This window comes from Nycticebus coucang, chromosome 20 (assembly GCF_027406575.1).
Source record: "Nycticebus coucang isolate mNycCou1 chromosome 20, mNycCou1.pri, whole genome shotgun sequence".
NCBI classification, from domain to species: Eukaryota; Metazoa; Chordata; class Mammalia; order Primates; family Lorisidae; genus Nycticebus; species Nycticebus coucang.
Genome location: NC_069799.1, coordinates 28,135,159 through 28,207,247, shown reverse-complemented (window position 1 = coordinate 28,207,247; position 72,089 = coordinate 28,135,159). Strand labels below are relative to the sequence as shown.

General features: G+C 38.9%; 1 pseudogene; it reads right to left on the bottom strand.

Annotated features, from left to right (window-relative positions):
* Positions 1 to 23,787: 23,787 nt before the first annotated feature.
* LOC128572529 (RNA-binding E3 ubiquitin-protein ligase MEX3C-like) lies at positions 23,788 to 68,987 on the bottom strand (annotated as a pseudogene).
* Between the last annotated feature and the right edge of the window lie 3,102 nt (positions 68,988 to 72,089).

The following is a 72,089-nucleotide window of genomic DNA, read 5'->3' as shown; positions in this document are numbered from 1 at the left end:
GCACTCAACAATGTGTTTTATCCTGAACAGGTGTTAGAATTGTCAAACATTTTCTATTTAAAATATCACCTTCTTTCTTTCATTCTAGAAATACTATATAATCATTGGTTGATTTTTTTTTTATTTTAATCTAACATTGCCACTGTGAAAAAATTCTAATTGTTCATGGTACATATTAATTTTTATATGTTGCTTTTATATGTTGTTGGTTCAGTTTGCTAGTATTTTTGAGGATTCTATATTTATATGGAATATTGGTTCATAGCCTTTCTTACTTGTGATGATTTGTCACAGTGTTAATATGGTTATATTGGCTAAGAGATGAATTTAAAAATGTTCCTCTTTTATTGCAGCAAGGTTTTGTGAGAATTTGGGATTAATTTTCAGAAAATGTTGACTGGGTTTACAATATAAGCAATTTAACATTAGACTTTTTGCGGGAGGACAGGGTCGCACTTTGACGCCCACAGTAGGGTGCAATGGCGTCATAGCTCACAGCAAACTCTTGGGCTCAAGCAAATCTCTTGCCTCAGCCTGCAGAGTATCTAGGACTATAGGCGCCCGTCACAAAGCCTAGCTATTTTCAGAGACAGTGTCTCACTCTTGCTCTTTCATTTTTTTATATGCCTATTATTACTTACTATGTGTAATCAATTTTTTCATTTCACTTTCACAGTCTTTGCCTATTGAGACTTTTATTTCTATTTTTATAGTATTTTATGGAAATTAACACTCTTTTCACTTGACATGGAATAATCTTGAATGAAAATGTATAATGAGGCTTTAGGCAAAATTTTTTCCATTTGTTAGGATAAATAATATAACATAATATAATTTTGTTACTAAATATTCATATTTACTGTATGAGATACATGAGTTATCAAATACAAAGAAAATTAGTGAAATTGCCGTTTTAGTTTGGAAATTATAAATAATATTTCGATAAGATACAACAATAAAATTTTAATAAGAATACAAAGTAATTTATTTGGAAAATGATATGAACAAAAATAATTTGACAGAGTAGTTAGTTTAATGTTTAGCACATAAAATGTATTAGACATTATTCTTTTTTTTTATTAAATCATAACTGTATACAATGATATGATTATGGGGCATCATAAACTCACTTCATAAACCATTTGACACATTTTTATCACAGTGGTTAACATAGCCTTTCCGGCGTTATCTCAGTTACTGTGCCAAAACATTTACATTCTACATTTACCAAGTTTCGCAAATACCCCTGTAATATGCACCACAGGTGTGATCCCACCAATTCCCCTCCCTCTACCCACCTCCCCCTTCCCACTTCCCCCTATTGTTAAGTTGTAGCTGGGTTATAGCTTTCATGTGAGAGTCCCAAATTAGTTTCATAGTAGGGCTGTGTACATTGGGTATTTTTTCTTCCATTCTTGGGATACTTTACTAAGAAGAATATGTTCCAGCTCCATCCATGTAAACATGAAAGAGATAAAGTCTCCATCTTTCTTTAAGGCTGCATAGTATTCCATGGTATACATATACCACAATTTATTAATCCATTCGTGGATCAATGGGCACTTGGGCTTTTTCCATGACTTAGCTATTATGAATTGGGCTGCAATAAACATTCTGGTACAAATATCTTTGTTATGTTGTGATTTTTGATCTTCTGGGTATATGCCCAGCAGAGGAATTACAGGATTGAATGGCAGATCTATTTTTAGATCTCTGAGTGTTCTCCATATATCTTTCCAAAAGGAATGTATTAATTTGCATTCCCACCAGCAGCGCAGAAGTGTTCCCTTTTCTCCGCATCCACGCCAACATCTTTGGTCTTGAGATTTTGTGATATAGGCTAGTCTCATTGGAGTTAGATGATATTTCAAAGTAGTTTTGATTTGCATTTCTCTGATGATTAAAGATGATGAGCATTTTTTCATATGTCTGAAGGCCGTGTGCCTGTCTTCTTCAGAGAAGTTTCTCTTCAAATCCCTTGCCCAGCCTGCGATGGGATCCCTTGTTTTTTTCTTGCTGATGCGTTTGAGTTCTCTGTGGATTCTGGTTATTAAACCTTTGTCAGAGTTATACCCTGCAAATATCTTCTCCCATTCTGAGGGCTGTCTGCTTGCTCTGCTTACTGTGTTCTTAGCTGTGCAGAAGCTTTTTAGTTTGATCAAGTCCCAGTAGTGTATTTTTGAAGCTGCTTCAATTGCCCGGGGGGTTCTCCTCATGAAATACTCACCCAGACCAATTTCTTCAAGGGTTTTCCCTGCATTCTCCTCTAGTATTTTTATAGTTTCATGTCTTAAGTTTAAATCTTTAATCCAATGAGAGTCTATCTTAGTTAATGGTGAAAGGTGTGGGTCCAATTTCAGTCTTCTGCAGGTTGCCAGCCAGTTCACCCAGCACCATTTGTTAAATAGGGAATCTTTTCCCCACTGAATGTTTTTAATTGGCTTGTCAAAAATCAAATAGCGGTAAGTAGCTGGATTCATCTCTTGGTTCTCTATTCTGTTCCAGATATCTACTTCTCTGTTTTTGTGCCAATACCATGCTGTTTTGATCACTATCGATTTGTAGTAAAGTCTGAGGTCTGGTATTGTGATTCCTCCTGTTTTGTTTTTATTTCTGAGTAATGTCTTGGCTATTCGAGGTTTTTTCTGATTCCATATAAAACGAAGTAATGTTTTTTCAAGATCTTTAAAATATGACAGTGGAGCTTTAATAGGGAGTGCGTTGAAATTATATATTGCTTTGGGTAGTATGGACATTTTGATAATGTTGATTCTTCCTAGCCATGAGCATGGTATGTTTTTCCATTTGTTAACATTTTCAGCTATTTCTTTTCTTAGAGTTTCATAGTTCTCTTTATAGAGATCTTTCACGTCTTTTGTTAGGTAAATTCCCAAATATTTCATCTTCTTTGGCCCTACTGTGAATGGGATAGAGTCCTTAACTGCTTTTTCAATTTGACTGTTGTTGGTGTATATAAAGGCTACCGATTTATGAATGTTGATTTTGTAACCTGAGATGCTGCTGTATTCCTTGATCACTTCTAGGAGTTTTGTAGTAGAGTCCCTAGTGTTTTCCAGATACACAATCATATCATCTGTGAAGAGCGAGAGTTTGATCTCTTCTGACCCTATATGGATACCCTTGATCGCCTTTTCTTCCCTAATTGCGGTGGCTAAAACTTCCATTACAATGTCGAAAAGCAATGGAGACAATGGGCAGCCTTGTCTGGTTCCTGATCTGAGTGGAAATGATTCCAATTTAACTCCATTCAATATGATATTGGCTGTGGGTTTGCTGTAGATAGCCTCTATCAGTTTAAGAAAAGTCCCTTCTAGACCAATTTTCTTGAGTGTTCTGATCATGAAGGGATGCTGGATATTATCAAAAGCTTTTTCTGCATCAATTGAGAGAATCATATGGTCTTTGTTTTTTAATTTGTTTATGTGCTGAATTACATTTATAGATTTACGTATATTGAACCAGCCTTGAGACCCTGGGATAAAACCAACTTGGTCATGATGTATAATTTGTTTGATGTGTTGCTGGATTCTGTTTGTTAGGATCTTGTTGAATATTTTTGCATCTATATTCATTAGTGACATTGGTCTATAATTTTCTTTTCTTGTTGGGTCTTTTCCTGGTTTGGGGATCAGGGTGATGTTTGCTTCATAGAACGTGTTGGGTAGTCTTCCTTCTTTTTCTACATTTTGGAACAGGTTGAGTAATATAGGTACTAATTCCTCTTTAAAGGTTTGGTAGAATTCTGACGTGAAACCATCTGGTCCCGTGCTTTTCTTTTTAGGGAGGTTTTGTATAGTTGATGCTATTTCTGAACTTGATATGGGTCTGTTCAACATTTCCACTTGATTCTGGTTAAGTCTTGGAAGGTGGCGTGCTTCCAAGTATCGGTCTATTTCCTTCAGATTTTCATATTTCTGAGAATAAAGTTTCTTGTAATATTCATTAAGGATTTTTTGGATTTCTGATGAGTCTGTGGTTATTTCGTCTTTGTTGTTTCTGATTGATGATATTAGAGATTTTACTCTTTTTTTCCTGATTAGGTTGGCCAGAGGTTTATCTATTTTATTGACCTTTTCAAAAAACCAGCTTTTTGATTTATTGATCTGTTGTATTATTCTTTTGTTTTCAATTTCATTTAATTCTGCTCTAATTTTGGTTATTTCTTTTCTTCTACTGGGTTTGGGGTTGGAATGTTCTTCCTTTTCCAGTTGCGTGAGATGTCCCATTAAGTTGTTAACTTCCTCTCTTTCCGTTCTCTTGAGGAAGGCTTGCAGTGCTATAAATTCCCTCTTAGAACTGCCTTTGTAGTGTCCCAGAGGTTCTGATAGTTTGTGTCTTCATTGTCGTTTTGTTCCAAAAAACTGGTGATTTCTTTCTTAATCTCATCTCTGACCCAGCTATCATTCAGCATAAGGTTATTTAACTTCCATGTTTTTGTATGTGTATGCAGATTCCTGTTGTTACCCAATTCAAGTTTTATTCCATGATGGTCCGAGAAGATGCATGGAATAATTTCTATTCCTTTAAATTTACTGAGGTTAGACCTGTGACCTAAAATGTGATCAATTTTGGAGTAAGTTCCGTGGGCTGATGAGAAGTATGTGTATTCAGTTTTGTTGGGATGAAATGTTCTGTAGATGTCTGCTAAATCTAAATATTGGATGGTTAGGTTTAAATCTAAGATTTCTTTGCTCAGCTTCTTTCTGGAGGATCGATCCAACACTGCCAAGGGAGTGTTGAAGTCTCCAACGATTATGGAGCTGGAGGAAATCAAGTTACTCATGTCTGTTAGAGTTTCTCTTATAAATTGAGGTGCATTCTGGTTGGGTGCATAGATATTAATAATTGAGATCTCGTCATATTGAGTATCACCGTTAACAAATATGAAGTGACCATTCTTGTCCTTCCTTACTTTTGATGGTTTAAAGCCTACTGTATCTGCAAATAAAATTGCAACACCTGCTTTTCTCTGATTACCATTTGCCTGAAATATGGATGACCATCCTTTCACCCTGAGTCTGTATTTGTCTTTTAAGTTAAGATGTGACTCTTGTATGCAACAAATATCTGGCTTGAGTTTTTGTATCCAGTCAGCTAACCTATGCCTCTTTAGAGGACAGTTTAAGCCATTCACATTGATGGAGAGTATTGATAAGTCTGGTGGAATTTTGGGTGTCGAGTTTTTCAAAGGTCCAGTGGACATTTTTAATCCTTTCGCCAGTGTGGAAGTTGGAGTTTGATCCGAAGTTTCTGAGTGAGTTTACTTTTGTGCTATAGGATTGGGTTGGTCATTGTGGAGGATAGGTCTGAGAACATCCTGAAGAGCTGGTTTACTTATGGCAAATTTTTTCAACATATGAATGTCATTGAAGTATTTAATTTCTCCATCATAGATGAAACTCAGTTTAGCTGGATACAAGATCCTGGGTTGAAAGTTTTTTTGCTTTAGGAGATTAAAAGTTGATGACCAGCCTCTTCTTGCTTGAAAACTTTCAGCAGAGAGATCTGCAGTTATTCTAATATTCTTACCTTTGTACGTTATAGTTTTCTTTCGCCGGGCTGCTTTGAGAATCTTCTCTTTCATGTTAACTTTAGCGAAGCTAATTATGATATGTCTGGGAGATGGCTTATTGGGGTTGAATCGTGCTGGGGTTCTGAAGCTGTCTGCTATCTCAATTTCAGATTCTCTGGGCATGTCTGGAAAATTTTCTTTCATAATTTCATGTAGAAGGGCCTCTGTGCCCTTGGCAGCCACTTCATCGTTCTCCGAAATTCCTATAACCCTTACATTGTTTTTTTTCGAATTATCTGAGAGTTCTCTGAGTGGTGATCCGTTTTTGCTCTCCATTTCTCTTCCTCTTTGAGAGATTGGGAGCATTCGAAGACTTTATCTTCAATGTCAGAAATCCTTTCTTCTGCTTGCTCCATTCTGTTACTGAGGGATTCTACTGTATTTTTCATATCTTTGAGGCCTGTAAGTTCTTGTTTCAGTGTGTCTAAGTCTTTGGTGGTTTTGTCTTTAAATTCGTTAAATTCTTGAGACAATTTTTGAATTTCTCCTCGAATTCCTAATTCCATTTTATTAATCTTGTCTGCAAACCAAATTCTGAATTCGACTTCTGACATCTCAGCCAGTTGTTTATGAATGGGATCTTCAATCACATCTGCCGTATCTTTTCTTGGGGGGGTTGATCTATTCTGGTTATTCATGTTACCAGAGTTTTTCCGCTGATTCTGCCCCATGGTTTACTCCCTTTGGTTTTTCCCCTGGGGTTTTATCGAGGGCCCGTACAGTGTTGTGGCCTGAGAAACTGGGGCCCTGTCTGGTGTGGTGGAGCAAAGTGGTTCTGTCTTGTTTTCAGCTGGTTTCTGTTCGATCCTATTGCAACTTCTACTCTGGCTTGAAGTCTCAGCTGTGTGGAAAAATCAGCAATTAAGTCACCCCGCCTGCCCACCTCTGGCCCCAGTTGGAAAAGGAGAATCAAACCTTCCTACAATCGCACACCCAGGGCACCGCCTGAAAAGTCCTCAGTCTATTAGCCCAGTTCAAAAGGTCTGAATCAACTGTCTCAATCGGCACTTGTCTCGGGTGGAAGGGTTCAAGAGGTCTCTGGGAACTGGATCACAGGGGCCTGGTGACTCCTCTGACACAGTTCACCCCAGTGCAGCGTGGAGTCAGGAGGAGCCACCCAGCAAACAGAGCAGTCTGGGAAGGTTGACGTCTCCTTCCCCACTTTGCCCCTCCATCGGACCCAGTCACTGGTATCTCTGCAGATGGCTAACCCAGTTGCCTGCAGTGAACAGACACTCCAGGGTTTTGCACCTGCCTGAATCGCATGGAAGTCTGCCAGGCCCCCGCAGACTGCCGCTATCTAGCAGGAAGAGATGGGGCCTGACATCTTTGAGTGTTTGATGCAGGTGATGGGAAGGAGGTGTTCACTCAGGCTTAGCCCCGTCCCTGATGGATGCTGCTAACAGAACAGAACACAACAGAACAGACAACTTTGTGAGGTTCTGTCTCTGTTCCTGTCGTTGCCTACAGAGGACGGGCTGTTTTGAGTTCAAACGTCTTTGCTGCTGGAGAATTGCGTCTGAACACCTCTCTGGGTCGGCCCCGCCCTGGAAGCTTCCCGGGTTTGTGAGCCGTGTCACCGGTGGCCTGCTCTGGTTGCCCAGGGAGACAGGGGGTGTGGCCTCAGAATATCCAGAAGTGAGCGTTCTGCCGTTAAAGAAAAAACGGCTGTTGATCTACCTCCAGGGAACTGCTGCTCTGGTGTGGGCACTCAGGTGACCCTTTTCTCCTCTGTCCCGTGCCCCAGAGTCAGCACTGAGCGGCCGCAGTTTGTGCTGGGTCCACACCCCTTAAGAGATCCCCCAAGAATCAGAACTCTTGGGGGATGGGCCCCCAGACCCTGATTGGGAGTGGGGCGGGGGGAAGCTAGAGTTTCATTCAGTTTCACGCAATACTACGGTCTGGGGAGGGCTCCTGCACTGCACCGCAGGGAAGTGCCACCAAGGCTTGATTTCCCCTCAGCAGAGCGCCCTCTCCTCGCTCACATATCCCAGAGTCAGCGCTGACCGGACGCAGCTCAGGCACTGTGCACTCCCCTCGAGAAATCACCCAAGGAGCCGAACTCCTGGGGGATAGGCCCTCAGACCCCGAGTGAGAGTAGGGGTTCTCAGCTCTCAGCGGGGAGGCCAGAGTCTTATTCAGTCTTGGGCCCCGTATGCCCGGGTAGGGTTGCTGTACTGCACCGCAGGGAAGTGCCGCGAGGCGGGACTCCCCCTCAGCCTGTTGCCCTCTCCTCACTTGCGTGCCTCAGAGTCAATGCTGACCAGTCGCAACTCGGGGACTGTCCACTCCCCTTGAGAAATCACCCAAGGATCCGAAGTCCTGGGGGACAGGCCTCCAGACCTCAGTGGGCAGGAGGGGAGCGCCGGGGATTCAGGGTTGCCGGCAAAGGATTCCCAAAGTTTTATTCAGTCCTATGTCTGGCAGGAGAACGCCACAGCACCCCAGTAGGGGAGGTAGGTCCAGTTTTTAGAAGGTCTCTCCCGTGGAGTGTAGTAGGAGGGCCTTTAATTTCTGCCCACTTGTTCAATTGTGGGGCTCTAGAGCCGGTCTCATGGGGGAGGGGGACTCCCATCCGCTTGGTGATGGATTTTGTACATTTTGTTTGCGTCCTTCTGATCACAACTTGCCTCAGCGGTGTTGATGTGCGTTCTTCAGTCTTCTCTCTTGGTGAGGCTCAAGTCCACCAGGATACTTACTAAATTCCTGTCCCTTAACTCTCCTTCTGGAAGGGAGCCTTTGTTGAAAGCTGGCTTCAGTCCGCCATCTTGTCTCCCTCACCCTAGATATTATTCTAATATTAAATATTTTACAGGTTTAATATATAAGCATAAAATGAATAATCTAAAAGTTCATTTAAAAAACTCATATCATTTTAAAAACTGTGTTTCTAACTGAAATATATTAATTATGAATATTTGTTTGCGGTGGAGACAAGATGGTTGACTGAAGCCAGCTTTCCACAGAAGCTGCCATTGAGAAGGAGAGTTAAAGGACAAAAATTTAGCAAGTAACCTGGTGGATTTGAGCAGCACCAAGAGGGAAGTTTGAAGAACGCATATCAACCCCGCTGAGGTGAGCTGTGACCACAAGAATATTTAAAAAAGGTACAAAATCCATCACCAAGCGGATGGGGTCCCTTCCCCCATGAGAACTGCACGGAGTGCGTCACAAACAAATGGACAGAGTTCAAAGGTCTTCCCATTACACTTCACGGGAGAGACCCTCCAAAAACTGGACCTGCCTCCCCTACTAGGGTGCAACGGCATTCTCCTGCCAGGCATAAACCTGTATAAAACTGCATATATTCTCCACCTGCAACTCTGATATCCCAGCACTTCCTCCACTCTTACTCTGAGGTCTGGAGGCCTGTCTCCAAGGAGTTCAGATTCTTGGGTGATTTCTCGAGGGGTGTGGACAGTGTCTAAACTGCAGCTGGTCAGTGCTGACTCTGGGGCATGGGAGCAAGGAGAGGACGGTCAGCTGAGAGGGAACCTCACAAGAGCTGCAGTTCCCTGAGACTCAGACCAGCAGCCATCTTTTAGCAGTAATATGGCCAGGCATAAAACTGTGTAAAACTGTATATATTCTCTACCTGCAACTCTGAGCTCCCAGCACTCTTCTCCACTCTCACTCTGAGGTTTGTAAGCCTGTCCCCCAGGAGTCCAGATTCTTGGGTAATTGTTCAAGGGGTGTGGACAGTGCCTAAACTGCAGCTGGTCAGTGCTGACTCTGGGGCGCTGGAGCGAAGAGAAGATGGACAGCTGAGTGGGAACCACACCAGAGCAGCAGTTCCCTGAGGCTCGGAGCAGCAGCCGTCTTTTAGCAGCAATACGGCTCACTCCCAGATATTCTAAAGCCACACCCCCTGTCTCCCTGGGCAACCAGAGGAGGCCGGCAACAACCTGTGAGTAAAAGATTTGCCTGAGGCGGTACCAACTCATAGACCCGGGAAGCTTCCAGGGCGGGGCTGACCCAGAGGATAGCTTTACTGAGCCTAAGACGCACCTGGCACTCAGGGGATCATCAGCCTATAGACAAAGGAAGGCGGGAGGATAGAACTGAAAGGTAACCTAATACAAACCTGCACAAGCAAAGATAGGGCTTTGGAACTCAAAACAGCATCTCTTCTGCAGGGGAATTTAGCAGTTCTGTTCGGTTCTCTCAGTAACATCAATCAGGGGCGGGGCTGGACCTGAGTAAACACCCCCCAACCTTCACCAAGCGCCCAAGGCTGTCAGGCCTCACCTCCTCCTGCTAGATAGAGGCAGAGCGCAGTGGCCTGGCAGATTTCCTTGTGATTCAGGTAGGTGCAAACCCCTGGAGTATCTGCCCACTACAGGCAACTGGGTCAGCCAACTGCAGGGCTATCAATTACTGGGTGTGACAGAGGTGCAAGGTGGGGAAGGAGGCATCAACCTTCCCAGACTGATCTATTTGCTGGATGGCTCCTCCTGACTCCACGCAGAGCACTGGAACAAGCCATATCAGAGTAGTCACCAGACCCATGTGATCCAGTACCCAGAGACCTCTTAAACTCTCCCAAGCAAGACAGGTGCTGACTAAGACAATTGATTTTGACCTTTTGAACAGAGCCAATCACCTGAGGACTATTCAGGTGGTGCCCTGGATATGTGGTTGTAGGAAGGTTTGATTTTCCTTTTCTAATTGTTGCTTGTGGTGGGCGGGGTGACTTAATTGCTGGTATTTCTCCACAGCTGAGACTTCAACCCAGAGTAACTGTTTCACTAGGGTCAAACAGAAACCAACTGAAAATAAAACAGAAGAACTTAGCCCCACCACACCAAACAGGGCCCCAGTTTCTCAGGCCACAGCACTGTACAGGTCCTCGACAAAGCTCCAGGTACTGTTCTCTGCATTGAAATAAAATCAATTCATAAACATTTGCAAAACACAAAATATTTTTACTACTAGAATATTGAACTCTACATATTACTATGACATTGTATTTTGGGGGACAAATGTATTCTAAATTACATAAAGTGAGATTGTAGGTGATAATGTTCACGCCTCAGAAAATATATGTAAAATATTTTCATAATGTGTTCTCTGTTGATATTTGTCGTTTGAGGGAATATACAAAATATTCTAAAGCGTTTTAATACAAAAAGCTAAAGTTCTCGAAAAGTAACAAGCAAACTTACAATAATGTTTAGAACTGAAAGAAAAATTGACAACTTCCCAGGTACAGAAGTAAATAAAAAACAATGGAGAAATTGAACTACCATGTAAGTGCCTCCTCTTACATATGGCTTATTGCATGGATGCCACATCTATATGGGTTGTCTAAATTGCCAAAAGCTAATGAAAAAAAGAAAAAGACATAAATGGACTACAGACATCCCAAATGTGATATATGTCATAAATGAGAACTAAATGATAATTTATGTTTCACACAGTTATAGGACTTGCACTTAAAAGGTCATTACAATGAGGAAAAATATTTTAAAAAGACAAAATAATTTGAAAAGAGAACTATAAGCTTTATTTAGACAAGCCATATTTAGAAAAGACCCAAATGTAAACAATTAAAAATATAATTAATCTACTGAATACACATGTGGGTAAAACATTAAAGTAAACTGAGCTATGAGAGGATGATTTATGTACAACACAGAAAATAATTTAGTCAAATAACATAAAAGGAGAAAAAGTAATAGAAAACACAAATGTAATTATATATATATGAGGAATAGAATCAAGAGAACAAAAAATCTGTTTTTCTCACAGAATATATTCAAAAAATTAAAGGCAGTATTGAAAGATTAGTGAATATAAACTTCTAAAATTAAAAACCAGACATGAATTATTAAATTTATGCTTGTAGTTTGTCACAAAGAGAAAAAATGAAAAAAAATACTTAAAAGAGAAATAGCCTTGGCCTGTAATCCTAGGACTCTGGGAGGCCGAGGCATGTGGATTGCCTGAGCTCACAGTTTCAAGACCAGCCTGAGCAAGAACAAGACCCCCGTCTCAAAAAATAGCAGGGTGTTGTGTTGGGAGCCTCCAGTCCCAGCTACTTGGGAGGCTGAAGCAAGAAAATCACTTGAGCTGAAAAGTTTGAGTTGGCTGTGAGCTATGACACTATAGAACTCTACCAAGGGTGATAAAATAAGACTCTGTCTCAAAAAAAAAAAAAAAAAGAAAGAAAGAAAAAAGAAATAGCCTTGCTATATATACTATGTCAAACAGACTATAACATTGAATATGAGTGAAAGACAAAGATAATTTACCATAAGTGCAAAATTGTCACAACTTTATAGAGCATAATGAAAAATAAATATTAACAAAGCTGAGAGAAATTACTATTAAAGCTAAAAATGAATTAGCTAAATTAATTTTAACAAAAATAATTAAAAAAAATCGAGTGATTTTTCTTATTCATGAGAGCTTCTCAAGAGTGCACTTCAAGAAGAAAGAAGTGGTTATGCATATAAAGTGAGTCAGAAAATTGATTTGGGATTATCAACCTCTGGTAGAAAATAAACTAGTGAAACCCAATACTCCTTTGCAGTACAAAATTCAAATGTATCTAAAAATAATAGAATTGTAATTCCACACAATATATTATTCACAAAAGTCCTTTGCTAATGGACTATTTTTTGAAAATTCAGAATATTAAGGGGGTTCTAATGTTTCAGGTTACATGGATGACTTTAGTAATGCTTAAGTCCCAGCTAAAGGTATGCCTGTCACCCACACTGTGCTCATTAGGTAGTAGTTTCCCCTCCCCTCCTTCTACCACGTGCTTGCTTTCCACTGAGTTTTCTTCCCTCTGTGCACATGTGTGCTTGTCAGTCAGCTCCAATTTAATACTGAGTACTTGTGGTGGTTGTTTTTCCATTCTTGAGATACTTCAACCAGCAGGGTGGTCTCTAGTTTCATATAGATTGTTTCAAAAGGTATGAATTCATCTTTTCTTATGAGTAGTATTTAGTGTTGTTCATGTACCACATTTTCTTAATCCTTACTTGAATAATTTAATTAAGAACAGAAGAATTTTCAGATTTTTTTTCCCAACACTCTCATTAACAAGGATGGAATTTTGGTGGTATATTTTTCAGAATATAGATTATTCTTTTGTCAGAAGTGATCTGTATGAAAGGACAGACAGTAGCATAGAGATTGGCCACAACATTCTGAATATCTAGGATGACTGGGTTGTAATCCCACAACATTACTGAGGAGAATGAGATAATAATGTCCACCAAGTACAGGAACACAAAACAGCTCACCAGCAGCAGGATGATCTGGGTAGCCCTTTTCCCTGCAAATGCTCTTGTGGAGAGGCTGGTGCTGTGAAGATGCTGGGATCGCTTCTGATGCTTTAGCAAGAGAATGACCATGTATGTACTTGAGAGCAGCATCATTCCTACAAAGAAGACATTCTGGGATAATGTGAGAATAAAAGCGAGTCCCCTGATGATGGAATTCATTGGAGAAAGTGAGCAGTATGTACCTACTTTGAGTAGATTGGTCTGTGTCATGTTGGACAAAGCTACTGTATATAAGAGTAGGATACTGCTAGAAGACAAATTGAGGGACCAATAAAAGAATAAAATATGGAAAATGTAATTTGCAAATTTGTGTTTAAATCTTGCCAACCAGGAGGTGCTGGGACTGATGGTGATGGCCTGTAGCATGCTCAGGAGGCAGGTGGTACAGATGGAGAGGCCCTTCATCACATTGCTCAGGTAAAGCAAAGCCTTACATTTAAAGTCATTCTGAAAATTCAGTGACTCAAACAGATCTGAGGACAAAACATGCACTACAGAGAGGAGCCTCACCAAGTGGATGAAGGCCAAGTGACAGGTGATCAGGTCAGTGGGCTTAAGCCAGCAATCCTTAAAATTTCTGAAAATGAGGAAGAAAAGGAGAAAAGTATTGGCTGAGACTCCAATTCCAGCTTGGAAAAAAAAGGCATTTGTCCCTGATAACATAAGTGGAAAGTTTGTTCTTCTTAATGGCAAAGAGAAATTATATTCTGTATAACTGAAAAAAGATAACAAAAGACCTCACATCATTAATGTTCATTCTTCAGTGTTGAAAATCATCACAAATTATTTTCAAATATATTTTACCTTTTATTATTGATAAACTCTGTCTCATAAATTCTAATCACCTAATATCTGCATTATTTTCTACACAAAAATTTAAAAATACATACATACAAACACATCTATACACACAAACACATACACAATCTTGCCCTTATATGATGCACACTATGTATACTCTCATTATATGTGGGCTTCCTTGTTCCCAATCACATTGTAGTCTTACATTATCTCATTTTATATTTATTAAACACATTGATGCTATGATCATAGAAACTTAATTATGTGTCCATGGGTCTCTCCCAGTTTAGTTTCCATCTCAGTGATCCCTATGTAAACTCTCTATATCACAGCTGAGGATTAATCCATCACTAAATTGTCTATAGGATAAACACTACTTGTAATCAGTTTATGACCACAGAGTTGCCTTAAAATAATCACGTTGATTCTTTTCTTGAAATTATACTCAACACAGCACCCCTTCTCATGCCTTGAAAAATACTTAGGTCTTCAATAATAGTTTTCCTCAAGTTTCACTATGATATCTACAATATCAGAACGTCTCGCATAATTTTGCTGAACAACTTTGCTGTTACTGTTTCATGTTATTAGTCAGTATACAGATATCAGTGTTTTATCAATTTATTTTGATTCAGTGATTAGAAAAATTCAGCTTCATAATACATGAAAGTGGGGAAAGTAATGTTTAATAAGATTCTTCCAAGATGAAAGTGTGTCCAATTATATTTTGAAATTACTTGTCACTATACTATTGATAATTATTCACAGATGTAATATATTACGTGTATTACATATATATTATATCCATATACAGTTATTGTGATAGTATTTCTGACCCATACTTAAAAGTTAATAGATGAAGTAGAACATTGGTCTAAAATGCCTTGAAATGCTTGAGTTTATAAGAGACACGATGTATAGTTGAAATGGTTGTTAATCTAACTCTAAAAGCTTAAGCTAGTGAAGGGACACATTCATCCTGACTGCCATTTAGTTGCACTAACATGCATCTTCACCATCAGCACAGGTGGGTTCTGTTTTCATGATGGAACCAGGAAAAATACCAGGATTGAATTTAAAGGCTTGATTGTATCCATACTTTGAGGATGGTAGTCCAAGTCCAGTAAAATGATATTTGGACTGAATAATAAAATACATGCAATTATTTATTAACTATGTATCTATATATTTTGTTAATATAACACATAGAATACAAGAGAGAAAATTAGATAAATTGACATGGGTAAGAATGTTATCATTTTCTTCTCATACCTCAAGATAAATTCAGCTTACCCCACGAATCTTCACGCCTCTCTCTGAAAATGACCATCACACACTGAATAATTCTTGATGTGCAGAAACATCAGGCCCAGTCTTTCTCCAACAAAGCTCATGAGATCACTGGTGATGAGGCTAGACAAGAAGACACCATGGTTACCAGGAATGAGAATTGGCAGCTAACAACAATTGGGAGGCTGTGGCCCGGCACCTGGAGGGAGTCCACCAGCATGTATATGCCTATCAAGATGCTGTTAGGCCTAGACTAATGTGGAAAAATACCAGTTAACTCCTGGCAAATTTCTGGGCCGCAAGCTCTCAACAAAATGGAGTGAGTCTGGTTCACTCCCAAGATAGATGGGAAAGTATTACTTGATTTCTTGCTTGACTCACCCACTCCCTGGGAAATAGACCAGGAAGTACCAACTGTCCCCCCACTGACCTTTAAATAATAACAGGTGGGGAAATTACTGAAACAAAGATACATGGGGAGAAAGTACTAAAACAAAGATGTATGGCTAACCGCACAGTTCTGCTTCTGTACATTGCTTGCTTACCAACCTGGGTGCAGCTGGGCAGCCTGCATGCCAACCAGGATGCAGACCAGGCCTTAAAAACCAGACCCCTTAAGCAAATGGGGCTGCTCTCCCAACCCCTGTGTTGGGTGTGAGGCAGTTTACGGCTGGCTTTTAAATAATGGACTCTTTTGTTAATTCCAAGTGATGGCACGGTCTTTGAGAATTCTTGGGCACAACAATTTCCTCCACCAACTTGGGAAGCTGTCTCCTGCAAGTCCTAATTTTAGCCTGAAGGCAGCTGTGACTTCTATCTGAAGACCTCAGATGGATACAAATAGTAGCTGACTTTCTTCAATCAGGCCAGGGATAGTAAAAGAGTGGAGAGGGATGGGGATGAAGAGACTAACCAAACTTTTAATAACTGCCTACTGTTTACAGAATACACTTTGACACTCCAGATTTCACAATCTCAACCTAACTTGTAGTTATCATCTAGGAGAAGAGGGAGCAGAACACGATGTTAAGAGTGCACAAGAGAGCCAACAGGAGAGGATGGGATCAAAACTCATGTCTTCACTTTCCATCCAAAAACGTTCCACAACAAAACCAGCTGCAAGTGAACAGTTTCAAATTCGGGTGAATGTGGGCACCTGGCTGGTGGCTTAGTGGAAAAAGCAAAAGAAAAACCTGCTCTGACACCGCTCTCCTGGGTCCTGCCCTTACCGTGCAGAAAGTGTTCAGCCTCCCGCAGCTCTTGTTCCTTCTCCCTCAGCAGTTTGGCCACCGCCACCAACTCAAGCCTCCTGACCTCGGCCACCAACTCAAGCTTAAGACCCTGCCAGGCGCTCAAAGAAGGCCCGCAGAGCTGTCGTGCCACTGTCAGACAGCTCCTCCAGAGGCCGACCCGCAGCCCGGCGGGCCCAGAGGCCTGGGGCAGCGCCCCACAGCAGCCACCCGCAGCGCTAGCTTGAGAGCGGAGGACCTTCAGGACAGGAAGTTCCAGGCAGAGCTGGTGTCCCGACACCAAACCCAGCCCAGAAATAGGGGCGAGAGCAGACAAGGCTCACCCAGCACTGGCGCTGTGTTAAAGGGCTGCCAGAAGTTTTGGGGAACTTATGGCTAAGAGGCAGGAAGCAGTAGGGTTCCCGGCTGCCCAAACCTGTGCCCCAGTATAAAACAGTGGGGGCGGGGCTGTCATCCCATACCCGCGGGAGACATCGGGCTCCTCCTATAAACACTTCAGCACAAGTGACCTTGCGGTCATTGGGCTGAAAGGGGAAAGCAGCAAGTTGACGCTCGTGGCTGTGAGGATGTTTCCCAGCAGAGAATGAGACCTTCAAGAACCAGTGCGGTGGCAGAGGTCACAGCCACAGAAGTCCTCTGTCCTTAATGCCGGCCTGGCCATTACAGCCAGTGTCAGGAAGATCAATCTTGTGTATGTTTGTTCCTTTTCCTATTATCCGGCTCATGTTTCTCTTTTCAACAGTGGGTCAGCTTCATTTTATCCCTGACGTGACGAGTGTATTCTAAGGTAACCCAATAAATTTGCAAAATCTGCGTTCCTGCCCTGCCTCTGCGGCGTAATTGATTTGACCTGCATGTTCCTTCTCCCAGGTTTCGCTAGCTGCTTTTTAAAGAGGTTGAGTGAATCTGTGTTAAACTACAGCACAACAAAAACTTCAGAGACACGTGTCCGGTGGCCCAAGCTCCAGTCCCTTTGCAAAAAAACTGCACATAGCAGATATGTGCTGGGAATACTGAAGTTTATTGTGGCATAACGCTTTAGCAGTGGAGTTGATGGAGTTAACACAAGCAAGGCAGTCTTGGGAATGTAAGGGCTGAGCACTCAGTGTGAGAATTACTTATCGCCTGGTTTCGGCAGTATCTATTAAGAGATGATCTGTTGAGAGAAACGACATATTGAAAGAGCTTATGAATTACTTTAAAAAAAAATCAAATGATAAAACCTGGGAGCTCTTAACCAGGTTAAAATAGCCTTCCACCATCCAATCGAAACTAGGAGGTTATGTATAAAATTATTAGAAAATGAGTTTGTGTTGCCTGTATTCATGACTTAGCATTACATACAAATGCAGAGTGATGACGGAAGAATAAAATAATTCACCAAAGCACAGAAAGCAAAAATAATTTTGCTACTTAAAAGCTCCACCTAATTACCTCACAGTATTTTATTTTGTGTATTCAAGCTACACTACTTATAAATTTGTTGTAAGATAGTGGTTGAAATCCATTTTAATTCTGATCTGAGTATAAAACAGGACAGGTCTTAGAAACAACTATTTCCCAATTCTAACCTCACCTTTGAATTTTTTTTAACAATAAAAATGGTTGGAGTCATTTGAATTCAACATGATAAATCTTTCACCTGAATCCTCAAAACATATGGTACTTAAGAATATATTTTATAAGGCTGCACAATATTCCATGAAAAAAATAATCACCCGCACTCCCATAAGAAAGATATAACACAACTACAGCCCAAGATGAAAGGGGAAAGAGGAATGGGAGAAGGGAAGGGTGGATAGTGGAGGGAGGGTAATGTCTGGGACCACACCTATGGTGCATTTTGCAAGGATACATGTCAAGTCTATTACATGTGGAGTATAAACATCTTAACACAATAATTAAGAAAGTGAGATGAAGGCTATGTTAATACCAGTTTGATGTGGGCATTCCAAATGGTATGTAAAACCAGCACATGATTAATTTTTTTTTTTTTTTTTGGACAGGGCTTGCTTTGAACCCACCACCTCCAGTATATGGAGCCAGTGCCCTACTCCTTGAGCCACAGGCACCACCCAGAGCTATGATTAATGTAAAGGAATATATTTTATTATTTATAAAAGGTGAAAAATTATAATAAACAATACCCCAGATAACAATGTAAACAAAAATTTTGTTTCCTTTATTTCTGTTTTAGAAATTTAATTTATCTCAATCCTCAGAATGCAACAATTTCTAGTTGTTAATAACGTACATATGCACCCAATGTCCTTTGTTGTTTAATTAAAATTTCCAATAAATTTTGTATCTTGTATTATTATTTGATGAGTCTGGCAAATTCACTATGAAAGAATTACTGGAGTTTCAATAATATGGTGCCCACTTGTGAGAAATGATATAGAGGAAAAACCAGAGAGATAACTGATAGGTGGATCAAATACCAAAAAGAATTGCGTTCTATCTTAAACAATAAAACTTTAAGAAATCAGAAAGCACATCTGAGGACTCACTGTGAAGAGTGACAAGTTGCCCTGCATGTTCCTTCTCCCAGTTTTCGCTAGCTACTTTTTAAAGAGGTTGAGTGAATCTGTGTTAAACTACAGCACAACAAAACCTTTAGAGACACGCGTCCAGTGGCCCAAGCCGCAGTCCCTTTGCAAAAAATCTGCACATAGAAGATATGTGCTGGGAATACTAAAGTTTATTGTGGCATAATGCTTTACCAATGGGGTTGCTAATGCTGAAGGTGAAGCCCCTGAGCACTCTCAGAAGACAGATTAAAAAGAACAAGGGACAGATAATGCAGATCAATCCATTCTCTTTATTCTGGCTGTCACTTTGGACTATTTTGAATGTTGTAAGCCCAGTGTTCCTGCATAATCACGCATAAAGGTGGGAGAAATATCAATATTAAAATAACCAGTGAAAATGATCATTTAAAAATCTGTGAGCTTAGATGAGACTTTCAAAGAAAAGAAAAGGAGTACAGTGAAATGAAAAAGCCATTAAAACAAACTGAGTGGTTATTTTGCCTGTAAGTAATACGTTCTTTGAAGAAAATAATTTGGAAAGTCCTCTTTCCCAGTCTTTTCCATGATATATGATTTTTAGAGTAGTGTTATTTTATTTCTGATAAATTATAGTTTCTCTTTGTGATCACGTGTGGTGATCTTAGCACTCATTTGACAATAAACTGTACAAGATGAATATCTCCAATGTTTTATTTTATTAACCGAAAGTGTCATTTTCATCATAAATTTCACTATATTATTAGCAGCATTATTGTTACGATAGGTCATTAATGATATAAAATGATTTTGACAATTTCAGTGAGAAGATGAGAGTGATTTGGTTGATTTAGTACCATTGGTGCCAACAAAAATAAATCACCTGGAAAATTCAGGAAAGTGAACCCCTTTCACACCAAGAATAAATCAATGAAAGGATCATTATGAAAAGCACAAATGCCATGGAACTATGGTAGCATCCAGTAGCAGTGAGGGACTGCAGTGTATTTACCATTTTTTGTGATTTAACTGAGTGTAGGCAGCACAAAGCTGTTGAGAAGACTATCCACAATCTCACACATGTAATTGTGAGGACTTCAGAGAAAAAGTATGAGTAGCATAAGTGTCACTGCAAATGTCATAGACAAAAATGAGAAAAAAGCAGGAGCTTGATTACAAATCATATGGGATAAATTTTGGCAAATTCTAATATTGATCTGTGAAAATGTGTTCTGTTGACCATCAGAATCAGGAGAACACTAGGAAAGCATCAATCTAAATTCTGAGGAGCTGATGACAGGCATCCCAGTGCATCACTCTGTTTGGAAGATGAGGGTCATAGCAATTGGGTAAAATAATAAAGTTTGAGGGAAGTGGAGAAAGTGTCCTCTGTGCTCCAGGTGTCCCGATCAGGTTCACTGGGTCCCTGAATTACCTGACCTTACTCTACTTGATTTATGAAATACACAATGTTACTATAATTTAATACAAACTTTAAATTCAGTAATGTTTAAAAATATAAATAGAATTTTTTATGAGTAAATATTTGAGGTGTTGATTTCATTGTGGATAGAAATGAGCAATCACTCTCCTCATTTTGTTTATAGCAATATCATGTTTCCAACCGTCTATGTATTCTATATTAAAGTACATAGATACTAAAACCTCTATTATTACTAAATTCAGACAATGTTAACACAAATTTAGTTGTAAAGGTTCAGCAACCAAATTAAAATTTTCTTGTAGTTTTTATAAATATATATATATTTTTTTTTTTTTAAGACAGACTCTCACTTTGTCGCCCTCAGTAAAATGCCATCGTGTCACAGCTCACAGCATCCTCAACTTCTTGGGCTCGGGTGATTCTCTTGCTTCTGCCTCCTCAGTAGCCAGGACTGCAGGCACCTGCCACAATGCCCATCTATTTTTAGAGATGGGATCTCACTCTTGCTCAGGCTGGTTATAAATATATCTTTAAATGAAAATATAAAATTTGGGACTTTTGAAGAAAAAATTAAAGATACTAATCTTGGAGAATTTTTTTAATGGTATGCTACTTTTTTCAAATATTACAAAGTATTATTCTCTTGGTAATATAGAAATTCCACACACACTAATCACACTAATATTAAAACCAGTATTATAAACTTTAGTTTACTTTAAAAACCTAAAATACTAAAACTGAATGTACAACAAAATATTTAAATTAATGCTGAACATTTTAGCTCACATTCATCTAGCTGTTTTCTTGATAAAGATTTAATAGAAATAAGAAAACAGTATTTTCAAATATATCTGTGGGAAACACAAAAAAATTCACTTTAAAAATAATTACCAAAATGGAATAAACAAAGTAATCTTTATGGCCACCTATTAAAATAATTATTATATAATAGTAAGAATATGTCATGTTTTGTGATACTATGAGTTTAAACAGTCTCTAAACTGTTGAAATATTTTAAAGTATCTTCCAAATTCAAAAGCAAAAATATGATTAAAATCTACAGATTTTTTTTAGATAAGATTTCATATACATGAATTTGAGTGAACACAAAGATTAATAGAAGATAAATAAAATGCAATACATTAGAAGTCATACATATTTTTGCACAAAACTATAAATTTGTGCTCTAGTACAACACATAAGATTTATATTTTCATGTCAGGGAACATCTACTGTGTTTACTTGTGATGAGGTACAATTTAAGACTGAAATTCTGAGCAAAGAAGTTGAACATTTTACTGAAAAAATTCCTGCTTTTTCCCACCTCCTCCTCCCCTCAGTTTTGAGCTCACAGTGTTGACAGAGCAGAGAAACAGACACTCACCAAGATGAGTCTTGGAATTATTCTGTGCATGTACATTGTTGTTCCTAAAGATCTGATTATAAGAAGAGATGATGTGAGCTCATCTCCCTGCAGGACCATAATCCTCATGTCATCTATAGAAGCAAAACAGCTGTGGCCTTTGGATTGTTAGAAAGGGGAGCCACCAAAGGGAAAACAGAACTTTCCTAGTTCCCGGAAGTTAACAATGTAGGAAACACCTGAGTTTCAAACTGTTGTATCTCTGATTTCATTTCCCCAGGCCTTTTCAGTCTGGGTAGGTTGTCTAGTCTCAGCCCTTGTCAAGGAGATAAAAGTAAATAAAGACATGATGGGAAGACCTACTCAGGAATTGTCATCCTCAAGCAGTGGACCTGAATGGGCTTTTATTATTTCTTGAACTAGCCCTCATTACATTTAAATGCTACCAATAGAAAAGGATGATGTTAGAGATTTGTTCAACATCAACACTCAGTAAATAACATTGTAATAACAATGTTTCTACTACTAATTTCAAATCCTAATACCTTGTCTAATATGCCACAAATTCAAAATCATTCCCAGTGATGGACCTTTGCTTGGCTTTCTTCAGTGTTAAGTCAGTGCCTGGTGCCCCATGATCCCATTAGTGTGCACAGCTATGATTTAATAAAAAGAAAATTAAAAAAGAGAATCAATACTTCATTAGCTTAATTTGAAAACAATCAATGATATATTTGAAATTTAAAGTCACCAGGGTTTACTGAAGGCCTTTCTTATGTTTACCTGACATTACACAGGATTTACAAAATATACTTTTTTCTTATTCAATGTGTAGATGATTCAGTGTGCAGACTGGATACATTCTCCTCCTAAGGGAGATTCAGAAATAGATTCAGCTGACCTCTTGCAACAATTAGCTTACAAAGTCCATGAGGCTTCCATGGAAAAAACCTGAATTTTCCAGAGAAAAGTTTAATTATTTAGGACATGATCTGACTTCAGGATTAATTCCCCTTTCACCTGAAGAAATATAAGGCATTTACTAGACCCAAAAGTAAAGAAAGTTAAGTCTTGAACTTGAAAAATATTATGGGTATAGATTTCCAAATATTTGCTTGTTAGAATCTCTCTTCTGTATACGTGTGTGTGTAGTAAAATTATTTTGAAATTTTAATTTTAATTTACTTTTAATTTTATTCTATTTATCATTAGGAACCTATATTATAGGTACATATATGTGTGTGTATATATATACATATATAGTAAAATTATTTTGAAAGTTTTATTTTAATACTGTTTATCAGAAGAAATCTTTTGGATTTTTGTTTGACATTTTTCAGAAAAATTAACTTTATTAAGTTAAACAATAATTAGGTAATACAGTCCAGATAATGCTGACAGTTAAAAGATGTTCCCTCGCTTGTGAAGTAGTGCTACATATTGGCCTTGGCCTACTTTTCCTACAAAAAAGCTTGATGCAGGTGTGCATGCAGAGATGTTTCATAGCACTTGTTTGGGAGTATTTTGGTATTATTTGTTATTAAATCTTGACTCTGGTGAATCTTCCATACAGTTTTATGAAGTCACACAAAAACTATGCAAGGGAACCATGAACAGTGCTTGAAGTAAATATCCACAATTCCAAATGTAGGCATTTAAATTCAGTGAATTATTAGTTTAGTATAGCTGTCAGAACATCTCTTAACACCTTATGAAAATAAAGACAAAAATATGCCAGCCAATGTAAGTATTTCATAAGCCTTACTCCTTGTCACAGAGTTTATACAAGTGCTAAATGAACACAGTCCTTGTTGTTGAATGCCCTGAAGGCAATCATTGTTCTTTCTGAACACTGGCTCTTATTTTTTTGAAACTATAAGGGTCTATATGTCTTATATTGCAAATTTTAGTGTTTAAAAGGAGCAGTCATCACGTGTACTTTCTTTTTCTTTCTTTCTTTTTTTTTTTTTTAAGAGACAGAGCCTCACTTGGTCACCCTTGGTAGAGTGCCTGGCGTTACAGCTCACAGGAACGTCCAGCTCTTGGGCTTAGGCGATTCTCTTGCCTCAGCCTCCCTAGTACCTGAGACTACAGGTGCCCACCAGAATGCCCGGCTATTTTTGCTGCAGTTTGGCCGGGGTCCGGGTTTGAAGCCACCACCACTGGTAAATGAGGCCTGCGCCCTAATAACTGAGCCACATGTACTCCAGGTACATTTTCTTTAAGGTCTATAAACTGTGCTCAAGAAAGTTCATCATCTTGTAGGTCAGTTAGCACAGGATTGTAGGAGATCTGTACCTGAAAATAATTTTTGCAAGGAAAACCATCAAATGTGGCATAATTGTGCATATCTTTTCCTGTCGTGTTTGGGACACTGTCATTCATCAGATGGGCAAGTGATCAAGAGGATGATTGTGTTGTTGTAAAAAATAGAAAGCCATTGATGGCAGTATATGACCAGAAACCCAGTGAACTTGGGTTGGGGCTTATGTATTTTTCCCTCCCCAAAGCAAACTGGTAGTGAGCTTCATTTTCTTCACACTTCTAATCAATGTACCTTTTCCTGTCATTTACATGTGCTGTATATTCTTTTTCCTGTTTGTTTTAAATTATGCTGGAATAATTTATAATTTATGTATATAAATCCTCACTTTAAAGTCTGGCAAATTAAAATCAAACAACGTTCTATCCAAATATCAAATACCCAAATAAAAATCAATCTAGATCAGCTATTTGTGCACAGGGGCACTCCTCCGAGATGAGGAAATCACACCAAAAAGGAGGCAAGTCAGTCACTGAAGAGAACAAACCTCCCAGATACACAGTGGCCAAGAGGGTATGTATGAGGAATGATATTCTGAATATGGAAAGTATGATTAGCATGGGTTCTGCTTAGACAGGATCACATGGAAAGGAAGGCTTATGGAGGAAGAACCAAGTTACTTGAGATTTGAAGGACGAGAAGGAGGCAGCCACAAGAAGGGCAGGAGATACTGAAGCATTCCAGAAAGCAGAGGTGGCAGGGCTAAGAGTATGAGGGAAGGAGACCTTCAGACTCCCACATAGAGAACGAAAACTGCAAATTGAAAAGAAGGGCGTAAAAGCATGCCAAGTCAGCATTTTGTCAACCTCATTTTATAACTTTTGATATTCATGCGAATTTTAATATCATTGCACTTGGAAACCATTTTTAGGTCATAGCTTTTCCCTTTGTAATCATTCCTGAGTATGAGTAATAGGTGCTTAGAAATCATAATCAATCATAAGCCAAAGAGTTAATCATAGCCATGTACTTTGCAAGGGAACATTATTCAAATCTTGTTAAAAGTTTTTTAAAACCCTCTGGAAAGTATGAAGGGCTGGGAAAATCTTAAAAGGTGAAGTGGCAGAATTAGGGGAAGAAAGAACTGCCCACGTTTAGAAATATATCCAAGGACCATGTCCGACTTGCTGGTGATGAGGGGTGAAGGAGGAGGGTCCTGGAAAATGTCCAGTTTCATGGCTCAAGCAAATGGATGTAAAGATGGGAGTAGTATGTTGCATAAAAGAAAATCTGGGGAAGGAATTAAGATTTGGACCAGGCAGAGGAGGGTGTGGTTTGAGAGGTGTCTTTTGAAACATGGATGCAAAGTGCTTAATGCCTCCTAAGTCCAGTGTGGTAGGTCATACACAGCCCCTGCCCTCCAAGGGCTGCAGTTTAAGGGCTTCTGTGTTGACTGGGCTTCCCTGGTGTCAGCGAATCATTTTTTATGCAGGTGAAATGATTTCATAGTGGGTCCAGTGTTTAAGGAGAAGTTTCAGATGGAGAGAGGTTTTTCCACCTCTTACTCATTTTTTGCCTTGTTGAGGTTTTGGGTTAATCTTCAATATGACAAAAACCTCCACACTCAATGTGTGTTTCTGCCTATCTGTAGGAGAGATAAAGGGAGCCCATGAGGGCCAGGGATGCTGAGGGAGGCCCTATATATTACAGTCACTATAGGTTGTGTTGAGGCATAGAGGAGAGGGGTTAATAAATGAAATAAATATTAAACATAGAAGATAAATCCCTCAAATTCACCTGTGCTGTCTTATCTTCTGAATGGTATTCACATTAAAGATGGCTTTATGGAGGATGTTTTGTTTTGAGACAGTGTGAATTTGTCACCTTCAGTTCAGTGCCATGTAGTGTCAGAGCCCACGGTAACCTCAAATTCCAGGGCTTAACTGATCCTCTTTACCTCAGCTACCTGAGCAGCTGGAACTACAGGTGCCTGCTATAATGCCCAGCTAGTTTTTCTAATTTTAGTAGAGATAGCGTCTTGCTCTTGCTTCTGAGCTCAGGCAATTCACCTCCCAGAGTGCCAGGAATACAGGACTGAGTAGCCATGCTCATCCTATGGAGAAGTTCTTAATATTTATTGAAGCAAATCATTTTAATAATGATATAAGTGTTTGTTGCAATAGATTGGTCCATAAATAAAAGCAGCTCCGCAAGAATTAAATTACTGCTTACAGCATGATTCTGATGTTTGCCTGGGACCCTTGTGATTCATCTGATCTTAGGGCTCCTCCTCCAGGCCAGCTTCACAATTGCATATGTTCTTCCAAACTGATTTTAGACCCTAATGCAGTTCAACTGGTTACAATTCGGAATACTTACGGAGTTCGGTAAGAGTTTGAAAGAAAATTCGTTTTATATGGTGGTGTTTTCAGAGTTTAATGTTCTTGTTATTTATATGTGGCCCATTTATCGATTTAACAGGTGGAGGATTCCACAAGTTTTACCATCTATAAGTCCTAACATAATCCCAAATTCTTCTTTTTTTTTTGCAGTTTTTGGCAGAGGCTGGGTTTGAACCTGCCGCCTCTGGCATATAGGGCCAGTGCCCTATTCCTTTGAGCCACAGGCGCCACCTTTCCCCAAATTTTTCTTTACTAGCTTCAAATGATGGCCCTGGAGCTGTCAGCACTGCCATGGAACTAGTGGGATGAAATGAGAAGCCAAACTAAAGGCTTCCATGAAGTGAAAGATGGGGCTGCTGGGATGAAAGTGAGAAGCCAAACTAAAGGCCCGCATTTTCAGTTCACTGATAAAAAAGTGTTGAATATTAGTACAGCATGTGGTTGTAAATGTCCACTTAGAATAGAGGCTATGTGTTGCCTTTTCTATTTCACAAATCAGAGAGTTAAAATTAGTCATTATGTTTTCTGTTGACAAAATTGTCTAACTTACTGATACATGTAGGGTCTTGTTGGGTTAGACTGTGGACTCTAAGCTTTTTCTGGATTATTATTCAAAGCAAAATATTTCCATGTAAATTATATTAGTGGAAATAATGTACTGGCCTTTTCATCTTTATAATCGTCTTGCAAAATCTCTAAACTATGAAATCTATGGTAATTTAAAATCTATATTTGGTTTGTTACAAGTAAGCTTTAAAATATAGCCTATATTCCAATAATGAAGATTTAATTATGTTGACTTCAATTTTCTACATGCACAAAGGTGTTCTTTATCAACATTTTTATTTTTCATTAATAATTTATAACTCATGAAGACATTTTTAAGCAAAGGTAATTGTTTTTTAACTATCAAGTGTGTTGACTGTCAGAGCCAGGATGCTACATCGCAGGCCTGGCCCATGAAACTGCCAGGACACGAACCACTGTACAAGCTTGCTTGGGGTATGGCTTCCCATAAGTGCCAGGGAGCCCATTGTCTCAGTCAAGTAAGGCTCTCCATCAGGAGGAGCCAGTTGTCTCAGTCAGGTCAGAGCTGCCAGACTGCCTCAAAGGTGCAGCAGTCAGTCTTACTAGGAGCCCACTAGGAGCCCCGACTAGCTTCTCCTGTGGCTATTTATAAAAGTGATCCCATGGCTATTTACACCACAGGTGTGCAGATTGCCAAGCAACGATGTACGTGCTCTTGAGCTCTTTATCCAGGGACCGATCCTTTACCCTTCCCTTATTACCAAGATTTTTCCTTTTCAGGTGTCTCCTACAGTTGTTGTTGCCTTTGTTTTGTGAACACACCATAGTGAATGGAAAAGTAACATTTATAGTGCTTTAAACATGTGGGTAAAATCACTTGAATATTGATTTGAAGAGTCTTGGATTTCTTCAGATCTCTATTCTATATCTGCACAAAGCATCTATTTTATACATGACATTGTGAGTATCAAAATCCCAAATGAAACAATCCTATAGATTCATAATGTTTTCTGAAATTTAACTTTGAACATTTCAAAAAGCATGAATTTAAAGAAATCTTCTAGATCAGGTAGCTGCCAGTGCCTTAGGAATTCCTGCACTGATAGCCTACAATAAACAGCCTGGAAGAGAGCTAAGGAACCAGGTGGGCCATGATTTGTGCCCCAAGGATAAGTGCTTTATATAGCAGGTGAAATTAAATTATTTGCCTGCTCTCATGAAAGAATCTGTTACTACTATATTGAAAAATTATTTAGGGCTAAAAATTATTTCGTTAAAGATAACTGAAATTCTGCTCAAGAAGGTATCCTTCAACTGCTGAGAAGTTGTCAGAATTACATTTTTATAATAATTCTAAGAAGGCACCCAGGACAATGACTGCTTACAATTGCAACAGAAGAACTCAGCATTTCAGAAAGTATCTCATTAGCCTAGTTAATTTGATGCATGCAGTTATCTTTTTAAAAAGCTGTTTATTATTATTATTTTGACACAGAGTCTTATCCTGTCCACCTAGGGGGTTGATTGCCATAGTATCACCATAGCTCACAGGAACCTCTAATTCTTGGGCTCAATAGTTTCTCTTACCTCAGCTTCCTAAGTAGGTGGGACCCACCACAATGTCTAGTTAGGTGTAGGTCATCGCATTTTCAAATCCTAGGTTCAAATGATCCTCCTGCCTCAGCCTCCCAAGTGGCTGGAACTTCAGAAGCCCACCATAACACCTGGCTAATTTTTTCTATTATTCGTAGAGGTGGGGTCTCACTGTTGCTCAGTCTGCTCTTGAACTCCTAAGATCAAAGGATCCTGCCACCTTAGTATTCCAGAGTGCTAGCCTTACAGGTGTGAGCCACTATGCCCAGCCAACACCTACTATTTATCAGCAATACAATTCAATTGAAATAGTATGAAATCTGTGTTCAAGTCACACAGTGATTTATAACAGAAATAGTATGATAGCCAGAAAACTTTTTTAAGTATACAAAAGATAGGGAAAATGAAACATTTCCAATGTGTGTAGACTAATCCTTTCCAAGGATAAGCCAGCTTAGCTTAAGTGGCTATTTATATAGTGGGTTTTGAACATTTGGGTATTGACATCTTAGTTATTTTAACAAAACTTTCATTATCATGTTACATCAAAGATAGGACAGTTTCAAGACAATGGTGTGTAACACATCATTCACAATTTTCTAATAATTGAAAGAAATCGAAAAACTCATATGAAGGAGGCACCTATGTTTCAGTTGAGTAACAGTGACCTTCTTGTTTCCACTAAAATGATCTCTACTTTGGGCAATGCCTGTAGCTCAAAGGAGTAGGGCACCAGCCCCATATGCCAAAGGTGGTAGGTTCAAACCCAGCCCTGGCCAAAAACTGCAAAAAAAAAAAGATCTCTAATTTTTACTATTCATCTGAGAAGTGGGAAATAGATATAACATTAGTATCCACTAATGCTTGAATAATTTCTATCCTCAGCAGGATCCAGGTGTTTAGACATAGTTAAGTTCTAATTTCCAGATGCATGGTTAATTTTTCAAATAACTGGTTATTTGTTTTTCCATATATGTGCTACTCCTTAATCAGTGATTATCTCTTATATCTTTCCAATAAATTCCTTTTGGATAATAGAGCTGCAGAAGGAAAGTGAAATGTAGAATGGAATAAAAAATATAAAAACAAATATAAAAAACAAGAGTATTGGGTGTGGAAGGTGGTGTGGTAAAGCTTCAGTGATAGACCAAAGAGTTTTTACTGGCTCCTGCAGGTCAGAGTGATTGAAGATTCTCTGAGTGGTTGGGAAACTGTCACTCAGGCAAAGCTCCACACAAGCCTGCTTCTAAATCTCTCAGAAAACACATCTTTCTTTCTTTATTTCACTGTATGTGGTTCTTGTGTAACCTTTCTTTTCTTTCACTAGGTCAGTGCTGTGTGTTGTGACATCTGAGTTCATTTCATGGTTTCTAGCTTCCTAATTGTATCTGGATCACCTGTAGGGTAAACACGCCTACAATTACATTATTTTTCCTGCCCTTCTGACAAGTTAAGGTTTTCTTGGCATGTTTTGATTGTTTCCAACTGTTTTGCCTTTGATTCCACCATGTCTTCGGGATAGGTGCCTTTTTTGTGAGTTTAATAAGAAAAACATGTCATTTTGAGTAGAGATGTGCAACATGAGTGTGTGCGCTCTGTTGTCATGATGAGTTTGACTTCTAGGCTCATCATTCTCTCACTCTTCAACATGACATTTTTGGAAGCAACAGCCTGACCTGATTAACATGGTGTTTTGAATGTGGTCTCTGGCAGTCATGAGAAAAAGATTTCTTGAATGCCGCATTTTGTATGTTTTCAGAGTCCAGGGTTTATGGGTTCTGGTTAAGAGCCTGTCTTTCTTTCTTTTATTTTCTTTTTTTTTTTTTTTTCCGGAGTTTTTGAACCTGCCACCTCTGGCATATGGGCCGGTGCCCTGCCTTTGAGCCATAGGCACCGCCCAAGAGTCTGTCTTTCTTTCTAGGCAGCCAGTGGCGAGACTGTTCGCCAGGAGAACACCCTTCTTCCAATGTCAGGTTAGGATTATTTGCAAGTTGATTGAATGTTGAGTTACATATTAATATATGGGATATGGATATTTTCCTTGTCTCTGGAAGCAAAAAAACTTCTCAGACTCAGTAATATATTTTTGGCGCTGCTTCAATTGCCATGGAGGGCAGTATCCTCATAAAATATCCTCCCTGGCCAATTTCTTCAAGTGCTTTCCCTGAACTCTCTCCAATTAACTTTATAGTTTCGTGTCTTAAGTTTAAATGTTTTTATCCAGTGACAATTTTTGTTAATGGTGAAAGTTGGGAGTCCAGTTTAAGTCTTCTACATGTCAGGAGCCAATTCATCTAGCCCCATTTGTTAAATAGGGAATCTTTCTTCCAGTTAATATTTTTGATAGGCTTATCAAAGATCAAATGATGATAAGTAGCTAGGTTCATCTCTAGGTTCTCTACTCTGTTCCATACATCTACCTCTCTATTTTTGTGTCAGTACCATGCTGTCTTGATAACTATCGATTTACAGTATAATTTTAAGTATGATAATGTTTGTTTTTATTTCTGAGTAATGTCTTGGTTATTCAAGCTTTTTTTCTGATTCCATATAAGATGAACTATGACTTTTTCATAAAAATTGTTTTTCTTTTTAAAAGTACTACTTTTGGACAAGATGGCTGACTGAAGCCGGGATTCCACAGAGGCTCCCATCCAGAAGGAGAGTGAAAGGACAGAAATTTAGGAAGTAACCTGGTGGATTTGAGCTGCACCAAGAGAGAAGGTTGAAGAACAAACATCAACCCCACTGAGGTGACCTGTGACCCCAAGGATATAAACAAAAGGTACAGAATCCATCACCAAGTGAATGGGAGTCCCTTCCCCCATGAGAATGGCTCGGAGTGCCCCACAAACAAACGAGCAGAATTCAAAGGTCCTCCCACTACACTCCACAGGAGAGACCCTCTAAAAACTGGTCCTACCTCTCCTACTAGGGTGCCATGGTGTTCTCATGCCAGGCATAAAACTGTATAAAACTAGATATATTCTCTACTTGCAACTCTGATCTCCCAGCACTCCCCTCCACTCTCACTCTGAGGTCTGGAGGCCTGTTCCCAGGAGTCCAGATTCTTGGGTGATTTCCTGAGGGGTGTGGAGGGTGCCTAAACCGCAGCTGGTCAATGCTGACTCTGGGGCACTGGAGTGAGGAGTGGACAGTCGACTGAAAGGGAACCACACCGGAGCAGCAGTGCCCTGAGGCGCAGAGCAGCAGCTGTCTTTTAGCAACAATAGAGCCCACTCCTGGGTATTCTGAAGCCACACCTCCTGTGTCCCTGAGCAACCAGAGGAGGCCGGGCATCTACTCAGGTGACAACCACCATGGAACATATCTGGGACGGAAATGCAGGCCCCGTGAGTAAAGGGTTTCCCTGAGGCGGTACCGTACTGTGTGAAGCGCAGGGAGTAGAAACACACTTGCAGACTCAGGAAGTTCCAGGGTGGGGCTGACCCAGAGGATAGCTTTACTGAGCCTAAGATGCACCCGGCCCACAGGGGATTGTCCGCCCATATACAAAGGAAGACAGGATGCTAGAACTGACAGGTAACCAAATACAAATCTGCAGGAGCAAAGTCAGGACCTGAGGCGCAGGCTTTGGGAACTCAAAATAGTTTCTCTTCTGCAGGGGAATTTAGCAGGGACAGAAACAAATTCCCGCAAAGTTGTTCTGTTCTGTTCTGTCAGTAACATCAATCAGGGGCAGGGCTAGAACTGAGTGAACACCCCCAGCCTCCATCAAGCGCCCGAGGTTGTCAGGCCTCACCTCCCCCTGCTAGATAGAGACAGAGCGCAATGGCCTGGCTGAGCAGAAATAGATTTCCTTGTGATTCAGGCAGGTGCAAAACCCTGGAGTTCACTTCAGGCCTGTTCACTTCAGGCAACTGGGTCAGCCAACTGTGGGGCTGTCAGTGATTGGGTGTAACAGAGGTGTAAGGTGGAGAAAGAGTCATCAACCTTCCCAGATTGATCTATTTGCTGGGTGGCTCCTCCTGACTCTACACAGCACTGGAGCAAGCCATATTAGAGAAGTCACCAGACACCTGTGATCCAGTTCAGAGACCTTTTTAACTCTCCCACCTGAGATGGGTGCTGACTTAGACAATTGATTTGGACCATTTGAACTGAGCCAATCACCTGAGGACTATTCAGGTGGTGCCCTCAGTGTGTGGTTGTAGGAAGATTTGATTTTCGTTTTCCAATTGTTGCCTGTAGGGGGGTGGGATGACTTAATTGCTGGTATTCCTTCACAGCTGAGACTTCAACCCAGAGTAACTGTTTCCCTAGGGTCAAACAGAAACCAGCTGAAAACAAGACAGAACCACTTAGCCCCACCATACCATACAGGGTCCAAGTTTCTCAGACTTTAGCACTGTATGGGTCCTCAAAAAAGCTCCAGGGGAAAAATCAGATGGTGTAAAAGAAGCATGGTGCAGAATCAGTGGAAAAACTCTGGTAATATGAATAACGAAAATAGATCAAGCCCCGCAAGGAAAGATATGGTGGATGTAACTGAAGATCCCATTTATAAACAGCTGGCTGAGATGTCAGAAATCGAATTCAGAATTTGGATTGCAAACAAGATTAATAAAACGGAGGAAAATTTGGAATTAGAAATTTCAGCAGCAATTCAAAAGCAGAATTAGAAATTTGAGGAGAAATACAAAAGTTCTCTCAAGAATTTAATGAATTTTAAGCAGAAACCAGCAAAGATTCTGATACACTGAAGCAAGAATTTGCAGCCCTCAAAGATCTGAAAAATACAGTAGAATCCCTCAGTAACAGAGTGGAGCAAGCAGAAGAAAGGATTTCTGACATTGAAGACAAAGCCTTTGAATGCTCCCAACCTGTCAAAGCGGAAGAGAAAAGGAGAGAAAAAATGGATCATTCTCTCAGAGAGCTCTGGGATAAATCAAAGAAGGCTAATATCCGCTTCATTGGAACCCCTAAAACTGATGAAGAGGCCTGAGTAGGCACAGAGGCCTTTCTCCATGAAATTATGAAAGAGAATTTTCCAGACATGCCAAGAGATTCTGCAATTCAGATAGCAGACAGTTTTAGAACCCCAGCATTACTCAATCCCAATAAGACATCCCCCAGGCATATCATAATTAACTTCACTAAAGTTAATATGAAGGAGAAAATTCTCAAAGCAGCCAGACAAGAGAAATCAATTACCTACAAATGGAAGAATATTAGAATGATTGCATATCTCTCTGCTGAAACTTTTCAAACCAGAAGAGGGTGGTCATTGACTTTTAATCTCCTAAAGCAAAATAACTTTCTTTTTTTTTTTTTATTGTTGGCGATTCATTGAGGGTACAATAAGCCAAGTTACATTGACTGCAATTGTTAGGCAAAGTCCCTCTTGCAATCATGTCTTGTCCCCATAAAGTGTGACACACACCAAGGCCCCACCGCCCCTCCCTCCATCCCTCTTTCTGCTATTCCTCCCCCCATAACCTTAATTGTCATTAATTGTCCTCATATCAAAATTGAATACATAGGATTCATACTTCTCCATTCTTGTTATGCTTTACTAAGAATAATGTCTTCCACGTCCATCCAGGTTAATACAAAGTATGTAAAGTCTCCATTTTTTTTAATGGCTGAGTGTTATGCCATGGCATAAATATACCACAGCTTGTTAATCCATTCCTAGGTTGCTGGGCATTTAGGCTGTTTCCACATTTTGGCGACTGTAAATTGAGCTGCAATAAACAGTCTAGTACAAGTGTCCTTATGATGGAAGGATTTCTTTCCTTCTGGGTAGATGCCCAGTAATGGGATTGCAGGAACAATGGGAGGTCTAGCTTGAGTGCTTTGAGGCTTCTCCATACTTCCTTCCAGAAAGGTTGTACTAGTTTGCAGTCCCACCAACAGTGTAAAAGTGCTCCCTTCTCTCCACATCCACACCACCATCTGCAGTTTTGAGAGTTTGTGATGTGCGCCATTCTCACTGGGGTTAGATGATATCTCAGGGTTGTTTTGATTTGCATTTCTCTAATATATAGAGATGATGAACATTTTTTCATGTTTTTGTTAGCCATTCGTCTGTCATCTTTAGAGAAGGTTTTATTCATGTCTCTTGCCCATTGATATATGGGATTTTTGACTTTTTTCATGTGCAGTAATTTGAGTTGTCTATAGATCCTAGTTATCACGCTTTTGCCTGATTGAAAATATGCAAATATCCTTCCCCATTGTGTAGGTCCTCTTTTTGCTTTGGTTATTGTCTCCTTAGCTGTACAGAAGCTTTTCAGTTTAATAAAGTCCTATTTGTTTGTTTTTGTTGTTGTTGCAATTGCCATGGCAGTCATCTTCATGAAGTCTTTCCCCAGGCCAATATCTTCCAGTGTTTTTCCTATGCTTTCTTGGAGGATTTTCAGTGTTTCATGCCTGAAATTTAAGTCCTTTATACATTTTGGATCAATTTTTGGAGTGGAGAAAGGTGTGGGTCCAATTTCAGTCTTTTACATGTAGACATCCTGTTCTTCCAACACCATTTATTAAATAGGGAGTCTTTCCCCCAAGGTATGTTCTTGTTTGGTTTATCAAAGCTTAGGTGGTTGAAAGATGTTAGTTTCATTTCTTGGTTTTCAATTCGATTCCAAGTGTCTATGTCTCTGTTTTTGTGCCAGTACCATGCTTTCTTGACCACTATGGCTTTGTGGTACAGACTATAATCTTGTATACTAATGCCCCCAGTTTTAATTTTATTACTAAGAACTGCCTTAGCTATATGGGTTTTTTTATGGTTCCATACAAAATGCAGAATCATTTTCTCCAAATCTTGAAAGTACGATGTTGGTATTTTGATAGGAATGGCATTGAATAGGTAGATTGCTTTGGGAAGTATAGACATTTTAACAATGTTGATTCTTCCCATCCATGAGCATGGTATGTTCTTCCATTTGTTAATAATCTCTGCTATTTCCTTTCTGAGGATTTCATAGTTTTCTTTATAGAGTTCCTTCACCTCCTTCATTAGGTATACTCCTAGGTATTTCATTTTCTTTGAGACTATGGTGAAGGGAGTTGTGTCCTTAATTAGCTTCTCATCTTGACTGTTATTGGTGTACACAAAGGCTACTGACTTGTGGACATTGATTTTATATCCTGAAACATTACTGTATTTTTTGATGACTTCTAGGAGTCTTGTGGTTGAGTCTTTGGGGTTCTCTAAGTATAAGATCATGTCGTCAGCAAAGAGGGAGAGTTTGACCTCCTCTTCTCCCATTTGGATTCCCTTTATTTCCTTGTCTTGCCTAATTGTATTGGCTACAACTTCCAGCACTACGTTGAATAGTAAAGGTGACACAGGACAACCTTGTCTGCTTCCAGTTCTAAGAGGAAAAGCTTTCAGTTTTACTCCATTCAGTAAAACATTGCCTGTGGGTTTGTCATAGATAGCTTCAATCAGTTTTAGAAATGTGCCACCTATGCCTATACTCTTCAGTGTTCTAATTAGAAAAGGATGCTGCATTTTATCAAATGCTTTTTCTGCATCTATTGAGAGGATCATGTGATCTTTATTTTTGCCTCTGTTAATATGGTGGATAACTTTTATGGACTTGTCTATGTTAAACCAGCCTTGCATCCCTGGAATGAAGCCTACTTGATGATGATGAATGACTTTTATGATGATAAGCTGTAATCTATTGGCTAGGATTTTGTTGAGAATTTTTGCATCTGTATTCATGAATGAGATTGGTCTGAAATTCTCCTTTTTGTTTGGGTCTTTTCCTGGTTTTGGTATCAGGTTGATGTTTGCTTCATAGAATGTGTTGGGGAAGATTCCTTTTTCCTCAATTTTTTGGAATAATTTCTGCAGTACAGGAATAAGCCCTTCCTTGAAGGTTTGATAGATTTCTGGTGTGAAGCCATCTGGACCGAGGCATTTTTTGGTTGGAAGATTTTTTATTGTTTCTTTGATCTCAGTGCTTGAAATTGGTCTGTTCAGGAGCTCCAAATGTTGATCCATTTCCTTCACATTGTCAAATGTCTGGGCATAGAGTTTCTGGTTGTATTCAGTGATGATCTCCTGTATCTCCGTGGGATCAGTTTGTATTTCCCCGTTATCATTCTGATTGAGGTTACTAGAGATTTTGCTTTTCTATTTCTCATTAGTCTGGCCAATGGTTTATCTATTTTATTTATTTTTTCAAAAAACCAACTCCTTGTTTCATTAATTTTCTGTATAATTCTTTTGTTTTCAATATCATTGGTCTTTGATTTGATTTTGGATATTTCTTTTCTTCTACTGAGTTTAGACTTAGATTGTTCTTCTTTCTCCAATTCCATAAGATGGCTTGTGAGATTATTGATGCTCTCTCTTTCTGTTTTTGGAATGTAGGCATCTAAAGCCATGAATTTTCCTCTCAAAACGGCTTTTGCGGTATCCCACAGGTTTTGGTAGCTTGTTTCTTCATTGTTGTTATGCTCAAGGAAGTTAATGATTTCCTGTTTTATTTCTTCCTGCACCCATCTGTTATTCAACAGAAGATTGTTTACTTTCCATGCCTTTGGGTGGGGTCGAGCATTTTTGTTAGAGTTGAGTTCCACCTTTAGTTCCTTATAGTCTAAGGAGATACAAGGTAAAATTTCAATTCCTTTGATTCTGTTGATATTAGTTCTGTGTCCCAGGATATGATCAATTTTGGAGAATGTTCCATGGGGTGATGAGAAGAATGTATATCTTTATCTCAGGTGGAGTGTTCTATATGCATCTACCAAGCACAGTTGTTCTAGGGTCTCATTTAAATCTCTTATATCTTTGTTTAATTTCTGTTTAGAGTATCTGTCCAGCTCTGTAAGAGGAGTGTTAAAGTCCCCTGTTATGATGGTATTATCAGATATCATATTGCTCAGACTGAGTAAGGTCTCTTTCAAGAATCTGTGAGCATCTAAATTGGGTGCATAAATATTTAGAATTGAAATGTGTGCTTGTTGTATTTTTTCCTTGACCAATATAAAGTGACCATCTTTGTCTTTTTTGACTTTAGTTGCTTTAAATCCACATGTATCTGAAAATAAGATTGCAACGCCTCTTTTCTTCTGAATTCCATTTGCCTGAAAAATTGTCTTCCAATCCTTGACTAGGAGCTTTAATTTGTCTTTTGAAGCCAGGTGTGTTTCTTGCAGACAGCGAAGGGATGGCTTGTGTTTTTTAATCCAGTCAGCCAATCTATGTCTCTTCACTGGGGAATTCAAGCCATTAACATTTATTGAGATAATTGATAAGTGTGGTAGTTTTCTATTCGTCTTATATGGTGAGAGTGCATTGCTTAGTTTTATCTTTTGCATCAGTGTGGAGGTTAGGTTCTGTACTTTAATTTCTGAGTTCTTACTTTGCTGCTGATCCATTGTGGTTGTCATTGTGCAGAACAGGTTGAAGTAATTACTGTAGAGCTGGCCTTGTTGTGGCGAATTACCTCAATGTTTGTATATTCGTAAATGATTTGATGGCTCTGTCAATTTTGAAGCTTAGCTTAGCAGGGTACAGAATTCTGGGCTGGAAATTGTTCTGTTTAAGTAGATTAAAGGTAGATGACCATTGTGTTCTTGCTTGGAAAGTTTCATTAGAGAAGTCTGCGGTCACTTTGATGGATTTGCCCCTGTAGGTCAACTGGCGCTTACTCCTGGCAGCTTGCAGAATCTTTTCTTTTGTCTTGTCTTTGGACAAGTTCATCACAATGTGTCTTGGAGAAGCTCAGTTAGGGTTGAGGCGACCTGGGGTCCGATATACCTCTGAAAGCAGTGTGTCAGAATCCTTGGTGATATTTGGGAAATTTTCTTTTATAATATTCTCTAGTATGGCTTCCATTCCTCTGGGACATTCTTCTTCCCCTTCTGGGATTCCTATAACTCGTATGTTGGAACGCTTCATAAAGTCCCATAATTCTGACAGTGAACGTTCTGCTTTCTCTCTCTTCTTTTCTGCCTCTTTTACTATCTGAGTTATCTCAAGAACTTTGTCTTCTACCTCTGAAATTCTTTCTTCTGCATGGTCTAACCTGCTGCTGATACTTTCCATTGCATCTTTAAGTTCCCTAATTGACTGTTTCAGTTCCTTCAGCTCTGCTATATCCTTTTTATATTCTTCATACCATTCATCTCTTATTTGATTCTGTTTCTGGATTTCCTTTTGGTTACTTTCCACTTTATTAGCATTTTCCTTCATTGTTTCCATCATTTTTTTCATTGTTTTCAACATGTGTATTCTAAATTCCCTTTCTGTCATTCCTAACATTTCTGTATAGGTGGAATCATCTGCAGTAGCTACCTCATGGTCCCTTGGCGGGGTTGTTCTGCCCTGGTTCTTCATGTTGCCTGGAGTTTTCTACTGATTCTTCCTCATGAGTGATTTCTTTTATCTGTTTCCTTGCCCTAATTTTCCTTTCACTTCCTCTTGCTCTTTAAGTTCTCATGCTTGTGGACTAAGGGTTACAGGACCAGAAGGGTGAAAAGGTTGAAGAGCAAAAAAGGGATGAAAGAAAGGAGGATCGAGTGATAAGAAAAACAAAGAAAACTAGAGAAAGGAGAGGGGGTGGGTAAAAGGAATATTGACAAAAAGAAGAGAGGCACAGAAAGAGGGAGACAGAGCAATATAGGTGTAAAGTAGGGTACTTTGACACAACCTTAAAAAAACTCAACCTTCTGGGGATGCCCGGTTGTGTGGTTCCCTTTAGATCATCAGCTCTTTGCTAACCTGATCAGACACAGAACCCCACCTCCACCAAGTAGAGAAGAAAGATAAAAGTGCTGTAAATCAAACCAAAACAAGCAAAGAGGAAACTGTACGGGATAAAATTGGGTGGAAAACCAAATAATTGCGGTAGAAACACTAGCAGAAATGAAGTTCTCATTATTGAAAAAGGCAGAATTTGGAAATTATAATTAAACTAGAAAAATTGAGAAAGCAAAAGGATCTGTATGGAAAAGCTTGAACTTAAAAAACAAAAGAACATCAAGAACATCAAAATAAACTAAAAAAACAACCAAAAAAAGAAACACAACCATAATAAAAGCAGTATGTATATGTTATTGAATATTGTCTGGGCAACACGTGGTTTCTGGGGCATGAGATGTTAATCACAGTTCTGATACAACTGGAGGCTGCTAGTTTCTCAAACCCCAGCAGGTAGACACCCTAAATCTCTCTTCAGCCCACTTAAAAGGCACTTTGAACTTGTTCACTTGCTGAGCAGAAGCTTTCTCAGGAAAGTGCTTGTCGCTGGAATCACTGCTGAAGTGGCTATCCACTTACCCAGTGTGCCAAAACTGGTCTCACTCTGCCCCTGAGGGTTAGGGCTATAAGGTGGCTCAGACCCCACTCTTAGGCTACTTGGTCGCTGGGTTACCAGCTTCCACCCAATTCTAGCTCTGTGACCCTGAGGGTGGAGTTTACTGTGGCAGATCGCTCAAAAGGCTCCCTGTGACCAATAGCCAAACACTTTACCTCCGTCTGGCTCAGGGGCTCACACTGGGGCCCTAGACAATGGCCAAAGTTCTCCTCACTCCCGCTCAGGCTCTCCCCAAGGCAGTTCAAATGAGTGCCAAGTCCAAAGACACCAAAATAGTTCACAGGTAAGGCCTTTCTGGTTTGCAGTCTCGCTGCTACTGAACTTACAGTTGCAGGCGGGTTTAGACTGATTGAACACACGTGACCACTTGCCTGTTTTCTACTGTTTTAGTCCTCCTCTTGAGGTCCAGAAGTCTCTCGCTGACTCCCTCTATCCTCACAGGGGTGATGGTAGGCAGATCCAATGAGCCAGAGATGCCTGGAGTCCTATCTCCCCAGACTCACGGTGCCCAGATATACCGAACCTGTTACTCGGCTGCCATCTTGCTCCGCCTCCTAAATCTGCCTTTTTTAGTTTTCTCAGGAAGCACGGCTTTATGCCCTGTGTGCAAGATGTGGCTGTCCCCAGCACCAAGTAGCTTGGAATCCAAGCTTCACTCCCTGCGATCAGGCCCCGTGGTCACCTCAGCCCCGCCGTGCAGCCGAACCATCAGCCCCAGCTGGCTAGCCCCATCTCTGTCAATTTTTAAGCTTAGCTTATCAGGGTACAGAATTCTGGGCTGGAAATTGTTCTGTTTAAGTAGATTAAAGGTAGATGACCATTGTGTTCTTGCTTGGAAAGTTTCATTAGAGAAGTCTGCGGTCACTCTGATGGATTTCCCCTGTGTGTCAACTGGCACTTAATCCTGGCAGCTTGCAGAATCTTTTCTTTTGTCTTGAGTTTGGACAGGTTCATGACAATGTGTCTTGGAGAAGCTGGGTTAGAGTTGAGGTGAACTAGGGTCTGATATCCCTCTGAAAGCAGTGTCTCAGAATCTTTGGTGATATTTGGGAAATTTTCTTTTATAATATTCTCTAGTATGGCTCCATTCCTCTGGTGCATTCTTCTTCCCCTTCTGGGATTCCTATAACTCGTACGGTGGAACGCTTCATAAAGTCCCATAATTCTGACAATGAACATTCTGCTTTCTCTCTCTTCTTTTCTGCCTCTTTTACTATCTGAGTTATCTCAAGAACTTTGTCTTCTACCTCTGAAATTCTTTCTTCTGAATGGTCTAACATGTTGCTGATACTTTCCATTGCATCTTTAAGTTCCCTAATTGACTGCTTCAGTTCCTTCAGCTCTGCTATATCCTTTCTATATTCTTCATATCGCTCATCTCTTATTTGATTCAGTTTTTGGATTTCCTTTTGGTTATTTTCCACCTTATTAGCAGTTTCCTTCATTGTTTCCATCATTTCTTTCATTGTTTTCAACATGTGTATTCTAAATTCCCTTTCTGTCATTCCTAACATTTCTGTATGGGTGGAATCATGTGCAGTAGCTACCTCATGGTCCCTTGGCGGGGTTGTTCTGGACTGGTTCTCCATGTTGCCTGGAGTTTTCTGCTGAATCTTCCTCATGAGTGATTTCTTTTATCTGTTTCCTTGCCCTAATTTTCCTTTCACTTCCTCTTTCTCTTTATGTTCTCGTGCCTGTGGACTAAGGGTTCGATGAGTCCTTTTTGTACAGGACCAGAAGGTTGAGAAGGTTGAAGAGCAAGAAAGGGATGAAAGAAAGGAGGACCAAGTGAAAAGAAAAAAACAAAAAATAGAGAAAGGAAAGGGTATGGGTAAAAGAAATATTGACAAAAAGAAGAGAGGCACAGAAGAGGTAGACAGAGCAATGAAGGTGTACAGTAGGGTACTTTGACACAAACTTATAAAAATCCCCACCTTCTGGGGGTGCCCTGTTGGGTGGTTCTGTTGAGGTCAGCAGCTCTTTGCTAATCTGATCAGACACAGTACCCCACCACCACCAATTAGAGAGGAAAGATAAAAATGCTATAAATCAAACTAAAACAAGCAGACAGAAAACTGTGCGGGATAAAATTTGGTGAAAAACCAAATAATATCGGTAGAGACACTAGCAAAAATGAAGTTCTACTTATTGAAAAAGGCAGCACTGGCAAATTATAATTCAACTAGAAAAATTGAGAAAGAAAAAAGATCTGTATGGAAATGGTTGAAATTAAAAAAACAAAGCAACGTCAACAACATCACAATGAACAAAAAAAACACACAACCAAAAACAAAGCAGTAAGTATATGTTGTTGAAAATTGTCTGGGCAACATGTGGTCTTCTGCGGTATGTTAATCACAGTTCTAATAAGAATGGAGGTTGCTGATTTCTCAAGCCCCAGCAGGTAGACACCCAAAATCTCTCTTCAGCCCACTTAAAAGGCACTTTGAACTTGTAAACTTGCTGAGCAGAAGCTTTAACAGGAAAGTGCTTGTCACTGGAATCACTGCTAAAGTGGCTATCCACTTACCCAGTGTGCCAAAACCAGTCTCACTCTGCCCCTGAGAGTTAGGTCTGCAAGGCGGCTCAGACCCAACCCTTAGGCTACTGAGTTGCTAGGTAACCGGCTCCCACCCAATTCTAGTTCTGCGCCCCTGAGGGCGGAGCCTGCCAGAGTAGATCACTCACAATGGCTCCCTGTGGCCCACAGCCAAACACTATTAGCTCTGTCTGGCTCAGTGCCTGAGACTGCAGCCCTAGACAACGGCCAAAGTTCTCAGCACTCCTCCTCAGGCTCTCCCCAAGGCAGCTCAACTGAGTGCAAAGTCCAAAGACACCAAAACAGTTCACAGGTAAGGCCTTTCCAGTTTGCAGTCTTGTTGCTACTGAACTTACAGTTGCAGGCAAGTTTAGACCAATTGAACACACGCGAACACTTTCCACTTTTCCACTGTTTTAGTCCTCCTCTTGGGGTCCAGAAATCTCTCGCTGACTCTCTGCATCCTCATGGGGTGATGATAGGCAGGTCCCACCAGCCAGAGATGCTTGGAGTCCTATCTCCCCAGACTCATGGTGCCCAGATGTAAGGAAGCTGTTATTTGGCTGCCATCTTGCTCTCTTCTCTCAGCAAAATAACTTTCAACCTCAGATCCTGTATCCAGCTAAACTGAGTTTCATTTAGGATGAAGAAATTAAATACTTTAACAACATTCATACGTTGAAGAAATTTGCCATAACCAAACCAGCTCTTCAGGATATTCTCAGAACTATCCTCCATAATGACCAGCCCAATCCTCTACCACAAAAGTAAGCTCACTCACATACTTTTGATCAAACTCCAACTTCCACAGTGGTGAAAGGATTAAAAATGTCCACTGGACTTTCGAAAAACTAGAACCCAAAATTTTACCAGACTTATCAATATTCTCCATTAATGTGAATGGCTTAAACTGTGCTCTAAAGAGGCACATGTTAGCTGACTTGTTACAAAAACTCAGGCCAGATATTTGCTGCATACAAGAGTCACATCTAATCTTAAAAGACAAATATAGACTCCGGGTGAAAGGATGGTCATCCATATTTCAGGCAAATGGTAGTCAGAAAAAGGCAGGTGTTGCAATTTTATTAGCAGAAACAATAGGCTTTAAACCAACAAAAGTAAGGAAGGACAAGAATGATCACTTCATATTTGTTGAGGGTAATATCCAATATAATGAGATTTCAATTATTAATATTTATGCACCCAACCAGAATGCACCTCAATTTATAAGAGAAACTCTAATAGACATGAGCCACATGATTTCCTTCAGCTCCATAATAGTTGGAGATTACAACACTCCTTTGGCAGTGTTGGATAGATCCTCCAATAAGAAGCTGAGCAAATAAATTTTAGATTTAAACCTAACAATCCAACATTAGGATTAGCAGACATCTAGAGAACATTTCATCTCAACAAAACTGAATACCCATACTTCTCATCAGCCCATGGAAAATATTCCAATATCGATTACATCTTAGGAGAGAAGTCTAACCTCAGTAAATTTAAAGAAATAGAAATTATTCCTTGTATCTTTTTGAAACACCATGGAATAAAAGTGGAGCTCAATAACAACAGGAATCTACATACTCATACAAAAACATGGAAGTTAAATAACCTTATGCTGAATGATAGCTGAAAGAGATGAGACTAAGAAGGAAAATGCCAAATTTTTGGAAAAAAAGACTAAGAAAACACGATTTATCAGAACCTCTGTGATACTGCAAAGCAGTCCTAAGAGGGAAATTTATAGCACTACAAAGCTTCCTCAAGAGAATGGAAAGAGAAGAAGTTAACAACTTAATGGGACATCTCAAGCAACTGGAAAAGGAAGAACATTCCAACCCCAAACCCAGTAGAAGAAAAGAAATAACCAAAGTTAGAGCAGAATTAAATGAAATTGAAAACAAAAGTATTATACAACAGATCAATAAATCAAAAAGTTGGTTTTTGGAAATGGTCAATAAAATAGATAAACCTTTGGCTAACCTAACCAGGTAAAAAAGAGTAAAATCTCTAATCTCATGAATCAGAAACGACAAAGACGAAATAACAACAGACTCCTCAGATATTCAAAAAATCCTTAATGAATAATATAAGAAACTTTATTCTCAGAAGTATGAAAATCTGAGGGAAATTGACAAATACTTGGAAGCACGTCACCTTCCAAGACTTAGCCAGAATCAAGTGGAAATGTTGAACAGGCCCATATCAAGTTCTGAAATAGCATCAACCATACAAAACCTCCCTAAAAAGAAAATCTCGGAACCAGATGGTTTCACCTCAGAATTCTACCAAACCTTTAAAGAGGAATTAGTACCTATATTGCTCAACCTGCTCCAAAATGTAGAAACAGAAGGAGGACTACCCAACACGTTCTATGAAGAAAACATCATCCTGATCCCCAAACCAGGAAAAGACTGAACAAAAAACCAAAATTATAGACCAATATCACTAATGAATATAGATGCAAAAATATTCAACAAGATCCTCACAAAAAGAATCCAGCAACACATCAAACAAATTATCCATCATGACCACGTCAGTTTTATTCCAGGGTCTCAAGGCTGGTTCAATATCCGTAAATCTATAAGTATGATTCAGCACATAAACAAATTAAAAAACAAAGACCATATGACTCTCTTAATTGATGCAGAAAAAGCTTTTCATAATATACAGCATCCCTTCATGATCAGAACACTGAGGACAATTGGTGTAGAAGGGACATTTCTTAAACTGATAGAGGCCACCTACTGCAAACCCACAGCCAAGTATTGTATTGACTGGAGTTAAATTGAAATCATTCCCACTCAGATCACGAACCAGACAAGGCTGCCCATTGTCTCCACTGCTCTTTAACATTGTAACGGAAGTTTTATCCACTGCAATTAGGGAAGAAAAGGCGATCAAGGGTATCCATATAGGATCAGAAGAGATCAAACTTTCTGTCTTTGCAGATGATATGATTGTATATCTGGAAAACACCAGAGATTCTACTACAAAACTCTTAGAAGTAATCAAGGAATACAGTAGTGTCTCAGGTTACAAAATCAACATTCATAAATTGGTAGCCTTTAAACATACCAACAATAGTCAAGCTGAAAAAACAGTTAAGGACTCTATTCCATTCACAGTAGTGCCAACAATGAAATGTTTGGGATTTTATCTAACAAAGGACGTGAATGATCTCTATAAAGAGAACTATGAAACTCTAAGAAAAGAAATAGCTGAAAATGTTAACAAATGGAAAAATATACCATGCTCATGGCTGGGAAGAATCAACATTGTTAAAATGTCCATACTATCCAAAGCAATATATAATTTTAATGCAATCCCTATTAAGGCTCCACTGTCATACTTTAAAGATCTTAAAAAAAAATACTTCATTTTATATGGATTCATAAAAAAGCTCGAATAGCCAAGACATTACTCAGAAATAAAAACAAAGCTGGAGGAATCACGCTACCAGACCTCAGACTATACAACAAATCGATAGTGATCAAAACAGCATGGTACGGGCACAAAAACAGAGAATAGAGAGCCAAGACATGAATCCAGCTACTTACCATTATTTGATATTTTTTAATTTAATTTAAATAATTAATTAATTTATTTTTATTAGAATTAGTCATAGCTGTGTACAGTAATATGATCATGGGGCACCATGCACTGATTTTATAAACAGTTTGACACATTCTCATCACACTGGTTAACATAGCCTTCCTGGCATTTTCTTAGTTATTGTGTTAAGACAATCAAATTTCTGCCTTCACTAAGTTTCACATGTACCCTTGTCAGATGTACCGGAGGTATAATCCCACTAATCACCCTCCCTCTGCCCAACCTCTCCACTCCCTCCCCTCCCTCTCCCGCTTCCCCATATCATTAGGTTATAACTGAGTTTTAGCTTTCCTATGAAACCCATAAATTAGTTTCATAGTAGGGCTGAATAAATTGGATACATTTTCTTCCATTCTTGACATACTTTACTAAGAAGAATATGTTCCAGCTCCATCCATGAAAACATGAAAGAGGTAAAGTCTCCATCTTTCTTTAAAGCTGCCTAATATTCCAGGGTGTACATATACCACTATTTATCGATACACTTGTGGATTGATGGGCACTTGGGCTTTTTCCATGACTTCACAATTATGAATTGGGCTGCAATAAACATTCTGGTACAAATATCTTTCTTATAATGCGATTTTTGGTCTTCTGGGTATATACCTAGCAGAGGAATTATAGGATTGAATGGCAGATCTATTTGTAGATCTCTAAGTGTTCTCCAAACCTCTTTCCAAAAGGAATGTATTAATTTGCATTCCCACCAGCAGTGTAGAAGTGTTCCCTTTTCTCCACATCCACGCCAACATCTCTGGTCTTGGGATTTTGTGATATGGGCTAATATTACTGGAGTTAGATGGTATCTCAAGATAGTTTTGATTTAGATTTCTCTGATGATTAAAGATGATGAGCATTTTTTCATAGGTCTGTAGGCCGTGCGCCTGTCTTCTTCAAAGAAGTTTCTCTTCTAGTACCTTGCTCAGCCTGAGATGGGATCACTTGTTCTTTACTTGCTTATACGTTTGAGTTCTCTGTGGATTCCTGTTATTAAACTTTTGTCAAAGACATAACCTGCAAATATCTTCTCCCATTCTGAAGGCTGTTTGCTTGCTATACTTACTGTGTTCTTGGCTGTGCAGAAGCTTTTTAGTTTGATCAGGACCCAGTAGTGTATTTTTGAAGCTGTTTCAATTGCCCGGGGGGGTCCTCCTCATAAAATACTCGCCCAGACCAGTTTCTTCAAGGGTTTTCTCTACACTCTCTTAGGCCAGGTAGGGTGGTTACTGTTATTTGATCTTTGACAATCCAATTAAAAACATTCAGTGGGGAAAAGATTCTCTATTTAACAAATGGTGCTGGGTGAACTGGCTGCCAACCTCTAGCAGACTGAAACTGGACCTACACCTTTCACCATTTACTAAGATAGCCTCTCATTTGATTAAAGATTTAAACTTAAGACATGAAACTATAAAAAATACTAGAAGAGACAGTAATTATCGCTACTTAAGAGAGTTTCTGGTGGCGAGGATGGGTGGAGGCAGGGTGATTGGTGTGATTACACCTTCAGTGCATCTTACAAGGGTACATGTGAAACTTAGTAAGTGTAAAATAGAAATGTCTTAACACAATAACTAAGAAAATGCCAGGAAAGCTATGTTAAGCAGTGTGATGAAAATGTGCCAAAAAGGGGAGGCGGAGCAAGATGGCAGCCGAGTAACAGCTTCCTTGAATCTGGACACCGTGAGTCTGGGGATATAGGACTCCAGGCATCTCTGGTTGGTGGGATCTGCCTATCATCACCCCTGAGAGGATACAGGGAGTCAGCGAGAGACTTCTGGACCCCAAGAGGAGGACTAAAACAGTGGAAAACTGGCAAGTGGTCGCATGTGTTCAATCCGTCTAAACCCGCCCGCAACTGTAAGTTCAGTAGCAGCGAGACTGCAAACCAGAAAGGCCTTACCTGTGAACTGTTTTGGTGTCTTTGGACTTGGCACTCATTTGAACTGCCTTGGGGAGAGCCTGAGCGGGAGTGCGGAGAACTTTGGCCTTTTTCTAGGGCCCTAGTCTGAGCCGCTGATCCAGACATTACTAATAGTGTTTGGCTCTGGGTCACAGGCAGACATTGTAAGCGATCGGCCCCGGCAAGCTCCGCCCTCAGGGTTGCAGAGCTTGAATTGGGTGGGAGCCGGTAACCCAGCGACCAAGTAGCCTAAGGGCGGGGTCTGAGCCGCCTGGCAGCCCTAACCCTCGGGGGCAGAGGGAGACCAGTTTTGACGCACAGGGTAAGTGGATAGCCACTTCAGCAGTGATTCCAGTGACAAGCACTTCCCTGAGAAAGCTTCTGCTCAGTAAGTGAACAAGTTCAAAGTGCCTTTTAAGTGGGCTGAAGAGAGATTTCGGGTGTCTACCTGCTGGGGTTTGAGATACCAGCAGCCTCCAGTCATATCAGAACTGTGATTAACATCTCATGCCCCAGAAGACCACGTGTTGCCCAGACAATATTCAATAAGATATACATACTGCTTTGTTTTTGGTTGTGTTTTTTTTTGTTTTTTGGTATGGTTGTTTTTTTTTGTTTATTTTGATGTTGTTGATTGTTGTTTTTTTTTTTTTAAGTTCAACCTTTTCCATACAGATCCTTTTTCTTTCTCAATTTTTCTAGTTTAATTATAATTTCCCATTGCTGCCTATTTCAATAATTAGAACTTCATTTTTGTTAGTGTTTCTACTGCTATTATTTGGTTTTTCCAGCCAATTTTATCCCGTAAAGTTTTCTGTTTGCTTGTTTTGGTTTGATTTATAGAATTTTTGTCTTTCCTCTCTACTTGGTGGAGGTGGGGTACTGAGTCTGATCAGGTTAGCAAAGAGCTGCTGAACTCAAAGGAACCACCAAACTGGGCATCCCCCAAAGGTGGGTTTTTTTTAAGGTTGTGTCAAAGCACCCTACTACACACCTATATTGCTCTGTCTCCCTCTTTCTGTGCCTCTCTTCTTTTTGTCAATATTCCTTTTACACACCCCCTCTCCTTTCTCTATTTTTCTTTTTTTTTTTTTAATCACTCGTTTCTCCTTTCTTTCATCCCTTTTTTGCTCTTAAACCTTCTCACCCTTCTGGTCCTGTAACCCTTAGTCCACAGGCATGAGAACTTAAAGACCAAGAGGAAGTGAAAGGAAAATTAGGGCAAGGAAACAGATAAAAGAAATCACCCATGAGGAAGAATCAGCAGAAAACTCCAGGCAACATGAAGAACCAGTCCAGAACAACCCCGCCAATGGACCATGAGGTAGCTACTGCAGAGGATTCCACCTATACAGAAATGTTAGGAATGACAGAAAGGGAATTTAGAATACACATGTTGAAAACAATGAAAGAAATGATGGAAACAATGAATGCAAATTCTAATAAAGTGGAAAATAACCAAAAGGAAATCCAAAAACAGAATCAAATAAGAGATGAGCGATATGAAGAATATAAAAAGGATATAGCAGAGCTGAAGGAAATGAAACAGTCTATCAGGGAACTTAAAGATGCAATGGAAAGTATCAGCAACAGGTTAGACAATGCAGAAGAAAGAATTTCAGAGGTAGAAGACAAAGTTTTTGAGATAACTCAGATAGTAAAAGAGGCAGAAAAGAAGAGAGAGAAAGCAGAACGTTCACTGTCAGAATTGTGGGACTTTATTAAGCGTTCCAACATATGAGTTATAGGAATTCCAGAAGGGGAAGAAGAATGCCCCAGAGGAAAGGAAGCCACACTAGAGAACACTATAAAAGAAAATTTCCCAAATATCACCAAAGATTCTGACACACTGCTTTCAGAGGGCTATCGGACACCAGGTCGCCTCAACTCTAACCGAGCTTCTCCAAGACACATTGTGATGAAACTGTCCAAAGTAAAGACCAAAGAAAATATTCTGCCAGCTGCCAGGTGCAAGCGTCAGTTGACCTACAGGGGCAAATCCATCAGATTGACCGCAGACTTCTCCAATGAAATTTTCCAAGCAAGAAGACAATGGTCATCTACCTTTAATCTACTTAAACAGAACAATTTCCAGCCCAGAATTCTGTACCCTGCTAAGCTAAGCTTCAAAATTGACGGAGAAATCAAATCATTTACGGATATACAAACATTGAGGAAATTCGCCACAACAAGACCAGCTCTAAAGGAAATACTTCAACCTGTTCTGCACACTGACCACAACAATGGATCAGCAGCAAAGTAAGAACTCAAAAATTAAAGGACAGAACCAAACCTCCACACTGATGCAAAAGATAAAACTAAGAAATGGACTCTCACAGAATAAGACAAATAGAATACGACCACACTTATCAATTAACTCAATAAATGTTAATGGCTTGAATTCCCCACTGAAGAGACATAGATCGGCTGACTGGATTAAAAAAAAACAAGCCATCCATTTGCTGTCTGCAAGAAAAACACCTGGCTTCAAAAGACAAATTAAAGCTCCAAGTCAAGGGTTGGAAGACAATTTTTCACGCAAATGGAATTCAGAAGAAAAGAGGAGTTGCAATCTTATTTTCAGATACATGTGGATTTAAAGCAACTAAAGTCAAAAAAGACAAAGATAGTCACTTTATATTGGTCAAGGGAAAAATACAACAAGAAGACATTTCAATTCTAAATATCTATGCACCCAATTTAAATGCTCCCAGATTCCTGAAACAGAAATTACTCAGTCTGATCAATATGATATCTGATAATACCATCATAACAGGGGACCTTAACACACCTCTTACACAGCTGGACAGATCCTCTAAACAGAAATTAAACAAGGATATTAGAGACTTAAATGAGACCCTAGAACAACTGTGCTTGATAGACGCATATAGAACACTGCATCCCAAAGATAAAGAATATACATTCTTCTCATCACCCCATGGAACATTCTCCAAAATTGATCATATCCTGGGACACAAAACAAATATCAACAGAATCAAAAGAATTAAAATTTTACCTTGTATCTTCTTAGACCATAAGGCACTAAAGGTGGAACTCAACTCTAACAAAAATGCTCGACCCCACCCAAAGGCATGGAAAGTAAACAATCTTCTGTTGAATAACAGATGGGTGCAGGAAGAAATGAAACAGGAAATCATTAACTTCCTTGAGCATAACAACAATGAAGACACAAGCTACCAAAACATGTGGGATACGGCAAAAGCAGTTTTGAGAGGAAAATTCATCGCTTTAGATGCCTACGTTCGAAAAACAGAAAGAGAGCACATCAACAAACTCACAAGAGATCTTATGGAATTGGAAAAAGAAGAACAATCTAAGCCTAAACTCAGTAGAAGAAAAGAAATATTCAAAATCAAATCAGAGATCAATGAAATTGAAAATGAAAGAATGATTCAGAAAATTAATGAAACAAGGAGTTGGTTTTTTGAAAAAATAAATAAAATAGATAAACCATTGGCCAGACTAACCAGGAATAGAAAAGTAAAATCTCTAGTAACCTCAATCAGAAATGATAAAGGGGAAATAAAAACTGATCCCACAGAGCTACAAGAGATCATCTCTGAATACTACCAAAAAATCTGTGCCCAGAAATTTGACAATGTGAAAGCAATGGATCAATATTTGGAATCACACCCTCTCCCTAGACTCAGCCAGGAAGAAATAGAGCTCCTGAACAGAACAATTTCAAGCAGTGAGATCAAAGAAACAATAAAACAATCTTCCAACCAAAAAATGCCCTGGCCCAGATGGCTTCACTCCAGAATTGTATCAAACCTTAAAGGAAGAGCTTATTCCTGTACTGCAGAAATTATTCCAAAAAATTGAGGAAGAAGGAATCTTCCCCAACACATTCTATGAAGCAAACATCACCCTGATACCAAAACCAGGAAAAGACCCAAACAAAAAGGAGAATTTCAGACCAATCTCACTCATGAACATAGACGCAAAAATCCTCAACAAAATCCTAGCCAATAGATTACAGCTTATCATCAAAAAAGTCATTCATCATGATCAAGTAGGCTTCATCCCAGGGATGCAAGGCTGGTTTAACATACGCAAGTCTATAAACGTTATCCACCATATTAACAGAGGCAAAAATAAAGATCACATGATCCTCTCAATAGATGCAGAAAAAGCATTTGATAAAATGCAGCATCCTTTTCTAATTAGAACACTGAAGAGTATAGGCATAGGTGGCACATTTCTAAAACTGATTGAAGCTATCTATGACAAACCCACAGCCAATATTTTACTGAATGGAGTAAAACTGAAAGCTTTTCCTCTTAGAACTGGAACCAGACAAGGTTGTCCTCTGTCACCTTTACTATTCAACATAGTGCTGGAAGTTCTAGCCAATACAATTCGGCAAGACAAGGAAATAAAGGGAATCCAAATGGGAGCAGAGGAGATCAAACTCTCCCTCTTTGCTGACGACATGATCTTATACTTAGAGAACCCCAAAGACTCAACCACAAGACTCCTGGAAGTCATCAAAAAATACAGTAATATTTCAGAATATAAACTCAATGTCCACAAGTCAGTAGCCTTTGTGTACACCAATAACAGTCAAGATGAGAAGCTAATTAAGGACACAACTCCCTTCACCATAGTCTCAAAGAAAATGAAATACCTAGGAGTATACCTAATGAAGGAGGTGAAGGACCTCTATAAAGAAAACTATGAAATCCTCAGAAAGGAAATAGCAGAGGATATTAACAAATGGAAGAACATACCATGCTCATGGATGGGAAAAATCAACATTGTTAAAATGTCTATACTTCCCAAAGCAATCTACCTATTCAATGCCATTCCTATCAAAATACCAACATCGTACTTTCAAGATTTGGAAAAAATGATTCTGCGGTTTTGTATGGAACCGGAAAATACCCAGTATAGCTAAGGCAGTTCTCTGTAACAAAAATAAAGCTGGGGGCATCAGCATACCATATTTTAGTCTGTACTACAAAGCCATAGTGCTCAAGACAGCATGGTACTGGCACAAAAACAGAGACATAGACACTCGGAATCGAACTGAAAACCAAGAAATGAAACTAATATCTTACAACCACCTAATCTTTGATAAACCAAACAAAAACATACCTTGGGGGAAAGACTCCCTATTCAATAAATGGTGTTGGGAGAACTGGATGTCTACATGTAAAAGACTGAAACTGGACCCACACATTTCCCCACTCACAAAAATTGATTCAAGATGGATAAAGGACTTAAACTTAAGGCATGAAACAATAAAAATCCTCCAAGAAAGCATAGGAAAAACACTGGAAGATATTGGCCTGGGGAAAGACTTCATGAAGAAGACTGCCATGGCAATTGCAACAACAACAAAAATAAACAAATGGGACTTCATTAAACTGAAAAGGTTCTGTACAGCTAAGGAGACAATAACCAAAGCAAAGAGACAATCTACACAATGGGAAAGGATATTTGCATATTTTGAATCAGACAAAAGCTTGATAACTAGGATCTATAGAGAACTCAAATTAATCCACATGAAAGAAGCCAACAATCCCTTATATCAATGGGCAAGAGAAATGAATAGAACTTTCTCTAAAGACGACAGACGAATGGCTAGCAAACACATGAAAAAATGTTCATCATCTCTATATATTAGAGAAATGCAAATCAAAACAACCCTGCGATATCATCTAACCCCAGTTAGAAAGGCCCACATCACAAAATCTCAAAACTGCAGATGCTGGTGTGGATGTGGAGAGAAGGGAACACTTTTACACTGCTGGTGGGACTGCAAACTAGTACAACCTTTCTGGAAGGTAGTATGGGGAAACCTCAAAGCACTCAAGCTAGACCTCCCATTTGATCCTGCAATCCCATTACTGGGCATCTACCCAGAAGCAAAGAAATCCTTTTATCATAAGGACACTTGTACTAGACTGTTTATTGCAGATCAATTTACAATCGCCAAAATGTGGAAACAGCCTAAATGCCCACCAACCCAGGAATGGATTAACAAGCTGTGGTATATGTATACCATGGAATACTATTCAGCCATTAAAAAAAATGGAGACTTTACATCCTTCTTATTAACCTTTATGGACGTGGAAGACATTATTCTTAGTAAAGCATCACAAGAATGGAGAAGCATGAATCCTATGTACTCAATTTTGATATGAGGACAATTAATGACAATTATGGTTATGGGGGTGGAAACAGAGAGAGGGAGGAGGGAGGTGGGTGGGGCCTTGGTGTGTGTCACACTTTATGGGGGCAAGACATGATTGCAAGAGGGACTTTACCTAACAATTGCCATCAATGTAACCTGGCTTATTGTACCCTCAATGAATCCCCAACAATAAAAAATAAATAAAAAAAAGAAAATATTATGCTAAGTGAGTTAAATCAGACACAAAGGGACAGATATTGTAGGATTCCACCTACGTAAGATACCTAGAATGGGCAATTCATAGAGACAGAAAGTAGAATAGGGTTTGCCATGGGCTGGGGAGAGGAGGAGATGGGGGCAATTTTTTAATGGGCACAGAGGTTCAGTTTGGGAAGATGAAAAAGTCCTGGAAACAGATAGTGGTGATGAGTTTACAGGGTTGTGAATGTACCTAATGCCATTGAACTGTGAACTGTATTATTTAACAATGGTTAAAATGATCAATTTTATGCTATGTGTATTTTACCACAATAAAAAGTTATACGAAAAAAAAAAGAAGCATAGGATATTTGCATATTTTGAATCAGACATAAGCTTTATAACTAGGATCTATAGAGAACTCAAATTAATCCACATGAAAAAAGCCAACAATCCCATATATTAATGGGCAAGAGACATGAATAGAACCTTCTCTAAAGAAGACAGACAAAGGGCTAACAAACATCTGAAAAAATGCTCATCATCCCTATTTCTTAGAGAAATGCAAATCAAAACCAACCCAAGATACCATCTAACCCCAGCGAGAATGACCCACATCACAAAATCTCAAAACTGCAGATGCTGGCATGGATGTGGTATCTTTTATACTGCTGGTGGGACTGCAAACTAATACAACCTTTTTGGAAGGAAGTATGGAGAACCCTCAAAGAACTCAAGCTAAACCTCCCATTTGATCCTGCAATCCCATTACTGGGCATCTACCCAGAAGGAAAAAAATCCTTTTATCTTAAGAACACTTGCACTAGACTATTTATTTCAGCTCAATTTACACTCGCCAAAATGTGGAAACAGCCTAAATGCCCACCAACCCAGGAATGGATTAACAACCTATGGTATATGTACACCATGGCATACTATTCAGCCATTAAAAAAAATGGAAACTTTGCAGCCTTTGTATTAACCTGGATGGAAATGGAACACATTGTTCTTAGTACAGCATCACAAGAATGGAAAAAAAAAAAAAAAGAAAATGTGCCAAACAGTCTATAAAACCAGTGTATGGTGCCCCATGATGGCATTAATGTACACAGCTATGATTTAATTAAAAAAAAAGAGAGAGAGAGAGTTGCTGGTGGGTTAAGTGAGAAGACACACATGCATGCATAGACCTGTGAGTGGCTGACAGGTTCAAATGCAGAGTAAAGTTGTTATTTAAATTAGCAGATAGGAAGTCATTAACAGCACTGTTATTGTCATCTTCTTTCAGCGCTATCTATACCAGCAGCAGCAGCGCTGAAGACTGGGGAATGTCTCAAAAAACATGGCACTGGAAGAGGGTCAGGGCTGAGGCAGACAAGTCTGGCTCAAGAACACTACACACCCTGAGCTGATCAGCCACAGATCCAGAACCACTGGTACAGCCACCGTCAGAGCTCCAAACCCTCCATGCACTTTCCCTGTAACTTCTCAGAAATGGGAGAAACCTCAGAAACCCAGGTTATGGTTCAGCCATGGAATTGTGATGCTGTAAAAGCTGGAGCTCAAGCTTTCCATGAAAGCCAGTAGTTTACAGATGATAGCCAGATGAATGAAGCCATTTGCTACAGATTATCATGTCAGTTATTCAAGTATTTGCATGTATGTGTGTAGATGGCCTTTAGTATGTTGCCTGCAGCAAATAACTCTATTTCTGATGCTGTTTCTCTTATAAAGAATTTCATCCTTTTAGAGGTTAGAGAAAACAATCTGAGAACCACTACTGTGAATTGAATTTAGATACAGGAGGAATTGGGGGAAAACATCGGTAACCCTGGGAGAAAGTAACTGTGCAGTTCTGAGCTCCAGGGAGGAGGGTAATCTGACACAATCTTAAATGTAGCCCAAAGAAAGATGCATTCAAAATCCAGTTAAAAATGGAGGAACATAATTCCATTACGTTCTGAGAGGATAATTTAAGACTGCTGAGATTCTATTTTTCAGAGCTTTTGAAACACACCATTAGTATTGATGACAAAAAAAAAAAAAGAAGAATACATGTAGATATATCTTTTTGTGTTCTTTGCCACAGATAAGTACAGATTGGAAATAAGGAAGAATAACTCAATGGTAGCACAAACATAAAGGAAGATAAATATCTAAAATCATGCAAAATATTATATATAGTCTGCAAGCCACTACAAGAATTTTTGAGACAGACTGTATTATGGTCTGTTATTATAGTCTGTATGTATTATGGTCTGTTATTTCTCTTCCAAGAAACGCAGTTCACAGTCCTTTCTGATTTACCTGTGGAAGCTTTAACATCCTCAGTTTATCAGTGTTGCCAGAAGGGTTTCATTTGTTTTTGTCCATGTATGTTTTGTTTCTTGATTTTGTGTAACTTAAAACACAAGACTTTTGTAATGACCCATGTAGAAATCCTTTTAAATTATGCTGGGAAGAGGGAGAGAGGCTCAAGGAAAGGTCATGCCTTGGTTGTGGGGGTTGAAAGACAGCATTTCTCAAACTGTCCGTATTCTACTAAAGCTCCATGAACCATCACTTTCATTAAAAAGACCACTAAAGGCTTTTTCCCTTTGTTTTATTTATTGATATGTGTTTGTGTGTGTGTGTGTGTTTCTGTGTGTAGAGATTTTTAAAGATTTAAAACATTAAGAGGAGGGTGCCAGGGGCTACACAGCTGTCTTCGGGAGAAAGGTGTGGCATCCCTGGCCCTCCAGAGGCTGCAGCCTGTGCCTGCCCTATGGCCTCCCCAGATGGTCACTGGGTTTGACTCCTACCTGATGCTGCTCCACTGAGAGTCTTTTACATGACCGCTGGCCAAGGCAGCTATAAAACCTGAAAGGAGGGCACACTGTGGCATGGAGGGCAGCAAGCAACCCTCACTCCTACGCCTTCACTGTCCCTCTGGGCAGCTCTGGGCAGCCAGTATCATCACTGCCCCATGCCTACCACCTGTGCCCACCTCATACCTCCCACCTTCAGTGAGCATCTGGCCTCCTACTCAGGGATTTGGCCTTCCTCCCTGGTGAAGAAGCCACCAGCCTGGCTCCAGGTGCAGCACGTCCGGCCACGTGATCTCTGCCAGCTGCCAGTACCCCATGTGCCAGTAGACAGGTAACAGGCTCTCAGCCAGTGAATGGTGATGGTGTCGAGCCCTGTTTCAACCGCCTATTGGCTATTTGCAACTCCTCTTTGATAGAATGCTTATTCCAGATGTGTTGGTTTTTATTAAACTGGGTTGTAGGTCTTACTGCCTTATAGGAATTCTTCGTACATTTTTCATACCAGTGCTTTGTCAGATGGATATATTATAAATACTGGCCGAGCAGTATAAATACCAGTGCTTTGTCAGATGGCTATATTAGAATTACTGGCCAGCTGGATATATTATAAATACTGACAGTATCATTTGGTGACTGACTAAATTACCATATGTAAACATTTTTCTTAAATAGGAAAAGTGTAAAATCTTTCAATTCTCTTTTGGAGGCCATAAATTGGATATCAAAACACGACAAGGACACCACAAGAAAGAAATATCACTAGCCAATGTCTCTAGAAAAATATATGCAAAAAATCTTACCACCACATAATAGACTAAAGGGAAAAGAACATATAATCACAATAGATGCAGAAGAAAGTATGTGAGAAAAATGTGATAGCTATTGATTTAAAAGCTCCCAGTAAGCTTGGAATAAATATAAAATCCCTTCAAGCCTACAGCAATACTATACCTCATGGCGAAACATTGTTCCCCTTGGGAACAACAACATCATCAAAAAAAATGTCCACTATACTGTTTCTATTCACCATCATACCGAAAGTATTTGCCAATGCAATAATTTAAGAAAGAGAAATAAAAGGTATTAACATTGAAAGGATCTGTAGTAATGACTGTGTTTGTGGAAAATCTAAATATATTTACAAAGTATGCAGATTAGTATATGAATTTAATAAAGTCACACAGAACCAAGTCAGGACACTAAAATAATTGCATGCTTGCATACAGGAAACAAGTACAAAATGAATTTTGAAAATGTCATCTACAACGTGATTCAAAAAATCAAATATCTCAAATATCTAGGAGTAAATCTAACAAAAAATTCTTGTATACTTATACAGTGTAAGTCACTGACAATATTACACTTTGTGCCTTTCCAGAACTTTTTCTGAGCAGGATGATCTAGAATGGGACAGCTGGCCCCTTTTCTCCCTGACCTTCATGGCCTTCTTCACAAAAGAGCAGTTAAATTGGTTTTAGAAATGATTTTCAGTTCCAAGCATATGGGGTTGAGCGATATCTATTATATTTAAATATCAGACAAAAGCATTTTCTTTCTTTTTTCCATGTAGGACAACTGGCTTGCAAATAGAATTTTATCATGTCATACTCTGCTAGCATTGAAAGGCTGAGCCACAGTTGCTATTTGCCATTTGTGCTACAGGGCACATTGTGTGTGCCTAATAGGCTATAACATTTTGCTAGGGCCGCTGTGGCTCCTGCAGGAATGTGAGGCAGCTATTTGAGGGCACAGTGTCTGCCCTGCGAGGTTATGGGGATGAGTTCTCTGAGATGGCATACTGCAGACAAATGCATAGAGTAGATTAACACTCTTCTATGTGTAATTTCTGCCTTTCCTGCATAAAACTTCCTTATAAAAGTGTTAACTATTAAGCTTTGTGAAAGATCTGGCAGGCAGTGGAGATGCCTGCTTCAGGAGATGCTTTGGGCAGGTAGTTACCATATAAATAGCAGCAATGTGCAAAGATGCTCATGACCTCGTGTGAAGTGAAAGCAACACAAAGAAGTTTCTCTGATATTCCTGCAGTGCACCTAACTGAGTTGCCATTGAATACTAATGAAGGCCAAATTTCATTTGGATGGAACTATGGTCCCTCAAGTAGAAAGCCCTAGAATAGAGCACCGAAAGTCCCCAAATGCAATTCTGAGTCTGGGGCCTGTGATAGTCTTCTCCACCAAGGGAGGCAACCAGTGAGATTTTACAATTGCATTCCTGATCCACTGATCGTACCTGCCTTGAACTTCTGGGCGAAATCAAAGTCAATGTAGTGGTTTTGTCCCAAATTATAACCAGTAATCTAGTAAACTGCCATAAGCCCTACTACTACCAATAAGTACTACCAATAAGTAATCATAATGCATTACAAAGTTACTTCGAATACTGCAGAATTAGGCAGAAGTTGTTGTAAAATAAAAAAACAAACAAAAAAAAAACCCATTTTGTCAAAACTGGCAGTGTAAAGAAAGCAGAACTGGAAGTGCCTGAATCATCTGCAATGTCAAGTACCTTGCATAACCTCTTCATGTGGTTAGGTTTGGGGACCCACTATTTTGAAATCTTAGACATATACACTTTCTCATAGGCTCACACAACCTATGACTATCTTCCCTCAGCCAGCATGAACTTCACCTTCAGCTATGTCTCTGCGTCTACATGATAGTATTAATAATTCAAACCAAACTAATAGACAGGAGACCACTTAGGTTTAGTGTTACCACAGCAGCCTTTTATAAGTTTACAAACAACTTTAGCCTAACACCAATAAAACCTGATAACAGTCATAAGAATTCATTAGGAAGTTTACTGGAAGCTACCATTATATCCATGCCTTTATAGGTCCATATGGAGATATGGTAATATGGGGTGTGTGTGTGTGTGTGTGTGTTAGTGAATTTGGATTGTCTGGGCAAACTGCAAATGATGGTGTTCTCTTTTCATAGATCTTACTGTCATCTGCAGAAGAGGTTGTGATCATATGGAACTAGGGCAATCATGACTTCATTTTCAAAGCAAGTCATACAACCATGCTTTTGTCTTGATTTTGGAGGTGAGCTAGAGGTGGAGCCACCATTGGAAGAGCAGTAACTATTGGTACCATTAGAAAAAGCAGGGATGTATATGGGAAGGCCAATATGGTTGCCTGTACTAACAGGGTCACTCTTAACCCTCCCAGCAAGTGGGTGTTCTGTGCTTCAGGAAATGTTGGACGAGTAGATGGCTGACTTCCTCTGCACTGAGTCTTCATGTTACCAGAGAGATCACTCTCAAAGCCAGAAATTGGGTTAACTGGTTCAAAAGAAGTCCAGATACTTTGAGCATTTCTTGGTAAAGAGTCAAAGGCAGGAGAATTAACTGCAAGATCTCTTGAGCCTACTGACAGTAGTGTACCTCCAAACCAAATGTTTCCTGTACTAAATGGGCTTGTTAGACTAAAGTAAGCCTGCCTATTGCTTCCAAAGTAGGAGTCTGTGGAACCATTTCCTAGAGAACTATCATTTAGATAATTAGATATCATTCTTTATGGGCTAGGAGGAAATGGACTGGAGGAGAGCCATGCAGAACCTAGAGCTTACATAGGTACTATTGTTATGGAAATCACTGAGCTTTATATAGTTTCCTGTACAACTGACAATATGCATTTTTATTTCTTCCCTTGTTCTGTCAACATTTTCCAGCATCCCAATCCCTTCAAAGACATGCTTTTTATCTCTGCATGGAGTTACTATGTATGTGGGTCTGCTTCTGAATTCTTTCATTAGTTGCTTCTTAGGGTCCAACCGCTAATCCTACCATATTATTAGGAGACCCTAACTTGGACTGTGGTTTAACCAGGAAGATTAGGACTAAATGACAATTAGTGCCAGGGCAGGACGGGGCAGGGCAGGGCAGTGCAAGGCAGGGCAGGGCCATTTTTGTTTCGAAATGCACAAATCATGGAGAAGTGCCCTGTAGCTGAGAGGATTTCGCTCTTCCTCGGCTGCAGGGACGCCTGCTTCCCGTTCAGGGTGGCGCCGGCGCCCCGCAGCTTCCGGGCCGCAGGCGTGGGGCAGCATCCCGGCCATCACGCCTGGGCCTTGTCCCCTCAGTACAGCATCCGCCCGGCCAAGGCTGCAGCCGCCGCCTCCCGGGCATCGGAGTCTGAGGCGGGCAGCAGTACCGACCCAGGGACCGGTCCAGGATACACTGGGTCTGGCAGGCGGTAGCCGTGGGCGGCGGCGGCAGCAGCAGCAGCAACAGCAGCGACAGTCCGTTCTCCTCTGTTTCCTCAAGCTCCTCCTCCTTTAGCAGGTCTCGGTCCAGCTCCGCTTTCTCCTCCTGCTTCTCGTCCTCCTCCAGTTCCAGCTCGGACACCTCTAGGCTCCGGCCCGACCTGCCGCGGCTAGGAGCTCCCTTAGCAGGAGCCGGTCCCACTCGCGCTCCAGGGAGGCGGCGGGGCTGCCGACCCGGGCCGAGGAGCAGCAGCGCCGCCCAGAGGGCGGAGTGGAGGGTCAGGGTTGGCAGTTCAGGGATGGACTTTCACAAAGGCAAGGTCAGCTTCAAGGCAGAGGTAGGTATCCAGGTGGGTGAGTGGGGACGGCAGCGGGGCGGGGCTGCTGGAGGTGGCAGCCGCTCCCCTTTCAGGGTTTCTTTTGTTTCATGTCCTTAACCAGCCCCTAGCGCGCTTGTCCTCAGGAACATTTATTAAATAAGGTTTCTTTTCTCCAATGTATGTTTGTGTTTGCTTTATGGATCAGATGGCGATAGGAGGCTGAATATCATTTTCTAATTTTCTGCACTATGTCATTTAATCAGAACAAAACACAATATATCATTTATCCCCATATATACACAAACACATATATCTATATATACATATACATCTATATCCATTTATGTATATTTTCATACATTTATATATACATATATGTATCTTCTACTGACTTTTCTTTTTCAAACTGTAACGAACGCAACCTCTTTTACTAAGCACTATGAAGAAAAAATGAAAATAAAAGAGTTTTTCACTCATTGTTTTCAAAGTTTTAATACTATTCTGGAAAAAAGTAGCACTTCTGGGAAGTTGAAACAGAAAGCCCTTATTAGCATTATGAGCAGGCATCTCAAGAAGAGTCAGGCTCTGAGAATAAGCCAGGTGTCCCACATAAATCTAAATCCCTTGGCCAGGTTAGGAGACAATCACAAGCATTTGCAGTTCTGGCCAGATAAGACTCTGCTGGTTGTTTGGAAAAAGTGCCAGACTTTCTTTGAAGGAGTCGAACCAGGACATTCCAGGCATTAATGCATTTACTCAGGGAGAATTTATTATTTTAAATTGTGTGTGACACACTGTGCTGAGAGTAAAATTAAAAATTAATAAAGCATACTTGCCCATCAGAAAACACATTTTGATGAGATACTCGGAACTCATGCATTTGGTACAGCCATTTTAGTGGGTTTTATTATATATATTTATTATAATTGTGGCTTAATTAGTATTTCTCTAATGACTAATGGTATTGAGAATATTGTTTCGTGCAAATTGGCAAATTTTATTTTTTATTTGGAAAAATGTCTATTCAAATCCTTTGCCCATTTTTAACTGGAAAACTCCTGTCTCATTAGTGACCTATAATAGTTCTTTACATATTTTGGTTCCTAGACCCCAATCTCATACGTAATTATTATTATTATTATCTTCTTTTTTTTTTTTTTGCAGTTTTTTTTTGACCTGGGCTGGGTTTGAACCCGTCACCTCGGGCGTATGGGGCCTGCGCCCTACTCCTTTAAGCCACAGGCACCACCCTCTGACACATAATTTAAAATGTTACTCCTCATTAAGTAGTTTAACTTTTCATATTTACCATGATGTTTTTTGAACAATTTTTTTTCAGTTTGAAGTACAATTCCCTTTTTTTCTTCTTTATTGTGCTTTTCTTATATTAATCTATATTAAACCCAAAGTCACAAAAATTTACTCTTATGTTTGTCCAAAGAATTATGTAGTTTTAGCTTTTACATTTAGGTACATAATCTATTTTAGTATTTTTGTGTGGATGTGGATCAAATTAGGGGTACAACTTCCTCCTTTGCACATGAATATATAATTTTCCCAGCATCATTTGTTGAAAAGCAAAATTAACTTTACCCCAGATTATTCTTTATTAAAGAATCTTCTTTTATGTTGGTCGACATGAAACCATCCTTATGCTTTCACCATATTGTTTTATTTCTGTAACATTGTAGTAATAAATATTATCAGGAGTGTAAGTTACTAAGTATTCTTTTTCTAAATTGTGTATATTTAATTTTCTTTGTATGTCCACATGGATTCTAGAGATAGCTTGCCAAATTCTATTAAAGAAACATTACTTGGTAATTTTCATTGACTCTGTAGTTTAACCTGTGCATTTTCATCTTACTATTTAGTAGTATCCTTTAATGTTGGATGTTTCCTAATTTATTCCATTCTATTTTGATATTTAAGTATTTTAAATGATTTTAGTTATAAACTACTTGAATTTATTTTGTTAAATTTATTCCTAAATAATTCCTTTTTGTGATACTATTGTTAATAATTTTTTATTAATTCAATTTGTTTTGTTGACTACTGTTATATAAAAGTACTATTTAATTTAGTATGTTGAGGTTGTATCTGTGACATTGATTAAATTGTGTATTAGCTCAAGTAATGTTTAGTAAATTCCTTACATATTTTGGACATATGACAATAAAAATCTATTTCATTGTTTTAATCCAGAAGGTTTTATTTTTATTTGTTTTTGTGTACAATATTTTCACTAATACATGCAGAACAATGTTGAACAGAATGCTAAAGGTGGATATTCACGTCTTGATTTTATACTTACAGATGAAGTAAGTATAACCCATTTCACCATGGGTTATGCTATGAGCTGCAGGTTTTACGCAGTCTTTCAACAGGTCTCAGATGTTCTTCTCTAGCAGTCAGCAATGTGTTTTATCCTGAGCAGGTGTTAGAATTGTCAAACATTTTCTATTTAAAATATCACCTTCTTTCTTTCATTCTAGAAATACTATATAATACATTGGTTGATTTTTTTTATTTTAATCTAACATTGCCACCGTGAAAAAAATTCTAATTGGTCATGGTACATATTAATTTTTATGTGTTGCTTTTATATGTTGTTGGTTCAGTTTGCTAGTATTTGTGAGGATTCTATATTTATATGGAATATTGGTTCATAGCCTTTCTTACTTGAAATGATTTGTCACAGTGTTAATATGGTTATATTGGCTAAGAGATGAATTTAAAAATGTTCCTCTTTTATTGCAGAAAGGTTTTGTGAGAATTTGGGATTAATTTTCAGAAAATGCTGACTGAGTTTACAATATAAGCAATTTAACATTAGAGTTTTTTGTGGGGGAGACAGGATCGCACTTTGACACCCTCAGTAGAGTGCTATGGCATCATAGCTCACAGCAAACTCTTGGGCTCAAGCAAATCTCTTGCCTCAGCCTCCTGAGTAGCTGGGACTATAGGCGCCCGTCACAAAGCCTAGCTATTTTCAGAGACAGTGTTTCACTCTTGCTCTTTCATTTTTTTATATGCCTATGATTACTTACTATGTGTAATCAATTTTTTCATTTCACTTTCACAGTCTTTGCCTATTAAGACTTTTATTTCTATTTTATAGTATTTCATGGACATTAACACTCTTTTCAATTGACATGGAATAATCTTGAATGAAAATGTATAATGAGGCTTTAGTCAAATTTTTTTCCATTTGTTAGGATAAATAATATAACATAATATAATTGTTACTAAATATTCATATTTACTGTATGAGATACATGAGTTACCAAATACAAATGGCAATTAGTGAAATTGCCATTTTAGTTTGGAATTTATAAATAATATTGAGATAAGATACAACAATAAACTTTAAATAAGAATACAAAATAATTTATGTGGACAGTGATATGAACAAAAATAATTTGACAGAGTAGTTAGTATTAATATTTAGCACATAAAATGTATTAGACATTATTCTAACATTAAATATTTTACAGGTTTAATATCTAAGTATAAAAAGAATTGAAAAGTTCATTTAAAAAACTCACACCATTTTAAAACTGTATTTCTAAATGAAATATATTAATTATAAATATTTATTGAGTACAAGGTGCTATTTTGATCTATGTTTACTTTGTTGGATGATTAAATCAAGATAATTAACAAATCACTTCACATATGGGTGTCGAAAACTTTAAAATCTACTCTTTTACCAATTTTATAATATATAATGTATCATTATTTAATTATAGTCAACATTCTTTGCAATAGATCAATAAATTATGTTTCTCCAGTCAAACTGATACTTGATTCCCTTTGAGCAACATGTACCCTTTCTCCATTTACCGGAGATTCTGACACATTTTCACGGGTATTAGGTAACATTAAATTATACATATTATAGACAGCAACTATGCTTGTATTCAACAAGTAAATTATTATGATAATGGCAAATAATTTTATTTAAAAAGATTCATTAAATAGGCATTGAATGGGTAGTATTTTTATACTGCTATATATCTTTTATAGCTGCCATTCTTAAGTACTAGACACAAGCATTTTAAATGGAAAGATTTTAGTTCCAAAATATTGTTATTGTTATTGATTTCATGACAGCAGAAATCCATCAGGGGATATTTTCTAGGTATTTTAAATGACAATAGAAATTTGTGACTATATTGTAACCAATAAGTAATATCTAGCCTCACTTAAAATCTTATTAATTTAAAAAAATTAACTTCTGGATTAAACAGAAAATGCAAACTAAGATTATTATTAATTTTATAGAGTCAAAGAAGGGTTAATGGGGGAAGTGGATGATTAAAGCTAAGAACCTGAATTCAAATTCAGTGTTCTCACCTCTGGGCTGAGGTCACTGCATGTTGGAGCAGTGAACTTTGTCCAGTTGGGACACTATAAAATATACCTGAACATAGGAAAAAAAAATAAACTAAATTCAGGTAAATAATTTTTCTATTACCAGCTTAATGCTATAGAAAAACACTAATTCTGGCAATATACAGGTACTGTTCTCTGCGTTGAAATAAAATCAATTCATAAACATTTGCAAAACATAAAATATTTTTACCACAATACTGAACTCTACATATTACTATTACATTGTATTTTGGGGGACAAATGTATTCTAAATAACATAAAGTGAGATTGTAGGTGATAATGTTCATGCCTCAGAAAATATATGTAAAATATTTTCATAATGTGTTCTCTGTTGATATTTGTGGTTTGAGGAAAGATACAAAATATTCTAAAGCCTTTTAATACAAAAAGCTAAAGTTCTCCGAAAGTAACAAGCAACCTTACAATAATGTATAGCATTGAAAGAAAAATTGAAAACTTCCCAGGTACAGAAGTAAACAATTGAGAAATTAAAAAAACAATTGAGAAATTGAACTAACATGTAAGTGCCTCCTCTTACATATGGCTGATTGCCACATCTATACGGGTTGTCTAAATTGCCAAAAAGCTAATAAAAAAAAAAGAAAAAGACATAAATGGACTACAGACATCCCAAATGTGATATATCTCATAAATGAGAACTAAATGATAAATTATGTTTCACACAGTTATAGGACTTGCACTTAAAAGGTCACTACAATGAGGAAAAATACATATATATTTTTTGTGTGTTTTTTTTTGGCCGGGGCTGGGTTTGAACCCGCCACCTCCGGCATATGGGACCAGCGCCCTACTCCTGGAGCCACAGGCGCCGCCCGAGGAAAAATATTTTAAAAAGACAAAATAATTTGAAAAGAAAACTATAAGCTTGACAAGCCATATTTAGAAAAGACCCAAATGTAAAGTAAACAATTAAAAATGTAATTAATCTACTGAATACACATGTGGGTAAAACATTAAAGTAAACTGAGCTATGAGAGGATGATTTATGTAGAACACAGAAAATAACTTAGTCAAATATCATAAAAGGAGAAAAAGTAATAGAAAACACAAATGTAATTATATATATATGAGGAATAGAATCAAGAGAACAAAAAAATCTGTTTTTCTCACAGAATATATTCAAAAAATTATAGGCAATATTGAAAGATTGGTGAATATAAACTTCTAAAATTAAAAACCAGACATGAATTATTAAATTTATGCTTGTAGTTTGTCACAAAGAGAAAAAATAAAAAAAAATACTTAAAAGAGAAATAGCCTTGGCCTGTAATGCTAGGACTCTGGGGGGCCGAAGCAGGTGGATTGCCTGAGCTCACGGATTCAACCAGCCTGAGCAAGAACAAGATCCCCGTCTCTAAAAATAGCCGGGTGTTGTGGTGGGAGCGTCCAGTCCCAGCTACTTGGGAGGATGAAGCAAGAAAATTACTTGAGCTGAAGAGTTTGAGTTGACTGTGAGCTATGACCCTATAGCACTCTACCAAGGGTGACAAAATAAGATTCTCTCAAAAAAAAAAAAAAAAAAAAAAAAGAGAAAGAAAAAGAAATAGCCTTGCTATACTATGTCAAACAGACTATAACATTGAATATGAGTGAAAGACAAAGATAATTTACCATGATAAGCGCAAAATGGTCACAATTTTATAGAGCATAAAGAAAAATAAATATTAACAAAGCTGAGAGAAATTACTATTAAAGCTAAAAATGAATTAGCTAAATTAATTTTAACAAAAATAATTTTAAAAAAACATTGAGTGATTTTTCTTTTTCTTTTTTTTTTTTTTTTTGTAGAGACAGAGTCTCACTTTATGGCCCTCGGTAGAGTGCCGTGGCCTCACACAGCTCACAGCAACCTCCAACTCCTGGGCTTAAGCGATTCTCTTGCCTCAGCCTCCCGAGCAGCTGGGACTACAGGCGCCCACCACAACGCCCGGCTATTTTTTGGTTGCAGTTTGGCCGGGGCCGGGTTTGAACCCGCCACCCTCGGTATATGGGGCTGGCGTCTTACCGACTGAGCCACAGGCGCCGCCCATGAGTGATTTTTCTTATTCATGAGAGCTTCTCAAGAGTGCACTTCAAGAAAAAAGAAGTGGTTATGCATATAATGTGAGTCAGAAAATTGATTTGGGATTATCAACCTCTGGTAGACAATAAACTAGTGAAACCCAATACTCCTTTGCAGTACAAAATTCAAATGTTTCTAAAAATAATAGAATTGTAATTCCACACAATGTATTATTCACACAAAAAGTCCTTTGCTATTGGACTACATTTTAAATTTTCAGAATATTAAGGGGGTACTAATGTTTCAGGTTACATGGATGACTTTAGTAATGCTTAAGTCCCAGCTAAAGGTATGCCTGTCACCCAAACTGTGCTCATTAGGTAGTATTTTCCCCTCCCCTCATTCTACCATGTGCTTGCTTTCCACTGAGTTTTCTTCCCTCTGTGCACATGTGTGCTTGTCAGTCAGCTCCAATTTAATACTGAGTACTTGTGGTGGTGGTTTTTCCATTCTTGAGATACTTCAACTAGCAGGATGGTCTCTAATTTCATATAGATTGTTTCAAAAGGTATGAATTCATCTTTTCTTATGAGTAGTATTTTGTGTTATTCATGTACCACATTTTTTTAATCCTTACTTGAATAATTTAATTAAGAACAGAAGAATTTTCAGATTTTTTTTCCATTACACTCTCATTAACAACGATGGAATTTTGGTGGTATATTTTTCAGAACATAGATTATTCTTTTGTCAGAAGTAATTTGTATCAAAGGACAGACAGTAGCATAGAGATTGGCCACAGCATTCTGAATATCTAGGATGACTGGGTTGTAAGCCCACAACATTACTGAGGAGGATGAGATAATAATGTCCACCAAGTACAGGAACACAAAACAGCTCACCAGCAGCAGGATGATCTGGGTATCCCTTTTCTCTGCAAAAGCTCTTGTGGAGAGGCTGGTGCTGTGAAGGTGCTGGGATCGCTTCTGATGCTTTAGCAAGAGAATGACCATGTATGTACTTGAGAGCAGCATCATTCCTACAAAGAAGACATTCTGGGATAATGTGAGAATAAAAGCTAGTCCGCTGATGATGGAGTTCATTGGAGAAAGTGAGCAGTATGTACTTACTTTGAGTAGATTGGTCTGTGTCATGTTGGACAAAGCTACTGTATATAAGAGTAGGATACTGCTGGAAGACAAATTGAGGGACCAATAAAAGAATAAAATATGAACAATGTAATTTGCAAATTTGTGTTTAAATCTTGCCAACCAGGAGGTGTTGGGACTGATGGTGATGGCCTGTAGCATGCTCAGGAGGCAGGTGGTACAGATGGAGAGGCCCTTCATCACATTGCTCAGGTAGAACAAAGCCTGACATTTAAAGTCATTCTGAAAATTCAGTAACTCAAACAGATCTGAGGACAAAATATGCAATGTACAGAGGAGCCTCACCAAGTGGATGAAGGCCAAGTGACAGGTGATCAGGTCAGTGGGCTTAAGCCAGCAATCCTTAAAATTTCTGAAAATGAGGAAGAAAAGGAGAAAGGTATTGGCTGAGACTCCAATTCCAGCTTGGAAAAAAAAGGCATTTGTCCCTGATAACATAAGTGGAAAGTTTGTTCTTCTTAATGGCAAAGAGAAATTATATTCTGTATAACTGAAAAAAGATAACAAAAGACCTCACATCATTAATGTTCATTCTTCAGTGATGAAAATCATCACAAATTATCTTCAAATATATTTTACCTCTTATTATTGATAAACTCTGTCTCATAAATTCTAATCATCTAATATCTGCATTATTTTCTACACAAAAATTTAAAAATACATACATACACACACATCTATACACACAAACACATACGCAATCTTGCCCTTATATGATGCACACATGTATACTCCTATTATACGTGGGCTTCCCTGTTCCAAATCACATTGTTGTCTTACATTATCTCATTTTATATTTATTAAACACATCGATCCTACGATCATAGAAACTTAATTATGTGTCCACGGGTCTCTCCCAGTTTAGTTTCCATCTCAGTGATCCCTATGTAAACTCTCTATATCTCAGCTGAGGATTAATCCATCACTAAACTGTCTACAGGATAAACACTACTTGTAATCAGTTTATAACCACAGAGTTGCCTTAAAATAATCATGTTGATTCTTTTCTTGAAATTATACTCAACACAGCACCCCCTCTCATGCCTTGAAAAGTACTTAGGTCTTCAATAATATAGTTTTCCTCAAGTTTCACTATGATATCTACACTATCAGAACATCTTCCATAATTTTGCTGACAACTTTGCTGTTACTGTTTCATGTTATTAGTCAGTATACAGATATCAGTATTTTATCAATTTATTTTGATTCGGGGATTAGAAAAATTCAGCTTAATAATACATGAAAATGGGGAAAGTAATGTTTAATAAGATTCTTCTAAGATGAAAGTGTGTCCAATTATATTTTGAAATTACTTGTCACTATACTATTGATAATTACTGACAGATGTCATATATTATCTGTATTACATATATATATTACATCCATACACAGTTATTGTGATAGTATTTCTGACCCATACTTAAAAGTTAATAGATGAAGTAGAACATTGGTCTAAAATGCCTTGAAATGCTTGAGTTTATAAAAGACACGATGTATAGTTGAAATGGTTGTTAATCTAACTCTAAAAGCTTAAGCTAGTAAAGGGACACATTCATCCTGAATGCCATATAGTTGCACTAACATGCATCTTCACCATCAGCACAGGTGGGTTCTGTTTTCATGATGGAACCAGGAAAAATACCAGGATTGAATTTAAAGGCTTGATTGTATCCCTACTTTGAGGATGATAGTCCAAGTCCAGTAAAATGATATTTCGACTGAATAATAAAATACATGCAATTATTTATTAACTATGTATCTATATATTTTGTTAATATAACACATAGAATACAAGAGAGAAAATTAGATAAAATGACATGGGTAAGAATGTTATCATTTTCTTCTCATACCTCAAGATAAATTCAGCTTACCCCACAAATCTTTGTGCTTCTCTCTGAAAATGATCATCACTCACTGAATGATTCTTGCTGTGCAGAAACATCAGGCCCAGTCTTTCTCCAACAAAGCTCTTGAGGTCACCGGTGCTGAGCCTAGACAAGAAGACACTATGGTTACCAGGAATGAGAATTGGCAGCTAACGAACAATTGGGAGGCTGTGGCCCGGCACCTGGAGGGAGTCCACCAGCATGTATATGCATGTCAAGATGCTGTTAGGCCTAGACTAAGGTGGAAAAATACCAGTTAACTCCTGGCAAATTTCTGGGCCGCAAGCTCTCAACAAAATGGAGTGATTCTGGTTCACTCCCAAGATAGATGGGAAAGTATTACTTGATTTCTTGCTTGACTCACTCACTCCCTGGGAAATAGACCAGGAAGTACCAACTGTCCCCCCACTGACCTTTAAATAATAACAGGTGGGGAAATTACTGAAACAAAGATATATGGGGAGAAAGTACTAAAACAAAGATGTATGGCTAACCGCACAGTTCTGCTTCTGTACACTGCTTGCTTACCAACCTGGGTGCAGCTGGGCAGCCTGCATGCCAACCAGGATGCAGACCAGGCCTTAAAAACCAGACCCCTTAAGCAAATGGGGCTGCTCTCCCAACCCGGGTGTTTTAAATAACATTTCTTAACATTGTTAAATAACACATTTGTTATTAACATTTGTTAAAAACCCTGGCTTTTAAATAAAGGACTCATTGGTTAATTTTGAGTGATGACATGGTCTTTGAGAATTCCTGGGCACAACAATTTCTCCACCAACGTGGGAAGCTGTCTACTGCAAGTCCTAATTTTAGCCTGAAGGCAGCTGTGACTTCTATCTGAAGACCTCAGATGGATACAAATAGTAGCTGACTTTCTTCAATCAGGCCATGGATAGTAAAAGAGTGGGAAGGGATGGGGATGAAGAGACTAACCAAACTTTTAATAACTCCCTATTGTTTACAGAATAAACTTCGACATTAAAAATTTCACAATCTCAATCTAACCTGTAGTTATCATCTAGGAGAAGAGGGAGCAGAACATGATGGCAAGAGTGCACAAGAGAGCCAACAGGAGAGGATGGGATCAAAACGCAGGTCTTCACTTTTGATCCAAAACAAAACCAGCTGCAAGGGAGCAGTTTCAAATTCGGGTGAATGTGGGCACCTGGCTGGTGGCTTAGTGGAAAAAGCAAAAGAA